At 45.0% G+C, this 55,483-nt stretch overlaps 2 gene segments (V, D, J or C); both read right to left on the bottom strand.

The window, feature by feature from the left end:
- Positions 1 to 7,184: 7,184 nt before the first annotated feature.
- Positions 7,185 to 26,560, bottom strand: LOC119960813. The segment is given in 5 exon segments: positions 7,185 to 7,632; positions 9,214 to 9,522; positions 10,376 to 10,684; positions 10,893 to 11,192; positions 26,444 to 26,560. Coding segments are annotated over 5 exon segments (1,329 nt in total).
- A 1,084-nt stretch (positions 26,561 to 27,644) lies between these two features.
- LOC119960811 lies at positions 27,645 to 28,350 on the bottom strand. The segment is given in 2 exon segments: positions 27,645 to 28,024; positions 28,153 to 28,350. Coding segments are annotated over 2 exon segments (438 nt in total).
- Positions 28,351 to 55,483: the final 27,133 nt, after the last annotated feature.

The following is a 55,483-nucleotide window of genomic DNA, read 5'->3' as shown; positions in this document are numbered from 1 at the left end:
GAACGTATTGCCCAGGTTCCTCTTCCTGTTTAGATCCATTCCGATCTACATCCCCAAGGCCTTCTTCATAGCGCTGGACAAACTTATCATGGCGTTCGTATGGGGGGGGGGGGGGGGGGGGGGGGGGGGGTAAAAATGCTAGGATCCCAAAGAAGGTCCTACAGAAAACAAAATCCAGGGGGGGGGGCTAGCCCTCCCGAATCTACAATTCTACCACTGGGCGGCAACAGCCGAGCGAGTAAGGGGATGGATCCAGGAGCCAGAAGCCGAGTGGGTGCGTGCGGAGGAGGCCTCCTGCATGGGGACCTCCCTCCGGGCCCTCGCCACGGCAGCACTCCCATCCCCACCCAAAAAACACTCCAGCAGCCCAGTGGTGACAGCCACCCTCCAATCCTGGAACCAACTGCGGCAGCAATTTGGCCTGAACAAAATGTCGGACAAGGCTCCCATCTGCAACAACCATAGGTTCAAACCAGCACTGACTGACGCCACCTTCAAAAGGTGGAGACAGGACGGGGGGACACTGACAGTCAGGGACCTATACACGGACGACAGGATCGCAACACTGGACGAACTGACAGAGAAATTTCAGCTAGCTGGGGGGAACGAGCTACGGTACCTGCAGCTCAAAAACTTCCTACGAAAGGAGACAAGGACGTACCCACAACCGCCACGACAGACACTACTGGAAGACCTACTGGACGCAAGTATCCTAGAGAAAGGGAACTGTAGTGACATGTATGGCCGACTGGTAGATAGGGACGACACCGTACTGGACGCAACAAGAAGGAAATGGGAGGACGACCTGGGGATGGAGATAGGGTGGGGACTCTGGAGCGAAGCACTGCATAGGGTCAACTCCACCTCCACGTGCGCAAGGCTCAGCCTGACGCAACTAAAAGTGGTACATAGAGCCCACTTAACGAGAAACCGTATGAGTAGGTTCTTCCCGGAGGTGGAGGACAGATGTGAGCGGTGCCAAAGAGGCCCGGCCAACCACGCCCACATGTTCTGGTCTTGCCCCAGACTTGTGGAATACTGGACAGCCTTCTTCGAGGCTATGTCCAAAGTGGTGGGGGTGAGGGTGGAGCCATGCCCGATAGTGGCGGTCTTCGGGGTTTCAGACCAGCCAGATCTATTCCTGGGGAGGAGGGCGGACGCCCTTGCCTTTGCCTCCCTGATACCCCACCGTAGAATCCTGTTTGACTGGCGGTCAACAGCACCGCCCAGAGCTGCAGACTGGCTGTCCGACCTCTCGGACTCTCTCCAAATGGAGAAAATCAAATTCGCCATCCGAGGGTCGGACGACGGCTTCCACAGAACGTGGGAGCCATTCATGCAATTGTTCTGGGACCTGTTTGTGGCCAACGTACAAGAGGAAGAATAGTCGGGGGAAGGCAGCCGGCGGGGAGGGGGGGGGGGGGGCTACGGGCTCATTACGGGGGTTTGATGGCTAGCTAAGGCCCAAAACCAAACTAAATAAATGCCAATAAACATGTTGGGGAATGTAAAATATGTATGCCGGCAAAGAGGGGGAGGTCACAGTTATTACTACGAAGATGCTCACCTGTAAATATATATGTTAATTTTTGCGTGTTTTTTTTTCTCTCTCTAACAATTTGTAATTTGTTCAATATAAAACATGAAAACTGAATAAAAAACATTTATTAAAAAAAACAGTGCATTGTAGCTGGGTGGGGTAGGATAGCACTGTTGCTTCACAGTTTCAGGGTCCCAGATTCGATGCCCAGCTTGGGTCACTGTCTGTGTGGAGTCTGCACGTTCTCCCCGTGGGTTTCCTCCGGGTGCTCCGGTTTGCTCCCACAAGTCCCGAAAGATGTGCTGTGAATTGAACATTCTGAATGCTCCCTCTGTGACCCAACCATGCGCCGGAGTGTGGTGACGAGGGGCTTTTCACAGTAACTTCATTGCAGTGTTAATGTAAGCCTCCTTGTGACAATAAAGATTATTATTATTATTATTATGGAGGGGGTGGGCGGTTACTCTGGCTGCCGACTTCTGTTCTGTGGTCTTGTCTATTCCCAGTGGTCTTGCAGAGGGAGCATGTGGTATCCACCGGAATGCGTGACACCTTCTACAACCAGTGGATTCCTCAGCGGACAGAGTGTTTCAGAGACACTGGGGACAATATTCTGGTTCAAAACTTCTTTTTCAGGCATTAGAACGGGAGGTTTGGCAGCTGGGCAACTCAAACCAAATATAACATCAAGATCTGACTCAATTCATTAGGACCTACATATCACAAACTGTCAATGTGTTTGTCTGTTCTGACTGTGGGAAGAGATTTCAAACATCAGTGTGACTGGAAAAGCCCCGAGACACACACACACCTGAGGGAGAGAGTTCCAGTGAACTGACTGTGGAAAGAGCTTTAACCAGTTACACAGCATGAAAAATCATCTTGTTTCCTCTTGTGGGACAGTCTGGGACCAGAGGGCATAACTTTGAGGAACGGGTCTCAAATTTATGACAGAGGTGAGGAGACATTTCTTCCATCAGAGGGGAGTGAATCTGTGGAATTCTTCAGCTGTGCGATCATTCGGTCTCTGGAGTTTACCATAAAAAGGCAAAGGTGAAGATGACTTAACCCGGATGGTGGCGCAGCGGCTCTTTAACTGAGGGGCCTTGAGTTCAGACACATCCCAGACAGGACTGGTGAGAAATATCTGTCTGGGAAAGGGGAGAAAACTGTATAATCGGGGAAAAGGATCAGTGCCGATGGACCTTAGAGAAAGGAGTTCAGATTAGACTTGTTTTCTTCTTTTTTCATTCAATATTTATTAAAATTTCAGAGAAAATATTACACAAAAGCTTATTTTGATGTTTACAAAAGGGAACATAGCGATTGAGGGTGACACTGATAACAGAACACATGCCCTCTGAGCTGCCAAATGTATGTACAACTGTAACAGACTCAAGAGAGAACAGGAGCTCAACATAAAGAGAAGGCAACTGTTGTAAATAAGGCACGAGATAAGTTACTTATTTCGACATGACATTGAGAGAAATTATTAACTACAATTACAATACAGCCAAAATTATCTCGTACATTTTAAACTGAAAAGCAGAAATACTGTCCATGATTGTCTCAGTTACAGATGCAGAATAATAAACTGAGATAATTTTACTGTGAGAGTCACCAAGAGGAGATATTGTATTTGTGTCACACATAGATCATAATAAACAGCTGAGGGAAACCTACAGCGTCCGAACGTCAACCGATCACTTGATCTGTAAAAGAGAGAGAAACTGATGAAGCAGATGTTTATGATCTGGGACATTGATGTTAGAGTTTTTAATCAATCAAACATTTAGAGATGTTTTAAACGGCTTCTGTCAGTTTGAAGTGTGAGTGGATTGAATCTTCTCACCTTCACCAGAGTGACTGCAGCGCTGTAGGAAATGCTCAGGAAGAACAGGGTGATGAATGTGGAAGCGGTTGTCCAGATGTTCCCGTTATCATCCTCATTTTCTTCAGTCCAGGTGTGGTCTGTGGTATCTACGAGGATCGAGCCAAATATAATTAGTTTGTTTATTAATCCAGGATATGTTTTTTAATATTCTCGTTTCATTTTCTCCCGCTGCTAATTTAACATATTTGTCATTGCATATCTACTGTTGAGTTCATGACACTCGGAAATCGATCGCTGTAACTTTTTTCTTCCAATTAAGGGGCAATTTAACACGGGCAATCCACCGACCCTGCACATCTTTGGGTTGTCGGCGTGAGACCCACGGGTCACTGGGAAAGTCCACTGGGACAGGGACCCAGGAGCGGGATCAACCCCAGGTCCATGGTGGCGTGAGGCAGCAGTGCTAACCACTATGCCACCGTGCTGCCCTTGCCTGACGTTTGTGTTTGTTCTTTAGCTTTTGTGTCTGTGTGGATGCGAAATTCGTATTTCTTTACTCTTCTTTTGTGTGTCCCGATGTCTTTATAAGTGTCATTGTGTGTGTTCATGTGTCAAGGAGTATTGATCTGTGTATCTGTGTGTCAGAGCCTGTGTGAACTTTGTTTATCTTCTGTTAATGTGTACATATGAGTGTTTTATTGTCTGTGTTTGTGTGTTGAAGTCTATGTTTATATATTAATGCCTATGTCAATATAAGTTTATACTTCCCTGTCCAGGAATGAAAGTGTTAATGTGTCTTTGTACGTTCAACATGCATGTCAGTGTCTTAATGTTTGTGTCTGTATAAGTGCGTTTGTGTGTGTGTGTGTTTGTTGATGCGTGTATTTCTTCATAGAATCATCATTAAATATAATCCCTACTGTGCCGAACGAGGCCATTCGGCCCATTGTGTCTGCACCGACCCTCCGAAAGAGCACCCTACCTGGACGCATGCCCCTGCCCTGTCCCCAGAACCTCGTAACCCCATCTAACGTTGTGGGCATTAAGCGGTAATATAGCCTGGCCAATCCACCGAACCTGCACATCTTTGGACTGTGGGAGGAAACTAGAGCACGCGGAGGAAACAGGAACAGACCCGGCAGAACGTGGGAACTCCACACAGACAATCACCCAAGGCTGGAATTGAACCCGGGATTATGGCGCTGTGAGGCAGAGGTGCTATTTATGCGTTGATGTTTGATTATAACTATCTATTGATGTGTATTGATGATTCTATGTGTATTCATATGTGTTCGTGTTAGCGTGTGCACGAGTCAGCTAATATGTATCTACGTGTGTCCGTTAGTGTGGATTATTGTCTCTGTTTGAATGGAAATATTTCTGTCATCGTGAAATTCTGCTAATTTACATGTTATTGGTTACATTTCTGTTTCATATTCTTCTGTCAGCCTGCTTGTCTGGTTGTATATGTCTGTGTATCTGTGTGGACATGTGGTTGTATATGTCTGTGTACATGCGTGTACCCACTTGTGTGTGTGGAATTGTGTTTGTATGTGTGGATGTGCACGTGAGTCTGTGTGTTTCTAAACATGTGCTTTTTGTGTTTATGTGCATGCTTGTGAATTTTTGTGCACATTTGCATGTGTTTTTGTGTCAAAATATGTGTGGTCCGTTGTGCCTGGGTGTATGTTTGTGCATGTGTTTCTATGTGTGTGTCCATGTGTGTGTTTGTGTCTACTTGTGAGCGTGTGTGTGTTTGTGGGTCTGTGTGCATGTGTGTGTAGTGTCTGTGTCTGTTTATCTGTCTGTGTATTTGTATCAGCTGCCTGTAGCTTTGCCAGTTGTGGGTATTATTGATACCGATGTAGAATATGTTGAACTTTCTGCTTATAAATGTGTTTTCCGTGAGTTGCAAGCTGACATCAGGTGACCTAATGCAAAAAAACAAGGAGGCTCCTCAGGAGAGAACAGTGAAAACCCAGAGAGAATTCAATCACCAGTCTGGATTTGGATTATGGGGAATCGGTCTTAGCATACGGATAAGAGGAACAAGGGTGCTAAAAAAATTATGTTGCATAAATAGATATTTTAAGAACATCTTTATAATGTTTCAGCCTGTAAACTACATGGCGTCTTGTAATGTCAGTAACTGAGTTCTTAGTCCAGACAACCGTTTACTTCCAAACTCCCTGCTTGGGGACTGGGAAGATATTGAGTTAATAATCTCCCTCTCTCTGGTCAGCTCAGCAAATTCCCTTTGGGTTCTCCCTGTTGGAGGTGGAGATACAGAGAGTTCACTCATCACCTTCCTCCTCTTTTGGTTGGGAAAGTGGAGGTAAAATGTGTTAGTATTGCCCCTTTGCTCTCTTTGTTGGGGAAGTGGGGAGGCAGTGGATTAAATAATGTCCTTCCACTCATTGTTGGAAGCGGGTGTCCAGTGGATTAACTAATGTACACCCCCCTCATTGTTGGAAGCGGATGTACAGTGGATTAACTAATGTACACCCCCCCCCCTCATTGTTGGAAGCGGATGTACAGTGGATTAACTAATGTACACCCCCCCCCCCCCCCCCCATTGTTGGAAGCGGATGTACAGTGGATTAACTCAGCCCACCACCGTCTCTTTGTTGGGGAAGTGGGGGCACAATGTGTTAACTAATGCTCCTCCCCTCGCTTTGCTGGGGAAGTGGGGGCACAGTGTGTTAACTAATGCTCCTCCCCTCGTTTTGCTGGGGAAGTGGGGGTACAGTGTGTTAAGTAATGCCCCAACCCCTCTCTTTGTTGGGGACGTGGGGAGACAATGGATTAACTAATGCCCCTCTCTTTGTTGGTGAAGTGGGGGTACAGTGTATTAACTAAAGCCCCTCCCACTCTCTCTGTTGGTGAGGTGGGGTACAGTGGATTAACTAATGCCCCCTCTCCTCTCTTTGTTGGCGAATTGGGGATACAGTGGATTAACTAAAGATCCTCCCACTCTCTATGTTGGGGAAGTGGGGGTACAGTGAATTAACTAAAGACCCTCTCTCTATTGGGGAAGTGGGGGTACAGTGGATTAACTAATACCCCTCCCCCTCCCTCTATTGGGGAAGTGGGGGTACAGTGGATTAACTAATGCCCTTCCCCCTCTCTCTGTGTGGGAGGTGGGTGGGTGGGTGGGGAGACAGTGGAATAACTAATACCCCTCCCGCTCTCTCTGTTGGGGAGGTGGGGGTACAGTGGATTAACAATTTCACTTTCCCCTCTCTTTGACTGGAGATTGTTGGTCCATGTTTCTGTGTGACCCTCAAATCAGTTCCCAGTGGGTCTCATGCAGCAACTTAAAGCTGACATTAATTTTAAAGGGATGGACAATGAGAGAAGCAGGGACACCGAGATCTAAATGTGATGGGTTTGTTTGTCTGAAATGGGAAATTGTCCGATTTCTCCTCATCTGGAGGAAAGTCAATGAAGATATTTTGCTGAATCCTGGAATGAATGAGTTTTACTCTGTCTCTAACCCAGGGTGTTTCTGAGCTGAGAGCTCTGGTTGTATCAGACTTGGGGCTGAGACCTGTAGAAATCCGGGTCTCATTGACCAGAGACTGGTTTAAAATCGCTGGATTTTAAAGCAGACCAAGACAGGCCAGCAGCACGGTTCAATTCCCGTACCAGCCTCCCCGAACAGGTGCCGGAATGTGGCGCTGAGGGGCTTTTCACAATAACTTGACTGAAGTCTACTTGTGACAATAAGTGATTTTCATTTCATTTTCAGATCTAACATCAGTAAAGTGGAAACACCATTAATCGAGTGGCTGTATGTTTAAATCACAATTAGAGGAAACGTTTTTATTATTTTTATTTTAGTTCGAAATATAACCAATCGATTCTCATTGACATGAATTAACGGTGTCCATCAGAGCGAGGGAAATGTTCACAAAACTGGGTTTACCGCTGGATTTATCAACCGTTCTGTTGATGATCTTCAAGGGGATGGCTTCATGTCCCACCACACAGGAGTAAGAAGCGCCGCTGGCCCACTCCTCCGCTGCAATGGATAACAGGCTGTACATGAAGAAGGAGCTATTGCCGTTCTCCGCCATCACCTCGGTGTTCTTGTAGTTCCCGGGATTCACCGGCTTGTCATTGACGGTCCACTTGACGAAGATCTCTCGGGGGGAGAAACCTCTCACTAAGCAGCTGAGGGAGACGAATCCCTGAGCGGAGACGTCTTCAGCCGAGGGCAGGAGGACAGAGACGGACGGTTCCCGCGGATTGGGATCTGCAGAAAATGTACAATAAATGTCAATAAAATGGGGAATTCTGGAGACAATGGAACCGCGGGGTAGATGTGGGAGAAATGTGTTTTGTGTTGGATTTTAAAGGTTTCCATTTTCCACTTTGGGATCTGTCCGGTTTCCCAGCTCGGAGCAGAGGTGGACACAATCCTTTTCCCTGAGAATTTACGGATATTGGATTCGAAAGTTTCAGAAAGTGTACAGCAGGGAAACAGGCCATTCGGCCCAACTATTCTGTGCTGGTGTATAAACTCCACACCAGGCTCCTCCCACCTTAGAACATAGAACAGTACAGCACAGAACAGGCCCTTCGGCCCTCGATGTTGTGCCGAGCCATGATCACCTGACTCAAACCCACGTCTCCACCCTATACCCTTCAAAAGGGGAGGGAGTCAAACACAGGTAACTATAGGCCAGGGACCTTAACATCTGTCAGTGGAAAACGGTTCGAGTCCATTATAACAGATCCAATAGCTGAGCATTTAGAAATACTCAATATAATCAAACAGAGTCAGCACGGCTTCGGGAAGGGTAAATCATGCCTGACAAATTTAGTGCCCTTATTTGAGGTGATGACGAGAAGGCGAGAGAGGGAGGGGGGAGGGGGTGGGGCAATAGATGTAATATACATGAATTTCAAAACGGTGATTGATAAATGAATGTACTATTCCCATGCAGATGACAAAAAATAGGTAAAAAGGCAAGTGGTGAGGATTACAGGAAATCCACAGAGGGACAGAGAATGTGAGGTTCGACACTTTGGTAGAAGGAAGAACATAAAGAATTATTATTTATATAGAGAAAGACTGAAGAAAGCTGAAGTAACGGGGGAATTGGGGGCCCTCGTGCAGAAACCACAAAAAGCAAGTTCTGTCGGTAATATGGAGGCAAATTGAATGCTGATCTTTATTTTAAAGGGAGTAGAATATAACAATGGGGAAGCCTAGCTAAAACTGGGGAATTAGTTAGACAACACCTGATATACTTTGAATAGTTTTGCTGCCCTTATCTAAGGAAGACAGATTGGTTTTGAAGGCAGTCCAGACAAGGATCACGAGATTGATCCCGAGTATGGAGGGATTTTCTTACGGGGAGAGGTTAAGTCGGCTGGGCTGTACTTATTGGAGTTTAGAAGAATGAAGGCGACCTCAGATTCTGGGTCGGTCAGTACGTTCAAGGTTGAGGGACACATATTTTAAATCAGTAAAACCGTCAAGAGATATGGGGATAAGGTGGGAAAGAGGAGTTGAAGGTTATCACATCAGATCAGGCTTGAACTCACTGAAGGCTGGACCGGTGTTGATGGGCCCAATGGGTTACATCTGCTCCTATGTCTTGTGGTCTATGGTCTCGCTTCATCTTAACCCAATATCACTGGGTTTAATTCATTGTTCATTCATCTACATATCAATTTCCCCCTGAAACTCTAAACGCCCAGAGTATTTAGTTAGTGGAATTACCAATCAGAATGGACCATAAATACACTGAATGCTAAATACTGACCACTGCTCTCAAACTAGAAATAGACACAATGGCTCACTTATTGCTTCAGTTTCACCGCTCACCTATTTTTTTGTGAATTGAAATTCTTAAAGGAGTTGGCAGGTCCTGATGGCTCGCCACACAGTCAAACACAGCCCCACTCAGCCAGGCTTGTGTCGAGATGTTTAATTTGCTGAGCACGCTCTCAGTATCTACCCCAGGCTCGTTGGCGATCTCTGATTTCAGCGGCTTCTTCGCTTCACTCCAGGACACGTTGACTCCATAAGGAGCATTCGAAATGACACAGGTTAAGGTTACAGTCGCCTCCAGTAAGACCTGTTCTATTGGTGGTGGCACTATTGTTACTGAGGCATCAGTGCAAATGGAAGGATCTGTGAATGAAAAAAGTGGAAATCAACCCAAGTTTGATCTTCAGAATCAGGTCAGTAGGATTCAACCTGAACTCTAAATGGGAATAAATCAACTTCGAAACATCAACCTCGAAATAATCAACTTCGAAGCATCAACCTTTAAAGATCTCCTTTAATCTTCGATACGCATTGGAAAACCAGTTTGGTTTCTGAAAACTATTCTCATTGTGAAATACAGTCAGCCCCGATGCCATTCTAACGAATCAGTATTGCAGCATTCCCAATACAAATATTCCAGTCCTGATCTCAGGGACGAAGTACTGGAGGCTGATCCATAAATAGGTTGGATGAACTTTCCAACACTTCCCCCGGAGCTGTTATCAGTTAAGGGTTCCACACACCCACTGACTCTCAAATATAATCAGCTGTCTGAGGATAAAGCTGATATCAAGTCCATCAGGGGCTGGTTTAGCACAGGGCTAAATAGCTGGCTTTTAAAGTAGACGAAGTAAGGCCAGCAACGCGGGTTCAATTCCCATACCAGCCTCCCCGAACAGGCGCCGGAACGTGGCGACGAGGGGCTTTTCACAGTAATTCATTTGAAGAATACTTGTGAGAATAAGGGATTTTCATTTCATTGATTCACCTCACTCACTAAATTACTTCAAATTAAAGGGATACATTTATTTCTATATTCATAAAATCGTGAATGGTCAGCAATCCTAATGCAGCTCTTACATCAGAATGAAACACAAACTACATGGCAGCAAACTAGAAGTTATTCTGTGCTTTGTACTAACTTCAGTAAATTCCTGATTTGGATTAACATCAGAGTGCAGGATGATTTATTGTTTCCTCTGTTTGTGTCTCTTACCAGACGCGGTGATGTTGTGAATTTGGGTGACCTCTTCATGAGTGACCTGGCAGGTATAGACCGCTTTGCTGAACCATTCCCCAGCGGAGACTGTCAGCCGACTGCTCGCTGAGAAGTTCCCGTTAACTTCACAGGCGGGAGAGGTGACAATTCCTGAACCCATAGCTTGTCCATTCTTCAGCCACTTCACCGTCATTGACTTTGGATGGAAATCGTTGATTGAACAGACGATGGTTGCAAATTTCTGTCTTGTGATTTCTTCACTGGAACTCACGGTGAGGAGAACATTTGGAGCATAAATTCTGGGACCTTCAAGAAACACAATGAGATATCTCTTGCAGTAGAAATTGATAAACAAAATGAGTTGATATACTTAAAAAATGTTTGTGGTCAATAGACACTAAGCTGGATTTTCCAGGGATCAGGAATATGCAGAGTATTACAAATGAGTTATATCCAAGACCCTATATAAGGTAATCATATGTTTTCTATTTCTCACAGGTTCCACAACACTTACATTCCATTCCAATGCTCTTGTCTGAGCCGCTGTGTCGAACCTCACAGCTGATGTTGCTGCATCCCCCCTCTGACTCGGTGATGGTTAACTGGCTGCTCAGGGTGTAGGTTCCCTTCTTGTTTTTTACTGATGGGTATTTCTTAACTCCAGTGGTGATCAGCTGCCCATCGTTCTTCCAGGTGAGGCTGGTGATTTCTGGGGAGTAGTCCATCGCCAAACAGCCGTAGGTCACGGAGCCGTCGGTGTTGTGTTGCTGACAGGAGGAGACCAGACTGTAGAGAGTGGGCGGAGTCGGTGTCACTGGGGGAGAATGGCCCATTCAACAAGTTAGACTCTGGTATTTGTGATTTATAAGTAACCAAGCATTTCATAATTTGACTAGAACTATGATTTTATCCTAACATTTCCGATTAAATCACACATCCACATTGAATCTTCTATCGGTTCTATCGTTCGGAATCACCTACTTTTTGTCCCTTGTTCAGAAACTCACCTCTTTCTCCGTCTCTATAAAAAAAAACATGTTTTGATGTAATCTGAATGGTGTATCTTTCATTGGATTGAAAGAGAAGAGCAGAGCGTTTCCCCCATTATTTCAGCCACCATGTAATATAAAATGCAAATGAGGCCATAGTTCCGGAGACTGTTCTTTCCCTTTGAGAGCTGACTGTGGCGATTTAACCTGAGGGTCACCACACATCAGGCCAGGAGCAAGGTTGAGAATGGAGATCTTTATGAATAACCTCAGCCGGTGCAGCGTTTGAACCCGCGCTGTTGGGATCGCTCTTCGTCACGAACCAGCCGTCCAGCTAACTGAGCTGTGTACGTCACAATCCAGCTAACTGAGCTGTGTACGTCACAATCCACCTAACTGAGCTGTGTACGTCACAATCCACCTAACTGAGCTGTGTACGTCACAATCCAGCTAATTGAGCTGTGTACGTCACAATCCAGCTAATTGAGGTGTGTACGTCACAATCCAGCTAATTGAGGTGTGTACGTCACAATCCAGCTAACTGAGTTGTGTACGTCACAATCCACCTCACCGAGCCATGTACGTCACAATCCAGCTAACTGAGCTGTCACGTCACAAACCAGCTGACTGAGCTGTGTACGTCACAATCTAGCTCACTGAGCTGGGTACGTCACAATCCAGCTAACTGAGCTGTGTATGTCACAATCCAACTAACTCAGCTATGTACGTCACAAACTAGCTGACTGAGCTGGGTACGTCACAATCCAGCTAACTGAGCTGTGTATGTCACAATCCAGCTAACTGAGCTGTGTACGTCACAACCCAGCTAACTGAGCTGTGTAGATCATAATCCAGCTAATTGAGCTGTGTACGTCACAATCCAGCTAACTGAGCTGTGTACGTCACAATCCAGCTAACTGAGCTGTGTAGGTAATAATCCAGCTAATTGAGCTGTGTACGTCACAATCCAGCTAATTGAGCTGTGTAGGTCATAATCCAGCTAACTGAGCTGTGTACGTCACAATCAACTGGTCTTACAAAAGTTGTCTCTTCATTTGTATCTTTGCAGTTTTGGGAAATTCCCTTTGTTCAAACTGACTGATGCCCCCTCCTCTCTCCAGCTCACTACCTCCACTCCCCAAACCAGAGAATAGTGGCTTTGCTTCAAAAACACCTTCTGAATGCACCTTTATATAATTACAATAAAATTCTACATTTGAGTAATTGCAACATTCACTAATTTTAGGACCATGCACATTGACAGCAGGAGGAGGCCATTCAATCCGTCGAGCCTCCTCCCCCATTCAATAAGATCCCGGCTGTGCTGATTGTGGTGTTAACCCCACATTCCGCCTGTCACTGAGACCGGGCTGTCTGCGATCCCCCCACTCCCCGCCCCGCGCTCTCTGAGCGTTCCCCCATCTCTCTGCGGTTCCCGCTGGATTGCTGCACCTTCCTCCTGGTCCCTTCACTATCGTTTAGCTCTCTGCTCTTTTCCACGGCTCTTTGCCCATGTGCGCTGCACTTTCCCTAGTTCTTTCGACTTTTCCCGGTTCCTGGCACTTTCCCCGGGCTTTTTGAACATTTCGCCACTGTGCGCTTTACCCCGATTCTTATGGCTTATCGCCCACTCTATGGACTTTCGTCCGGCTCTCTGCACTTGCGCCAGCTCTCTGCCCCTTCTCCCGGCTCTCTGCCCCTCCCCCCGGTTCTCTGCGCCTTCCCCAGGCTCTCTGCTCCTTCCCCCGGCTCTCTGCTCCTTCCCCCGCCTCTCTGCTCCTCCCCCGGCTCTCTGCTCCTTCCCCCGGCTCTCTGTCCCTTCCCCCGGCTCTCTGCTGCTTCCCCGGCTCTTGGCGCCTTCCCCCGGCTCCCTGCACTTCCCCCGGCTCCTGCACTCCCACTCCCCCCCACCCCCCACCCCGCTCTCTGCACCTTTCCCTTGCTCCCTCCACTTCCTTCCAGCTCTCTGTCCTTTTCTACAGCTCTCTGTGTGTTCCGCTGCATCTCTGCCCATTCCCCTGCATCTCTGCCCATTCCACTGCATCTCTGCCCATTCTCCTTCATCTCTGCCCATTCCCCTTCATATCTGCCCTTTCCCCTGCATCTCTGCCCTTTCCCCTGCATCTCTGCCCTTTCCACTGCATCTCTGGCCTTTCCCCTGCATCTCTGCCCATTCCCCTGCATCTCTGCCCATTCCCCTGCATCTCTGCCCTTTCCCCTGCATCTCTGTGCTTTCCTCCCAACTCTGCCTTTTCGCCGTCTCTCGGCTCCTTCCCCCGGCTCTCCGCACTTTCCCCCGGCTCTCGGCTCCTTCCCCCGGCTTTCTGCACCTTCCCCGGCTCTCTGCACCTTCCCCCGGCTCTCTGCTCCTCCCCCGGCTCTCTGCTCCTTCCCCCGGCTCTCGGCTCCTTCCCCCGGATTTCTGCACCTGCCCCCGGCTCTCTGCTCCTTCCCCCGGCTCTCTGCTCTTTCCCCCGGCTCTCTGCTCCTACCCCAGGCTCTCGGCACCTTCCCCCGGCTCTCTGCCCCTTCCCCTGCCTCTCTGCTCCTTCCCCCGGCTCTCTGCCCCTTCCCCTGGCTCTCTGCCCCTTCCCCCGGCTCTCTGCCCCTTCCCCCTGCTCTCTGCTCCTTCCCGCGGCTCTCTGCTCCTTCCCCCGGCTCTCCGCACTTTCCCCCGGCTCTCCGCACTTTCCCCCGGCTCTCTGTTCCTTCCTCCGGCTCTCGCCACTCCCGTGTCATGCAGCCACATTCGGGCGCCACTGGACATCAGTTTCGCTCCAGTTCTCTATTCCTCCCCCGTTGCAGTCGCTCCCTTGCCCATTTCCTGAGCATCAGAGAGAGAGGATGAGTGAGTAACTGAGTGAGGGTCGGAGAGTGAGTGTGTGTGAGTGAGTAACTGAGTGAGGGTAGGAGAGTGAGTGTGGGTGAGTGAGTAACTGAGTGAGGGTAGGAGAGTGTGTGCGGGTGAGTGACTAACTGAGTGAGGGTAGGAGAGTGAGTGTGGGTGAGTGAGTAACTGAGTGAGGGTAGAAGAGTGAGTGCGGGTGAGTGACTAACTGAGTGAGGGTAGGAGAGTGAGTGTGGGTGAGTGAGTAACTGAGTGAGTGTAGGAGGGTGAGTGGGGATGAGTGAGGAACTGAGTGAGGGTAGGAGAGTGAGTGTGTGTGAGTGAGTTGGCTGATTGAGGATGTATGAGTGTTGATGAGTGGCAGATCAGGGTGAATGACAGAGTGAGGGTTAATGGGTGAGGCTGTGTCTCCGAGCACGAATGAGCCAGGATGGGTGAGGGAGAGTGAGTGAGAGGCAGGAATGAGTGCCGCTGGATGAGTGAGGTTGTGTAGTTCGAGCCAATGAAGATGAGTGACCGAGGGTGGGTGAGTCAGGGGGTCGGTGAATGAGTGAGCTTGGGTGAGTCAGGGGGTCGATTGCTGGTGAGTGAATGTAGTGGGTGAATGAATGAGGGGGAGTCAGTGACCGTAGTCGAGTGAGGGTGAATGAGTGAGGATGATTGAAGGAGGATGTATGAGTGAGTGCGGGTCAGTGAGGATGTAACTGTGGCTCAGTGAGTGAGGTGCATCATTGAGAATTAGTGGGTGTGCGAGGATGAGTGAGGATGAGTGAGTGGCAGAGAATGAGTGTGGGTGGTGCGCGAGGGTGGGTGTGTGATGGTGGATGAGTGAGTCAGGGTGAGTGAGAGGATGGGTGTGGGTAAATGAGGGTGTGTGAGGATGGGTGGGTGAGTGAGGGTGAGGGATAGTGGGTGACAGAGGGTGGGTGCGTCTGGTGAGGGTGGCTCAATAAGGGTGTATGAGGGAATGTGAATGAGTGAGGGTGCGTGAGTGAGGAAGGGTAAAGATCTGTGAGTGAAGGTCTTAAAGAGGGTGGGTGCGAGTCTTTGTGAGGGTGAATGAGTGAGGCTGGATGAGTAAGTATGAATGAGTCATTGTGGGTGTGTGAGGGAGGATTCGAGAGCGATGGTGGGTTGGAGGGTGAGTGAGTGAGTGTGGGGGAGTTAGGGTGGGTGGTGGTATTTGAGTGGGGGGAGAGTGAATGTGTCAGTGAGGGTGGGTTAAAGATTGAGGGTGCGTGAGGGTGGGTGTGTGAGTGTGGGTGAGTGAATAAGCATGCATGAGGGTGGGTGGGTTAGGGTGTGTGAGGGTGGGTGAGTGAGGGTGTGTGAGGGTAGGGGAGTGAGGGTGAGTGAGGGTAGGGGAGTGAGGGTGTGTGAGGGTGGGTGAGTGAGGGTGGGTGAGTGAGGGTGTGTGAGGGTAGGGGAGTGAGGGTGTGTGAGGGTAGGGGAGTGAGGGTGTGTGAGGGTGGGTGAGTGAGGGTGTGTCAGGGAGGGTGGGTGAGTGAGGGTGTGTGAGGGTAGGGGAGTGAGGGTGTGTGAGGGTAGGGGAGTGAGGGTGTGTGAGGGTGGGTGAGTGAGGGTGTGTCAGGGAGGGTGGGTGAGTGAGGGTGAGTGAGTGACCGTGGGTGTGAGGGTGTGTGTGAGCGTCGTAAAGGAAAAGTTTGTCATTGAGGATGGGTGAGTGAGGGTGTGTGAGCGAGGGTGTGTGAGGGTGGCGGAGTGAGTGTGGGTGGGTGACTGAGTGAGGGTGAGAGCCTGAAGGAGAGTGGGTGAGGATGAGTCAGGATGGGCGTTGGTTTGAGGATGAGTGGGTGAGAGTGTGTGAGTGAGGGTGAACGAGTTAGGTTGGGCCTGAAAGGGTGAGTCAATCAGGGCGAGTGGTGGTGAATGAGGATGGGTGACTGTGTGTGTGAGGGTGAGGGAGTGAAAGTGTGTCAGAGTGGGTGGGTGAGTGACAGTGTGTCAGGGAGGGTGGGTGAGTGAGAGTGTGTCAGGGAGGGTGGGTGAGAGAGAGTGTGTCAGGGAGGGTTGGTGAGTGAGAGTGTGTCAGGGAGGGTGGGTGAGTGTGTATCAGGGAGGGAGGGTCAGTGAGTGTGTGTCAGGGAGGGTGGGTGAGTGAAAGTGTGTCAGGGAGGGTGGGTGAGTGAGACTGTGCCAGGGAGAGTGGGTGAGTGTGTGTGTCAGGGAGGATGGGTGAGTGAGACTGTGTCAGGGAGGGTGGGCGAGTGAGAGTGTGTCAGGGAGGGTGGATGAGTGTGTGTGTGTGTCAGGGAGGGTGGGTGAGTGAGAGTGAGTCAGGGAGGGTGGGTGAGTGAGAGAGTGTCAGTGAGTGTGAGTCAGGGAGGGTGGGTGAGTGAGAGTGCGTCAGGGAGGGTGGGAGAGTGAGACTGTGTCAGGGAGGGTGGGTGAGTGAGAGTGTGTCAGGGAGGGTGGGTGAGTGAGTGTGTCATGGAGGGTGGGTGAGTGAGAGTTTCAGGGAGGGTGGGTGATAGTGTGTGTCAGGGATGGGGTGGGTGTGTGAGAGTGTGTCAGGAGAGTGGGTGAGCGAAAGTGTGTCAGGGAGGGTATGTGAGTGAGTGTGTGACAGGGAGGGTGCGTGAATGAGAGTGTGTCAGGGAGGGTGGGTGATTGAGAGTGTGTCAGGCAGGGTGTGTGAGTTAGTGTCTGTCAGGGAGGATGGGGGGTGGTGAGTGGGTGTAAGGGAAGGTGGGTCAGTGAGTGTGTGTCAGGGAGGGTGGATGAGCGAGAGTGTGTCAGGGAGGGTGGGTGAGTGAGAGTGTTCCAGGTAGGGTGGGTGAGTGAGAGTGTGTTAGGGAGGGTGGGTGAGAGAGAGTGTGTCAGGGAGGGTGGATGAGTGGGAGTGTGTCGGGGAGGGTGGGTGAGAGAGTGTGTCAGGGAGGGAGGGTGAGTGAGTGTGTGTCAGGGCGGGTGGGTGAGTGAGAGTGTGTCAGGGAGGGTGAGTGAGTGAGAGTGTGTCAGGGAGGGTGGGTGAGTGAGAGTGTGTCAGGGAGGGTGGGTGAGTGAGTGTGTGTCAGGGCGGGTGGGTGAGTGAGAGTGTGTCAGGGAGGGTGGGTCAGTGAGGGTGGGTCAGTGAGAGTGTGTCAGGGAGGGTGGTGAGTGAGAGTGTGTCAGGGAGGGTGGGTGAGAGAGTGTGTGAGGGAGGGTGGGTGAGTCTGTGTGTGTCAGGGAGGGTGGGTGAGTGCGAGTGTGTCAGGAAGGGTGGTGAGTGAGAGTGTGTCAGGGAGGGTGGGTGAGAGAGAGTGTGTCAGGGAGGGAGTGTGTGTGTGTGCCAGGGAGGGTGGATGAGTGAGAGTGTGTCGGGGAGGGTGGATGAGAGAGTGTGTCAGGGCGGGTGGGTGAATGAGTGTGTGTCAGGGCGGGTGGGTGAATGAGTGTCTGTCAGGGAGGGTGGGTGAGTGAGAGTGTATCAGGGAGGGTGGGTGAGTGAGAGTGTGTCAGGGAGGATGGATGAGTGACAGTGTATCAGGGAGGGTGGGTGAGTGAGAGTGTGTCAGGTTTGGTGGGTGAGAGAGAGTGTGTCAGGGAGGGAGGGTGAGTGTGTGTGTGTCAGGGAGGGTGTGTGATTGAGGGTGGGTGAGTGAGAGTGGATCAGGGAGGTGTGTCAGGGAGGGTGGGTGAGTGAGTGTTTGTCAGGGAGGGTGGGTGAGTGACAGTGCGTCTGGGTGGGTGAGTGTGTGTGTCAGGGTGGGTGGGGGTGAGTGCGTGTCAGGGAGGGTGGATGAGTGGGAGTGTGTCGGGGAGGGTGGGTGAGAGAGTGTGTCAGGGAGGGAGGGTGAGTGAGTGTGTGTCAGGGCGGGTGGGTGAGTGAGAGTGTGTCAGGGAGGGTGGGTCAGTGAGGGTGGGTGAGTGAGAGTGTGTCAGGGAGGGTGGGTCAGTGAGGGTGGGTGAGTGAGAGTGTGTCAGCGAGTGTGGGTGAGTGAGTGTGTCAGGGAGGGTGGGTGAGTGAGAGTGTGTCAGGGAGGGTGGGTGAGTGAGGGTGTGTCGGGGAGGGTGGGTGAGTGAGAGTGTGTCAGGGAGGGTGGGTGAGTGTGTGTGTGTCAGGGAGGGTGGGTGAGTGTGAGTGTGTCAGGGAGGGTGGGTCAGTGAGTGTGTGTCACCGAGGGTGGGTGAGTGAGAGTGTGTCAGGGAGAGTGGGTGAGTGAGAGTGTGTCAGGGAGTGTGTGTGAGTGAGAGTGTGTCAGGGAGGGTGGGGGAGTGAGAGTGTGTCAGGGAGGGTGGGTGAGTCAGAGTGTGTCAGGGAGGGTGGGTGAGTCAGAGTGTGTCAGGGAGGGTGGGTGAGTGAGAGTGTGTCGGGGAGGGTGGGTGAGAGAGTGTGTCAGGGAGGGTGGGGTGAGTGTGTGTGTCAGGGAGGGTGGATGAGTGGGAGTGTGTCGGGGAGGGTGGGTGAGAGAGTGTGTCAGGGAGGGTGGGTGAGTGAGAGCGTGTCAGGGAGGGTGGGTGAGTGTGTGTGTGTCAGGGAGGGTGGGTGAGTGTGAGTGTGTCAGGGAGGGTGGGTCAGTGAGTGTGTGTCAGGGAGTGTGTGTGAGTGAGAGTGTGTCAGGGAGGGTGGGGGAGTGAGAGTGTGTCAGGGAGGGTGGGTGAGTCAGAGTGTGTCAGGGAGGGTGGGTGAGTGAGAGTGTGTCAGGGAGGGTGGGTGAGTGAGAGTCTGTCAGGGGGAGTGGGTGAGTCAGAATGTGTCAGGGAGGGTGGGTGAGTCAGAGTGTGTGAGGGAGGGTGGGTGAGTGAGAGTGTGTCAGGGATGGTGGGTGAGTGAGAGTCTTTCAGGGGGGGTGGGTGAGTTAGAATGTGTCAGGGAGGGTGGGTGAGTGAGACTGTGTCAGGGCGCGTGGTTGAGTGAGGGTAAGTGAGTGAGGGTGGGTGTGAGGGTGGGTGTGAGGGTTGTTAAGGAAAGATGTATCATTGAGGATAGGTGAGTGAGTGTGAATGAGTGATGGTGAGTGAGTGAGTGAAGACTGGTGAGTGAGGGCGAGTGAGCGTGGATGAGTGAGTGGCCGTGATGGTTCTTCCCAGGTGCTCCCAGCCCATTAGGACGATGTTTCTCTGGATGATTTTCCGCTCAGGCTCAGCTTTCTGTTGCCTGTTGTCCACAGCCGAGGGCTGAGGGCTCTTCCATTCGGCTCCACCACCCCCACCTCCTCCTCTTCCTCTCCATCTATCCTGTCCTGATTCTACACATTGATCAGCTTTCAGTAACACCGGCTGTGTACAGTCAGACAGCAGTGTAGCTCACTGGGCAGCTGGTTTAATACTGTCAGTAACACGGGCTGTGTACAGTCAGACAGCAGTGTAGATCACTGGGCAGCTGCTTTAATACTTTCAGTAACACCGGCTGTGTACAGACAGCAGTGTAGATCACTGGGCAGCTGCTTTAATGCCGATGTAATTTCATTTTGTACGAAACAATTCGGAACTTCAACAATGAACATTCCTGCAATTTAAGAGATTTTAATTTTACAACTGGCAATTTCAGGCCGTAAAATTGCTGTCATATTTTGTCAGAGTGTTTTCTTCATTTTTGTGCTGTAGGAGTCTCTGACTGGGCCAGCATTTATTTCCCATCCCTCAGTGTCCTTGAGAAGATGGTGGTGAGCTTCATTCTTCAACCACTGCAGTCCATGTGGTGTTTGGGAGGCAGCTCCAGAATTTTGAATCATGGACAGTGAAGGAACAATGTGATATTTTGAGGTCACGATGGTGAGAGGCTTGATGGAGAAATTCCAGTTGGTGATGTTCCCATGTGTCTGCTGTCCTTGTACAGATGGTGCTGTTGTGAGATTTGAAGGTGCTGTCGAAGGAGCCATGACGAGTTTCTGCAGAGCATGTTGTTGGTGTTACACACTGCTGCCAGTGTCCCTCAGTGGTGGAGGGAGGGAGTGGTTGTCGATGGTGTCCCAATCACGGGCTACTTTGTCCTGGATGATGTTCAGTTTTTGAGTGTCGTTGGAGCTGTATTCATTCAGACAACTGGGGAGCATTCCATCACACTCCTGAATCGTGCCTTGCGTGATATGGAGATGCCGGCGTTGGACTGGGGTGAGCACAGTAAGAAGTCTTACTCAGGTGACTCACCTGATGAAGGAGCTGCGCTCCGAAAGCTAGGGATTCCAAACAAACCTGTTGGACTTTAACCTGGTGTTGCAGATGGTGGATAGGCTTTGGGGCATCAGGAGGTGTTTTTGTTGCAGAATTCCGAGTCTCTGACCTCTTGTCGCAGCCACACAGTGTATATGGCGAGTCCAGTTCAGTTTCTGGTCAATGATCAGCAGGAGATTCAGCGATGGTAATTCCATTGAATGGCATAAGGTGATCGTTCGATCTTCGCTTGTTTGAGATGTCCATTACGTGCACTTGTCTGGTGCGAATGTTCCTTTCCCCTTGTCAGCCCAAGCCTGGATATAGTCCAGATCTTGCTGCATTTAGCAATGGACAGCTTCAGTAACTGCGGAGCCGTGAATGGTGCTGCACATCGTTCAATGATCAGCCAAAATCCCCACTTCTGACTTTTGGAAGGTCATTGCTGAAGCAGCTAAAGGTGGTGGGGCCGACACTGAGGAACCCCTGCAGTGATGTCCTGGAACTGAGATGATTGACCTGCAGAAACCAAAACCATCTTCCACTCGGTATGACTCAAACCAGCGGGGAATTTCCCCCCGATTCCCATTGACTCCAGTTTTGCTCGGGGTCCTTAATGCAACACTGGTTCAAATGTTGCCTTGATGTCACGAACAGCCACACTCAGCTGTCTGTGTGTTCTTGTGTGTGTGTATCCTTGTGTGCGTGTTCCCAGGTATTCGTGTGTGTGTGTGTGAGCGTGTGTCTGTTCCTGTGTATGTGTGTCCCTCTGTATCCCTGTGTACGTGTTCCTCGGTGTTCCTGTGTGTCTGTGAGCGTGTGTGTCTGTTCCTGTTTGTGTGTTGCTGTGTGTGTGATGAGTGTATGAGTGCTCTTGAGTGTGTGTGTGTGTTTCCTTGCGTGTGTGTGTTGCTGCGTTGCGCGTCTGAGTGTAAGCGTGTGTGAACATATGTGTGTGTTCCTGTGTGTCCCTATGTGGGCGTTCCTGTGTGTGCCCGAGAGAGATAGACAGAGTACGTGTCTGTACGTGAGATAGGTGTTAGAGGGAGAATACAATAATCTGCAAGGGAGAGTTTCTGTGTGAGTATGTGTGAGGGGATGTGTGTGTGAGATTTTGTGTGTGAGTGAGAGAGGCAATGTGTGTGAGAGTGTGTGTAAATGGCAGATTGTGTGCGTGAGTTCGAGATAGCGTGTGTATGATTGAGTGTGTGAGATTAGAGAGCATGTGAGTGTGTACCTAAAACAGTGAGAGAGACCACGTGTGCCAGAGAGAGACAGAATGTGGGGGCGCGTTTGTGTGTGATAGTGTGCCAAAGAACATGTGTGTGTTTGAGTGAGAGAATGTGTGTGCTTGCGAGATGCTGTTTGTGTGGGAGTGTTTGTGTATGTGTGAGGGAGAGACGGCGTGTCAGAGAAGGACAGATTGTGCGGACGAGTTTGTGTGTTTATGAGAGAACGTGTGACAGTGTGCCAAAGAACATGTCTGTGTTTGAGTGAAATAAAGTGTGTTTACGAGATATGTATGTACCAGTGTTTGTGTGTGAGAGATATGAGTGCTTGTGTGAGTATGCGTGTCTTTGTGTATGAGTGTGCATGTGCGAAAGAGAGATTGTTTGAGAGAGACACGTGACACTGCATGGGAGAGAGAGCAGGTGAGAGAATGTATGTGTGTGACAGGGTGCGTGTGTGTCTGTGGAAGTGTGTGTGAGAGAAAGGGAGAGAGATAGTATGTTTGAGATTGTGTGTGTGAAAGAAGGAATGATTCTATTTGAAGAGCGATTATGGATGTGAGACGATGTGCGGGAGAGATCTGTGTGTCTGAGATAGTGTGTCTGTGATAGAGAGGGAGTGTGTGAGAGAAAGAATGTGCGTCTGAGTGTGTGTGTGTCAGAGAGAGAGAATGTGTGAGATAGAGTGTGAGATACTGCATGCCTGAAAGGGAGAGATAGATTGTGTGTCAGAGAGGGAGAATGAGACAGTGTCCATGAGAGAGAGAGAGGGCATGTGCCAGGGTGCGCGTGTGAGGGTGCGCGAGGGCGAGAGTGAGAGAGTAATAATGTGTTGGCGAGTTTGTGTGCGTCTGAGATATTGTGTATGTGTATACCGGAGGGAATGTGTATGAGAGAGAACCTGAAAGAAAAAATGCTACGTTTTGAAGAGTGATTATGCATGTATGTGAGGGAGAGAGACGGTCTGTGCGTTTGAGAGTGGGTGTGAGAGTGAGGCAAGGTGTGTCAGAGATTTGGTGAAAGAGAGTGCGTGTGAGATAGAGCGTGTGTGAGTGAGAGCGCGTGAGTGAGAGATCATCACAGTGTGTCTGAGAGTGAGATTGTGAGTGTGTGATTGCGTGTGAGGCACAGTGTGTCTGTGTGAGGCTGTGAGAGAATGTGTGTGAGAGAGCGAGAGTATGTATGTGTTTGTGATGATGTATGGGTGCACCAACACCTGCAAGTTCCCTTCCAAGTCACTCACCATCCTGATTTGGAAATATACTGCCAATCCTTCACTGTCGCCGAGTCAAAATTCTGGACCTCCCTCCCTAGCAATATTGCAGATATACCTCCGCCACATGGACTGCAGCTATTCAAGGATGCTTCGCATCAAAACTTTCCCAAGAACCCTTAGGAATATATAATAAAATCTAGCCTTGCCAGCGCCTCCAGAATCCGAGGATAGGATTAAAAATAAAATGCAAAGGGATTTCTCCGCTGCACTGACCCATTAAACAGATCAAGGACGGCCACAGCACGGAATGTAACCCGTAATCGCTCTCTGCATTGCCGAATCGAAAATTCCCAAGACCAATATATCACTGCTTAAAAATCAACCAAATCTCCTTCTATAACCTATCTGGCGTTGCTGAATTATTTCTGACTGTCACAATCTGGGGTTGGATTCCCCTTCCTGAGTCGCCTAGTCAAACATCAAGTATAATTTCCACATTCCACACATATACAAGTTTTATTGAAGGACTTGATCAAATTGTACTCCCTGAAATACTGGAAAATGAAGTAGAAGATTTACAACCAGTCAGGAAGATTCCTGGTCCCAGCACAGTGACCGCACGCACAGACACTGAACAGACACAAATGACAACAATCGAGTTCCAGCAGGGAGATCTGTTCAATCTGTCAGTTTCATGAAACTGTTTGATTCTAATTGATCAATGGTCAACTTCCGACAACAATAATTTAGTGACTTATTTGAAATTAACCTGACATTAATTTCAAAACTGCATTCGGCTTTTAACTATTTCTCTCCGTCTGTCTCAAATCTCGATAATTGGGCAAAAAGTAGTTTTGCTGAAAATGAGCAGATTAAATATTACAGATTCAGGGCAGACTAATGACAGAACAGAGACTCAGTGACAGGGCAATAATTAAACAAACCAGGAAATATTCACATTACCCACTATGATCTAAAAACACAACTAAATATAATCAGCAAAAGAATCAGGGCAAAAGAATGTAATCAGCAAAAGGATTTAGCTGCACACAGCAGTATAATGAAATGTATTGTTTCCTAAATTAATTTCAGATATTATTAAAATTCTCTAAACCATTGAGATACTGCACGCCAGGATACAACTCAATTGTAGGAGATCATTTATGTTGAATTAATTCTCACTGATATTGTATTGTAAGTTATTGTTAATTGTCAGCTAATTCTTTAATCGATTATCTGTACTATAATAATACATATAATAAAAATAGCATTCAATAATCCCCAATTTGTTTTTACCCAGAGCTTTATGAAATAATTGGGGTTTAATTAAAACAACCTGGCAATCAAACAACGTTGAACAGCAAACTCCAAATTACTCGATGGAATCATCTTAACATTTAATTGACTATATTCACATTTTATTTTTTTTACTCCAATTGCTCTATTCGACCTACAAATGTGTAAAATATGCGCCTTTCTGAACGCATTGATAAATCATAAACTCCATCTATTCTCAGAAAGTAATGAATATAACGAGACCAGCTCAGTAATGTTTATTCAAATCATTTGTAAAACTGACCCATTATGAGCAAGTGGAGTGGAAAATTTGTTGTTGAATTTAGCATTTAATAAAATTTAAGCCGAAAGCTAAGATATAATAATTCTTTCTTTCCTATCATCTGTTCTTCCTATAATTCTATCGTGCAGAGCACAGCCGTGGGAGACAGGATGTCATTATAAAATGCAAAGGTACTGTTAACCTTTTGTAAATAAATAAATCGGTTTGACATTCAAGCTTTTACTTTTCAATCTCTTGCCATATGCAATCTGAACTTTCCTGTAATACAAATAAAATCATGGGAACAATTCATTGATTGGCAGCGACTTTCACATCTAAGAAAACTGTTTCAGGTTAGATTACTGATAATTCCCTCGCTATCCAACTACGCATTACAGTGAAGGTATACTATGGTTGCAGCGCCACAGAAATAATAGAATAACTGGAACTACAAAGTATTTCCAGCCTAGAAACCTGTCCGGCCATGTCAACCTCGTGCAGAACACAGCAGGATTGTGAATGGTGATTAATGATGAATTATATTAATCTAAAATAACCCTTGGTTAATATAGAGTTGTATCACCGCATTGCAATTGTTTGAATTATATAAATGTTACTATGTTTTGCATGGGCGTTTCAGTCACTATTTCGTTTAATCTGGAAGCATCAGTTAAAATTACAAAATGCATCAATGTATCTTTATTCGATTATTTTCTTAAGCCTGGCTGTTTTCTCCTGACAATCGCCCTTCAAGCATTTTCAAACACGGAGACTGTTTGCATTCAACCAGTAAACGTGTAACCGCTCAGTGTCACCGAGTTTAAACAATGCAGAAACAATGCAGAAACGCTGAACCGTTTGACAGATCTGAATCATTTAAAGTCATCCAGATACACCATCTCCTCAGCAGAACAAAACACTAAATCACATCAATGAAACCCGTTTATGGAGAAGCAACTCAACTCTACATCGAACAGGATCAAACTTAACATTGCAAGAAAATATCAATATCCAGCAAACCAGCTCATCGCCAAATGTATGAATTATTGAACTAAACAGAAATATGGAATAACAGCAATAGCATTGCGAGGAGCTGGAATATTAACAACAAATAAATATTGAAACTTTACCACATTTTTTCATATTGAGTCATTTTTCAAACATTTAAATGCTTTTAATGTTTGCAGTTGATGGTAAAAGCTGCAACCATCAGATGCCACCGAGATTAAACTTTGCACAAACGGCAAACTGATTGCAGCAACACTTGTGCTCGGAAAGGATTTGTGGTAAAACGTGGCTTAGTTTAATCTGCAATTTTCACTTTTTTCACGATGCACTAACAGCCTCCCTGTTCTCTGCCGACAATCCTGCGACAAGCAGTTTCAAACACGCAGACTCTTTGTATTCAATCACAAAACGTGTAACCGCTCAGTGTCACCGAGTTGAAACAATACAGACACGCCAAACCATTTCACAAACATTCCTACACAAAGTCACCCAAAAACATTCCTCAGCAGAAAAACACCAAATCACATCGCTGAAGGAATGAAACATCATGGAGAAGCAGCTCAATTCTACAAACCTTCCAAAAGAATCAAATGTAACATTGCAAGAACATCTCAATTTAGAATGCACCAAACCCTCATGTCATCAAATGAATGAACAGGTAAACTAAACAGAAAACTTGAATAATACCATCAGCACTTTCAGTAAGCAGAACATGTTCAATAAGATAACACAGAAACTTTAGCACATTTAGTCAATATTGGGATCGATCTCATACACTTGTGCGGAAGACGGTACAAGCTGCAGACATTAGATAGAACCGAGATTAAACATCGTAAAAACAGCCGTTTTGTATTTAAAGTAACCCAGCCACACAGTATCCTCAGCAAATAAACATTAGGTCACAGCAAACAGGGACTGAATCCCTCAGCAACATCTTTCTGTCAAGAAACCGCGGGATTCTATATCCCCCTTTCAGCAGAATCAAATGAAACATTGCAACAACATCTGAATACATGATCCACCAAAACACATTTCAGTGAACGAATGGATTTTGAAAATGCAGAAAAATATAAAACAAATACTCAAGTAAAACAGTTGGTAAATGACGGAATGGTTCTTACCTGCAGTCACCGTCACCATGGTGCCTTGTCCCCAGTAGTCGAAGTAGTCACAGTGTCACATTCCCTGGGCTGCTCCATACAATAACCGCACCTGCATAAAATAGACAGAAATCCACCATTATTTTAAACATTCACAAACCAACGGCAAAGAGAATTCACGATTAATTTTCAGGAAATTATATTAATATTTGTGGATACCGTTCTCTCTTCATAAATGACCGAATGTTTTACATTTCATAGACATGGAAATGTTATTGAAAACACCAACTGTGACTAAATAACGACAACCAATTTTCCACATTAATTCTGATTATTTTGTCAGTGCTGGAATCAAATAATGCTTCACTGTGAATAAAGTTGGATTATAAACGCGAGCACTGAGCCAGCTTCAGTTAATTAGTGCTGAGGGGCTTTATGTCTTGACAGTAACTGCTGTGCCCCAGTTATCACAGTGAGACACAGCGTGTCAAATACTGCGGCAGACTGTTAACTATAAAATACAGAGATTTAATTTCACTGCTCTCCCAAAAAACTAACTCTGTCTCTTCCAAGGGCGAATGGGTGAGTTATTTCAGCTTGTCCTGGTCATTACATTTATAAAGAAGATCGGAACACTTTTAAACCTCTGTGCACATTTCGCGAGTCGGTCAACAGTGATAAAGTGGAAGATTTTTATACCTTTTTGCAAACTAATATTACTTCCAAACGTTGTTTTATTTAAAACTCGTTTACTTTAACGTTCGTGCTGTGACACTGATCACCAATTTGAACAAACTCTTTCACTGAGGTTTTTGTATGAGGATGTCGCTGTGCACAGCACTGTGACCCACTGTAGTCACAGTGACAGATACCCGCACAAAAACTGCACTCACTCTCTGTTCAGTCCTGCCGCTCAATATTCACTTCAAATACACGTTTACTTCTGATCTAATTTACAAGTTATACAGCAGTTTATCAAATCCAATGTACATAGATTTTCCCAAGTATCAGAAATAATAAAACGATGATTATATACAAGTCTGTAATAGCTGAAACTGTTAACAATAAATATAAACTGACACAAGCTCATCCTATTATATCGATTGGTGTGTTCAGTTTTACTGTTTAATTTTCTCTGTGTTAGTTATGTAAGAAGCAGCTTGTGCAATGACTCTGATCACTGACATTAATATTACATTTGAATCAAGTGCTGACCTTCAGGTTAAGCTGCAAGTTGCTGAATTCCCTCTTGAGCTGTTCTTGTGCGGGTCCAGCCCTGGTTCCTCTCGCTGTGGTGTCTTGCACAGTAATAGATGGCGGTGTCTTCGGTCTTCAGGTTCGTCATGGCCAAAGAGAAGATGCTGTTTGAAGTGTCTTTGGACGGAGTAAATCGGCCCTGAATCCCTGGCGCGTAGTAGATGGTGTTGGATGAATCGTAGTACTGAACCAGCCACTCCAGCCCCTGCCCGGGTACCTGGCGGACCCAGTGCATCCAGTAGCTGCCGAGATTGAAGCCGCTGGTTTTACAGGTCAGTGTTAGGGAGCCTCCGGGACGCCCGGTTTCTGCCTCCGGCTGAGTCAGCACAACATCCGACTGGACACCTGTAAAAATATATCAAAAAGCCCGAGGATTAATGCTGGAGAAATGATTAGTGACTCTGGAACATTCTAGAGAGAGACAAACACTGAGACAGTAACAGTGAGAGACTTGGACAATAAAAACTACTCACGGGATAAGAAAGTCAGCAACAAACTGAGAGAAATGGCCCACCTCATCCTTCTGGTCATTTGGGGGAAATGGTTGTGTCAGGAACTCAGTGAACAAACCAGCTCCCGGACTGTTGGATTCGGGTCCCAGTGAGCGGCATTTAAATACCCGGCAGAAGGGGGCGGCTTTCCAGGCGCCGCCTGTTGATTCCCTGGTGGAGGCGGCGTCTGGATCCACGTCCCACCTTCCACACCCCCAATAGAATGGACCCAGAGATTACAATAGGTTATTATTAAAAAGTGACATTAGATCGGTATATTTGTTTGGCTGAATGGATTCATTGTAATGTATATCCTCACCCGAATGGAAAATTATATTTGAGCATCTCTGAGTAAAATCTAATTCCATTATACATTAAATCTCTATTTCTGCACTCCAATATAAAGGGATGAACATAAACAGAATAAATTACATTTTCAGGGTATAAATCGTCTGTCTATCCAATTACAACAGCAAAGTATAATTTATCAGACGAAATGTAACTAAATGAGGGAATGAATGACGTGATTACATTAGCAGTGCGGATGGCCATCACTGTACAATGTGGGTCTGGAGACAAGAAGAAACTCTCAAATTACACAATGTCTCTCTTTACATTTCTCGAATTGCCCCTGAGCCTCAGACAATCCTGTGAACATTAGCGGTAAAATAAGCCGCTTGCCTGACAATTCAGCAGTGAGTTGACAGAGAAACATAAAATGAACATCAGCTTTTGACAGAGAAGTTAATGAATCATAACTGACACGGCGATCAGCAAAGTTATCTTTCAGCATCCAAATCATTGCAGCTAATTTTATTGGCCACCGGCTGTCTAACATTCGCTGGTGTTGGGAACACAGGATATCAGGACTGTGCGGCATATTATACAATATCACAGGAATAAATGCTTTATCTTCCACTGAAGCAGGTCATGAACTGGTCATTTCTCCACTCATTGGCAGCAATGAGAGAGTTAAATAATGGGAGTTAAATAATGGAAATCAGCACAAATTAAACTGTACAGAACACAGTGTTAATCAGGTATAAGAGACGCCTCCGTTTAAATGAGGTCAACTACTCGGAGAATATTCCAGGAATTCCGGCGGGTTTTGAGCACTTTTATGATTTTCTTTTAATTCAACTTATATTTTTTGCAATTCCCCTCATCTTATTGGGCTTGTGGATTGGGTCCATCAACACCACTCACTCTCACTTCATTAGGTTCTTCACAAACGGACTTTCATAACTAGAGTGACCTTTACTCGGAACTTATATAAATTAAATAGCACGAGTCAATTTACTATTTTCCGATCATGTTTAATCTAAGAGTGAACAGAACATTCAGTGAATATATTTATTTAGATGGAACACCATTTAAAACGTTTACTTCATGTGAGACTGAAACATTTATTGTTTGAATGGATAAATCCCATTTTGTCCATTCATATTCAGGTTAATCTGCCCCACACAGTATTTGGCAGCAATCCAGCCGCCTGCAGTCAGGGAGGCTCGAATGTTCAATGTTGTTTACAGGAAGCATCTGGATTGTTTTTCAGAGATCTGTTGGCTCAGTACTGACCGCTTGGCTGCAAGCCAACTTCAAACTCTTAACATTGTCAATGAGAACTATTTATAAACAAATCTACCCAGCAACAGAACTGGAGATCATTTTATGTTTTAAATTCTGAACCTATTTGTACTGTTCCCATCTCCATGGAAAGGATTTGTAGCCCCTCTTAGCAGCAATATCCCGCTGGAGGATCTCTCCCACATCTCATAACATTGTGATGACGGATATAAATACAATCAGACTATCAGGCAGAGGGTCCATTTGTAACAGACCAACATTTATATTCATGTTTTCCCCCTATATACTTTCATGGATTGTGGGACTCAATGCAAGACCCTGCCCCTAATTAGCCTTGAACTGAGTGGTTTGCTTTGCCAGTTCAGAATGAACGGAAGAGTCAGACATGTTGCTGTCCGACTGGAGCCTGATGTAGGTGAAGCCAGGGAGGGATGACAGATTTCCTTCATTGGTGAAACAGAGCGGATTTCATGTAATATGTATTCCAGATTTATTAAGGGAATCAAATTCCCCTTTTGGATTGGATTGGATTGGATTTGTTTATTGTCACGTGTACCGAGGTACAGTGAAAAGTATTTTTCTGCAAGCAGCTCAACAGATCATTCAGTACATGGGAAGAAAAGGGAATTGAACAGAATTCAAGAAAATACATGAGAATACATAATAGGGCAACACAAGATATACAATGTAACTACATAAGCATTGGCATCGGATGAAGCAGACAGGGTGTAGTGTTAATGAGGACAGTCCATAAAAGGGTCATTTAGGAGTCTGGTGACAGTGGGGAAGAAGCTGTTTTTGAGTCTGTTCGTCCGTATTCTCAGACTATGTTGGGATTTGTACCTGAGCATTTGTACCCGGGCATTCTTATTACTGGCCCAATAACATTAATACTGCATCACCATCCACCCAAAATATAAAAGGATCACTGATTTGATGTAGAGATGAGTGTTAGTTGGATGCCTGAATATTGTGATTGAGGAATCAGTGAATGGGGTTGATGGATGGATGGATAGATGGCCCTGAAAGATGCTGCTCTACATTCTCAGTTTTACGCTTGATGATTTCACAAATTAAAGTTGGTCCTTTATCATTTGTATCGCCTGATACATTCGGTGGCTGAAGCCTTTCTGGGTGAATTCCCTCCCCAGACTATCGGGAAATAACGAGCTAGACGTCACTAAGAGGAAACTGGAGATATTCCTGCGGTGCTGGTGATTCTTCTCTGCTGATGGCGAACCGTCATTTCAAAGACAGAAAGCAGGAACGTGATTACATTGTGGAGGGACGGTTGCAATATTTGGAACATGTGGTCATTTCGTGTACAATAAGTCACAAGATGTCCTCACCCAAATTAATGAAGACACCAGACATATTAATGTGAAAACAGAAATACTGTGAAACTCAGTGGACAGCTGTAAATGTTGAATTGCTTTCCAAAACAGTGTAATAAAAAATTGGGAAGTAAAGATTCATTAACGTCACATTAGGTAAAGGCATTTTTATTTCTACCGGCACTTTAAATATCATCTCACCCTCCAGTCTGGAGATTCTGTGTGACGATGAGGTGATTACTGACCAATACAGCGCAGAGGCTGCTGGGTAGCTGCACATTATCCTCGGTCTGATTTAATTCCATTTCACTTTTAATTAGATGTTACTTGTTGGTGACAGAATGGTCAATGATATCTCAATTACGTTTAATCTCAATAAATTATCTTAAACATACAAAAATAGAATTAGGAGCAGAAATAGGCAATCAGCCCTTCGAGCCTGCTCCGCCATTCAATCATCAAGTCTGATCTCTTCCTGGTCTCAAATCCACCTCCCTTAAATGAATTGTATTTACATTTTGTAAAAGAAAGTGCGGATCATAATTGGTGAATGGAACTTTTTATGTTGTGTTGATGATAATTGAATAATATAATTATTTAACTTTGTGACTTGTGACAATTGGTGATATCCGCCACGGAATTGCTAAACAATGACCATTTCCAGCAAAATAGAATCTAACCATCGCTCCTTGACATTCACTGATATTGTCATCGCTCAATTCCCCACGTTCAATGCACTGGGGTTACCATTGACCAGAAATTGCACTGGACTGACCATATAAATGCTGAGACTACAAGATCCGATCAGCGTCCAGGAAACCTGCGGTGAGCAACTCACCTCGTGACTCCCAAAGCGTGTTCACCATCTACAAAGCATAAGCTAGGAGTGTAATTGAATACACTCCAGTTGCCTGGCTGGGTGCAGCTCCAACAAAATTCAAGAATCTCGACACCATCCAGGCCAAAGTAGCTTTATTGTCACCCCATGTGCAAACACTCATTCCATCTAGCTCCGGCGAATAATGGCAATAATGTACCATCCACAGGATGCACTGCAGGAACGCAGCAAATCTCCTTTCGAAACACCTTCGGAACCCAGGACCATATCCTTCTAGAAGGAAATGGCAGCTGATACATGGTAAGATGACCACATGGAAATTCCCCTCCAAATCATTCACTTTCCTAACTTGGAAATATATCACCGAATAATCGCTGTCGCTGGTTCAAAAGCCTAGAACTGCCTCCTTAACAGCATCGTCGGTGTACCTACACCAGAGTGACTGCAGAGGTTCAAACAAGCAGTTCACCGCCTCTTTGTGAAAGGCAATTAGCGATGGACAATAAATCATGGCCTAGCCATCGATGCCCATACCGTATAACTTCATTTAAAACAGGACTTTGTGGAACGATGGCAATTGGTGAATCTAATCGTTTATATTCATAAATTAATGAAAATTGGTGAATATAATTGCTATGTTTCTGAACATTTATGGCCTCTGCCTTCTCTGGTAGAAGGTATAAGCCACCGCACAGGAGATTCATGATGTAAAATCATAATCAAGATCGGAAAACAAAGTGGACAGAGGGAAGTGCAACAACTATTGACATATCTCACTCAGCATCACCGGGAAGGCCTTTGCTGGCTTTACAGTTTAAACACTTCATCTGCTTGCAGGCGAAATGTTGCTCGAAGTAAGGTGCTGTGTTTGTGTCGCAAGATTTACTCTCGACATGATCTGCTCTTTCTGCCACATGTCTACCTCTTCACCTTACTTTCATCAATCTCAATAAACATTCGACACTGTCGGTGGGCTGGTGTGAACCACCAGGACCAGTGGATTTAGCAGCTTTGAAATAGACACAAACCGAGAAAACGACAACCCAGAACGACAATTGGGTGCTTCGTGTGCAACATTTGTGGTAATATTTGCTGTGTCTCTATTGGAAATAGAAGGATGCCGTGGCCTTTATGAAATTTGTACGCAACATGTGTTTCACACAAACACAGCCACACACACACACAGTCAGTCTCCCACGCACGCATTCTCTCTGTTTTACACGCACACACACATTTCCCCTTTAAAATTAAAATCCCATGTGAACTCCCTGGGAAGCTTCGGACACAATGGCCCCAGCCACTTTGCAGGTGGTATAATGAATCAATAAACTCTCCCCAACACTATGGTTGTGAGATGAATGTTACATTTCCCATGGGCTCCATACAGCGCCCAGGTAAACATTCCTCTATTTAACAAAGATGAACAAAAACGCTTTACCAGGAATTGAGCCACTTTGCTCTGGTGCTGATCTCAATGTGGGAGAATCAGCCACCGGCACCTGCAATTAGTTACACCTTAAATTTTGGCACCTCCCGTAGAACGTTACGTGTGATATTACATTTGTGGAAATGGATAATGGATACATCAACATCATGGATTATACCTGACAGCAACATTTTCACAGCAACTGCAATTGCAAAGTTTGGCCAGCAGATGGAATTTAAATCGAGATGCCATGAAGCAGACATTAACTCAATAATTACTGCACTGATCCCTGTCTCTGTTAATTTTAAATTGGACTCCATCTGTATTTTTGTTAGAATAGACTCTCTCTTTGTTTATAATACAGGACACTCTGTTTAAATTAATACTGCACCAGTACTTGTCAATGTTTATATCACACAATCAATGCGATCCTATTTTCAATATACAGTTCAATCTGCAGTTTTGCCACATCCAGTCCTGAATAGTAATGAATAAATAAACAAAAAGCCGGAATAGGAGCCTCAATAAAAATCCCCTCTTCAATGATGCGGGAGCCCAGCACGTCAGTGCAAAAAACAAGACTGAACGTTTTTGCCAGAGGTGCCGAGAGGATGATCCATCTCGGCCTCCTCCGGTGGTCTGCATCATCATGGATGTCAGTCTTCAGCAAATTTGATTCACTCCACACGATATCAAGAAACGGCTGACGGCGCATTATGCCTGGCAACATTTACATAGAATTTACAGTGCAGAAGGAGGCCATTCGGCCCATCGAGTCTGCACCAGGTCTTGGAAAGAGCATCCTACCCAAGGTCAACACCTCAACCGTATCCCTATAACCCAGTAACCCCACCCAACACTAAGGGCAATTTTGGACACTAAAGGCAACTTAGCATGGCCAATCCACCTAACCCGCACATCTTTGGACTGTGGGAGGAAACCAGAGCACCCGGAGGGAACCCACGCACACACGGGGAGGACGTGCAGACTCCGCACAAACAGTGACCCAAGCCAGAATCGAACCTGGGACCCTGGAGCTGTGAAGCGATTGTGCTAGCCACAATGCTACCGTGCTGCCCTAGCAGCAATACTGAAGATGTGTGGCCTGGAACTGGCTGCGCCCCAGACAAATTGCTCCAGTGCAGCTACAGCACTGACACGTACCCAACAATGTGTAACATTGCCAAACATGACTCGTCCACATAAGGCAGGAAAAATCCAACCCGGCCAATTATTGGCCTATCAGTCCGCATTCGATCATCAGCAACTTCATGAAAAGTGTCAAGGAGCATCCTGTAACGTATAGTGTCCTAGCATAGTGCCCCCGGCCCAAGCTTCACCCTTCATCATAATGTCATAAGTGGGAATGTTCGTTGATGATTACCCAATGTTGTGCACCATATTCGATTCCTCAAATACTGAAGCAGTCTGGCTTCATATGCAGTAAGACTTGGACAACATTCAGGCTTGGGCTGACAAGTGTCAGGCAATGACCACCCCAAAAATAGAGATGCTAACCAACTCCCCTTGATTTTAAATGACACTACATTGATTAAATCCCCCACCATCATTAGCAGTGATGAAAAACTGAACTGGAAGAACCATTTAAATAATGTGGCTACAAGAGCAGGTCAGTGGCTGGAAATTTTACGGTGAGTTACTCACCTCTTGACTTCCCAACCCCTACTCATCATCTAGAAGGCAGAAGTCAGGAGTTTAACTGAATATTCTCCATTTGTCTGAAGTGCGCCCCTCAAGCAACACTCGAGAATCTCAACGCCATCCGGGACAAAGCGGCCGACTCGAGGAACACCCCATCCACCAGCTGAAACATTCACTCCCTGCATCACGTGTGTACAATTCTAGCAGCGTGAGCGATATACAAGGATGTACTGCAGCAAGTGCCTCCTTCTATACCACCTTCCAAACCCACGAACTCAGACATTTAAAAGTACCAGGCCCGACAGACGCATTATAACAGCAAGACCTGCAAGTTCCCCGACAAGCCTCACACCATCTTCATAGATTTCATAGAATTTACAGTGCAGAAGATGGGAACTATATCTCTGTTCCTTCACTGTCACTGGTCAAAATCCTGGAACTCCCTTCCTGTCACCTCTGTGGGTGGACTTACTCAGTATGGAATGCAATGGTTCAATAAGTGGGTTCAACACCACATTCCCAAGGGCAATTGGGAATTGGCATCAAATGCTGACGTTACTGGTGACACCAAGATGCCATTAAATCATTTTAAACATATCTCTCAGCTTACATTCACCTGACCCCCGCCTCTGTTTAAATGACACTCGCCGTGTCTCTATCACATTGCAGCAGGTCATGTCTCAGTTTTCCTGCACTCGGCTGAATATCAGTTGTTAATATACAGGCCCACACCCTGTTTCTATTACAAATCATTAATAATAACTGCACTGAATCATGTCTCAGTTAGTCTGGCACGAAACACGTCACAATGGTTACAGCATCAGAACGTTTATCTGTGCATCGTAACTGGAACAACATTCTGTTTGCATCACGTGGTTCGGTCTCCGCTATTACTCGACAAGATAGTTAGATTCTAATAAACTCAATGCTGCTTTGCTTAATTCTACACCTGTCCATGTCCCTGTTTATATAACACTAGCCCCTGCCCATGTTATTCTTGTGTTGTACGATATCCCTCTTATTGCTGCATTGATCATGTCTCAATGTGTATCAATCGGTACTCCGCTGGACCAGAACTCAGTTTATATTGCACTCGACCCAGTCTCTGATTATGTTATCGGCGGCATGATGGCACAGTGGTTAGCACTGCTGCCTCATAGCTCCAGGGTTCAATTCTTGACGATCGTTGTGGAGTTTGCACTTTCTCCCTGTGTCTGAGTGGCTTTCCTCCGGATGCTCCTGTTTCCTCCCATAATCCAAAAATATGTAGGTAGGTGTATTGGCCATTCTAAATTGCCCCTTAGTTTCCAGGGATGCGCAGGTCATGTTGCAAGGGCAGGGGATTGGGGAAGATGTTCTTTCAGAGGTCGGGGCAGATGCTATGGGCCGAGTGACGTTCTGCCCAGTAGGGATTCTATATTTGATCCTGAATCTGCCTATTTTTTCCGAGACCTGCTCACTTTTATTAATGCGCCAGATGATGCCTCTATTTTGAATTGTCGGCCCATTATTCCACATGTCTTTGAGATGGAAAGATAATATAATAAATAGATATTTTGGACAAGAAATCAGTATATGGCAACAGCCTGAAACGGGATGTATAGTGTCTACAGTGTGTGCTTTGCAACATTTGATATTCATTTTCAGTGCAGGCAACATAATTTGATTTCAGTTGGCATTACGTTGTTGCCGGTACCCAAGACCAATTCCTACCCCAGAGAGTCGGATGTGTAGGAGGATGCAGAGTATTGTGTTCCCATGTGATTGTTCCCCTTGTGATTCTCGGAGGTCTCGGGTATGGAAGGTGCTGTTGAAGAATTCTTGGCGAGTTGCTGCAGTGCATCCCGTCGATGTTACACAATGCAGCTACTGTGTCTCTGCTGTGAAGAGAATGAATGTTGCTGCAACATTAGGTTCTGTCTCAGTTATTTATCCTTTGTTTCTGTTACACAATTACAACTATTCCATTCCCTTAGTTTTTTTTATAAATTTAGATTACCCAATTATTTTTCCAATTAAGGGGAAATTTAGCGTGGCCAATCCACCTACTCTGCACATTTTTGGGTTGTGGCGTGAAACCCACGCAGACACGGGGAGAATGTGCAAACTCCACATGGACAGTGACCCAGAGCCGGGATCGAACCTGGGACCTCAGCGCCGTGAAGCAGCTGTGCTAACCACTAGGCCACCGTGCTGCCCCTCCATTCCCTTAGTTTATTGCACTAGGTACAAGCAATAGTTCAGTTGAACAATTTGAAGTGGCTGCAAGAAGATCAGGGAGGTCTGCGCTTGTATGTAGATGCATCTAGGGTGCTGACAAGACAGACTATGTCGTTTATCTGGACATAGATCAGCATTGCTTGCTGAAGAATTTTAGACTCTCACTTTTCCCTCAGTTTTTTTTTAATCTTCACAATTTCCACCTCAGCCACTTTCCATATTATTGTGCGTGGTCTACCGCAGCAATTACTGAGGCTGAGTCCAATGTAATATGAACAGAGATATGGCCCAGTGCAGAACTGAAGCTGTATCTAATGTAATACAGAGACAGGTTTAAATTAATAGAAACAGAGTCAGGTTCTAGGTTAATGTAAAGAGAGACAAACTGGGTCCATAACTCCATAAGATATAGGAGCAGAATTAGCCCATTCGACCCATCGTGACTGCTCCGTCATTAAACCATGGCCAATATGTTCCTAATCCCCATTCTCCTGCCTTCTCCCAATAACTCCTGAACGCCTTATTGATCAATACATGTCCTCTAATTGGTGGCCTAGTTTAATATGAACAAAGAGAAATAGGTCCTTATTTAATATCAACTGACACAGGTACAAGGTAGTATAATATAAACAGAGACGGGCTCACGGCCTGGTGCAATACAGAGCCAGCGACGACTGTCCCTTCAAACACCCGCAGGACAGGTGCATCACAGGTTGGTGACAAAGAGAAACTCCCTTACACTGTCCCCATCAAACATTCTCAGAGCAGCTGCAGATTGTTTAGATGTACAATTAAATTCCCTCTACATAACTCGCTCAAACACATTAACTGCCTGGAAACCAAGAGTTCGATACCACGCAAAACCTCTCTGCACTCTTCCTTCAGAGATCCTCAAGACAGGTTGACAGTGGGGTTAGTTACTGGGTAAAGAAATCACTGCATTTTCCCATCAAACTCACCCAGGTCAGGTGGAGCACAGTTCAGATACGGAGTAAATCTCTCTGTGCACAGTCATGTCCAACACTCACAGGGCAGGTTCAGTGCAGGTTACATGCAAGTAAAGCTTGCTCTACCCTGGGCAATCAAATGCTCCAATGTCCTGGCAGCTTGATTAAGTGCAAGGAAAGATTCTTCGGCCCTGCCACGTCAAATCCTCAACCACCATGTGAATCCCAAATCAGATATAGAGGAAAATTGTCTCTACAGTTCTCATTAAACACTCCAAGGTCATTGAATGCTCCAACCTCATTTTAGCTTCCAATGAGATTCCAATTCATCGGATTCGATTCTATCCATTTAGTTGGAAGCCAACGGGGTGAGAGTGCTGGTTTAGCTCAGTGGGCTAGACAGCTGGTTAGTGATGCAGAACAAGACCAGCAGCGCGGGTGCAATTCCCGTTCCAGCTTACCCAAACAGGCGCCGGAATGTGGCGACTCGGGGTTTTTCACAGTAAAATTGTTATTAGTGTTGGCCACATGTCGATTAAAGACAATGACCCTTCGTGGAGCGACATGAGATAGAACCAGTTATGAGAAAGGCACAGAGAGAGATAGGACACAGGAAAATTCTACTAACACACTTGGCATGTCCTTATATTTAGATATTAGAGGGAATATTTCCTAATTATGAACATGGATATCATAATGACATTTTTCTCATATAACCGATGAATAAAAAAATGTCGAAAAACAAACACTACTGGAATCCGTTGATCTATTTGCAATTTTGTCTCTATTTCTGTGCTGTGTTGGTGGGGAAACATTTGTTTTGCTTTTCTCAGTCCGCAATCTAATCTGGAACTTCTATTTCTGTGTTTATTTACATAAAACCCCCACTGGTCACAATGAAATGTTCATGTCAGCAAAACGAGATAAACACAGTCACTTATTGATTAGTTTCAACTGAAAATAGCGGTTTATTTTCAGAATATTGACAGTTGGTTCAAACGAATAGAAACTTCCATTAGAACAGATGTTACTTAATTCAAATAAAACATACTTTAAATAAAGTATTCATTCTGAAAGTTATGAAGCCTCAATTAATAAAGCATCTTTAACCAGCTACTTTTCCACTGAATGTTAAATTGATTGAAATATTAGCCGATTTAAAGTAAATAAATTGAAACATCAGGCAGAGGATTGATCTGTTGTCACATCAATCTCAGATCTTGCGACATATTACAACCTGCATTTAAAAATGTTAACATTTGGAAAGAGCTTGATTTTGTAAAACGCTTTACCCGACCTCAGGTCATCCCAACGCCCTTAGAACTCACTGAAATATTTTTACTGAATTTAGTCACTGCTCCAATGTTGGAAACAGAGCAGGGCATTTGTGCACAGCAAGCTCCCACAAATGGAGATGTGATAAGTGACCAGCTAATTTGTGATTTTAGGTGAAGAACGGACATTGGTCCAAGATACTGGGAAAAGCAGCTCTGCTCTTTAGAATTATATCAGTGAGGTAATCCACCCGAAATGTGACTCTGGTCCTCTCTCTGCTGATGCTCACTGACCTGCTGAGCAGCCTTTTTTGTTGATTTTGTTTTAGATTCCCAGAATCTGCAGCACTTTGCACAGTTTTGGATTCATTCTCGCTATATAGCCATCAGTGACACAGTCAGCATTAACTGTCCATCCTGAGAAGCCGGATGTGAACCACGTTTTTAATAAGGTGCACTTCGAGCGATTTTATTGACATTTGACTTTCTGTAGCATGTTCCGTTGAACTGACTTGCTTGCTCGGCAATATCAGAGATAGTTAACAGTCAACCACATCATTGCTGAACTAGAGTCACATATGGGCCAGAGTAAGGAAAGAAGCTTTCTTCTCCTGAAGGATGTTGCTGAACCTGCTGGGCGTTGCAAAAGTTCGATAGCTTCATAAGTATTATAAATGACACGTCGATTTTTTTCTGATTGATTAAGTCATTCAATTGAAAGTATCTAGAACTGCCATAAAACCATAAGATCTAGGAGCAGAAATTGGCCATTCGGCCCATGTAATATGATCTGCCATTCAATGAGTTCGTGGCAAATCTGCTAAAATCCTCAACTCCACATTTCCACGTCATCCCCATAACCCTTGATTCCCTTACTGATGAAGAATCTGTCTGTCTGAGCCTTGAACATATTTATTGACCAGGCCAACTCTCTATGGCAAAGAATTCTAGAGAATCACTACCCTCTGAGAGAAGAAATTCCTCCTCATCCTCGTCTGAAATGAGTGGCACCTTACACTTAGATTGTGCCCTATGGTCCTAGACCCTCCCACAAGCCGAAACAACCTTTAACATCTACACTGTCAAGTGCCCTGAGAAAACTATAAATATCAGTAACTTCGCCTTTCATTCTTCTAAACTCCTATGCGTGTAGTCCTAACCTACTTTAGCCCTCCTCATGTCAGTCTCTGTGGTGCAATTGGTCAGCGTGTTTGGCTGTTTACCGCAAGGTTTGTGATTCAAGGCCGGATTCTTCTTTATTTGCTGACAGACAGAGTACCGATGGGCCGAGGAGCCTCTTCCTGTGCTGTGAAATGCTACCTGCCTTTGAAAATCCCTCCATTCTCGGGAATAACCTAAAAAGCCTTCTCAGGACTGTCCCCAAATATCTATCCTTACATAAGGAGACCAAAATCGTTCACAGCATTACAATATGCCCTGGAGGAATTTGCACTCCTGTGTCTGGAGTATTAGTTCAGACCTCCAGGTAACCAGTTTTGTAATAATCTTGCGAAACTACCCCTAAGACTGAAATCATTACATCTAAAAGATGGAACAACTGAACATAATACACTCCTCCTGTATTGAATCACAGGTCTACATCATGGGCTCAGGTATCTGTTGTGGGAGGTGACATGGATTCCACTGAGACAAGACTGCTAACCTATTATGGTTTGTATTTTGACATTCTGACATTTTGCTCGGTGTATCTAAAGTTCAAACTCTGGGTCCAGTCTTACTTGGGTCAATTTGATTTTCAGAGGCTGGTCTTTTATTAGTCTTGGTCTTATTCGGACACAATGGTAATGGTGAATGGGAAGTCCATTGGCTCCATATAAAATATCAGTTATTCCAAAAATAGCATCTAAATGCAAGCAAGGCAGAAACATATGTACAACCTGATCTTCTCATAGCATCAGCTGCACGGTCAGAGCGTTTGGAAGCTGGGATTGTTTTCCTTATAACCCAGCAGGTTATGGGAAGGCCTGGTGAAAATGGTCAAAATCGGAATGGTTTTGTTTGATTAGTTAGGAAGAAACTTAATTCACTGGAAGAAGGGTCAGAAAACAGAAAACACTGATTAATGAGATATTAATTCATTTTCCGCTCTGATTATAAACCGATCAAATTGCAACAGGACTAGACCAGGGCGGATGCAGTAAGGATGGTCCCGATGGCCGGCAAAGCTAGAACGAGGTGTCACAGTCTAAGGATACGGGGTAAACCATTTAGGACTGAGATGAGGAGCAATGTCTTCACCCTGAGATTTGTGAATCTGTGAATTCTATACAACAGAATGAAGTTGAGTCCAAAGTATTCTATGTTTTCAAGAAGGCGTTAGATAAAGCTCTTGGGGATCAAAGCTATAAAGGGACCAAATGACAGGGGGGAAAGTGGAAACAGGTTACTGATGTGGATGACCAACCATGATCAGAATGATTAGCGGAGCAGGGACAGAATGGTTTGCTCCTGCTCTATTTTCTATGTCACTGTTTTACGTCAAATCTGTTTCTTCTCAAGTTGAATGAGACTCTGCCTTTATCTATATTAAAGTAAATCCTGCCCCTGTCTATACTACACTGTTCTGTTTGTGCCACACTCAATTAATATTACACTAAATCATGCATATTATTATATTACATTAAGTTCCGCCTCTTTTATATTCCACTGGAATGTGTCTCTTTACATCACACCAGGGCCTGTCTCTGTTAATATTACACTGGACCATGTTCCTGTTGTCTGTCTCGATATTATAAATTATTTGATATATTTGCTTGTTGTGACTCGTGGTGTTCCGCAGGGACCAGCGGTGGGACCTTTGATGTTGGTAGTATATATAAATTATTTTGAGGAAAATGTAACTGATCTGATTAGTACGTTTACGGACGACACAAAGGTTGGTTGGGCGAAAGAGAAAATGTTGGAAAATCTCAGCAGGTCTGGCAGCATCTGTAGGGAGAGAAAAGTGCTGACGTTTCGAGTCCAATGACTCTCTCTCACACAAAGTTTGGTGGAATTGCAGATAGCAATGAGGACTGTCAGAGGACATAGCAGGATTTAGATCGTTTGGAGACTTGGGTGGAGAGATGGCAGATGGAGTTTAATCCGGACAAATGTGAGGTCATGCATTATGAAAGGTCTAATACAGGTGGAAAATATACAGTGAATGATAGAATCCTCAAGAGTATTGACAGTCAGAGAGACCTAGGTGTACACGTCCACAGGTCACTGAAAGGGGCAATACAGGTGGAGAAGGTAGTCAAGAAGGCATAGCATACGGCATGCTTGCCTTCATTGGTCGGAGAATAGTGCATAAAAATTGGCAAGTCATGTTGCAGCTGTATAGAACCTTAGTTAGGCCACACTTGGGGTATAGTGTTCAATTCTGGTCGCCACACTACCAGAAGGATGTGGAGGCATTTGAGAGTGTGCAGAAGAGGTTTACCGGAATGTTGCCTGGTATGGAGGGCATTAGCTACGAGAAGAGGTTGAATAAACTTGGTTTGTTCTCACTGGAATGACGGAGGTTGAGCGGCGACCTGATAGAGGTCTACAAATGTATGAGGAGCATAGGCAGAGTGGATCATCAGAACCTGATGCACTGGCAGTGTTAGACAGAACCGTGTCTCACAGTACCGCCAGATTGGCACCCATAGGATAAATGTCTGGACAATCATAGAGCTCTCATCTGGTTAAGGAGAGCAATTGAAATCACTGCAAAAACGTATTGACCGTTCGTGCAGGTGTGGAAAAAACATTGTTCGAAATGTTTGCGACAGTAATCAATCAAGACGTAATGCTATCTTCAGAATTAATTGTTTCACTTTGCCATGTCTTCATGCGTCTCGGCCCTAAGCTCTGGTACGCATCCCACACTCCTCTTTACCTCAATTTCCTTAATAAAAATTATCCCATATAACTTGCCTCGTCGACCAAGCTTTCAATCATCTGACCTAATAATTCTTTAGACATATATTAATCTAGACCCTGCAGCAGGAATGACCGAAATAGACCCTACCTCAGTTTAGACTATTCCAAACTCTGAATCAATGATCACTGCTCGACGTCCTATATCATTTAAGGTGAATCAAACTTTGTATCAGTAATTTCTGCACTAGAACCTGTCTCGGTTTATGTTAGTGTGGACTCTGTATCAGTAATCATTGCACTAGATCCAATCTCAGTGGCACTGCTGCTTCACAGCGCCGTGGTCTCAGGTTCGATTCCTGACTTGGGTCACTGTGCGGAGTCTGCACATTCTCCCTGTGTTCTGTGTGGGTTTCCTCCTGGTTCTCCGGTTTCCTCCCACGTGCCCCGAATGACGTGCTGTTAGGTAACTTTGACTTTCTGAGTTCTCCCTCTGTGTACCCGAACAGGCGCCTAAATGCTGCGACTAGTAGCTTTTGACAGTAGCTTTATTGCAGTGTTAATGTAAGCCTACTTGTGGCAATAAAGGTTTTTGGATTAGTTTAGGTTAATCTCCACCCTGTATGAGTGATAATCGTTTTAGACCTTGTCATAGGGCCATGGAGTCTTAGAGGTTTACAATACAGAATGACGCCCTTCCATCCATCGTATCGGCGATGGCAATCAAGCACCTATCTATTCTAAGATCGTCCACAGATGGTCTTCGTACCATAAAACCATAAGACACATGAGCAGAACTAGACCATTAGGCCCATCGAGTGTGCTCCTCATTCAATCATTTTTAAAAATAAATTTAGAGTCAGCAATTCATTTTTTCCAATGAAGGGGCAACTTAGTGTGGCCAATCCACCGACCCTGCACATCTTTTGGGTTGTGGAGACGAAACCCATGCAAACACGGGGAGAATGTGCAAACTCCACACGGGCAGTGACCCAGGGACAGGATCGACCTCAGCACTGTGAGGCAGCTATGCTAACCACTGCGCCACTGCGCTGCCCCTCCTCATTCAATCATGACTGTTATTGAAATTGAAAAATTGAAAATCGCTTATTGTCACGAGTAGGATTCAATGAAGTTACTGTGAAAAGCCCCTAGTCGCCATATTCCGGCGCCTGTCCGGGGAGGCTGGTACGGGAATCGAACCGTGCTGCTGGCCTGCTTGGTCTGCTTTAAAAGCCAGCGATTTAGCCGAGTGAGCTAAACCAGCCCCTTATTTTTTTTCCAGTTATGTTTCTAATCGCCCATCTCCTGTTATCTCCCCATAACCCCTGATCCCCTTATTAATCAAGAAACTATCTATGTCTGTCAGACTGGTTAGATATAGGGAAAGATCCTTCGGCACTGCCACATCAAATCCTCACCACTCTGTGCAGCTCAGGTTAGATACAGAGTAAAATTTTCTCTACAGTTCTCATGAAACACTACAAGGTAATTGAATGCTCCAACCACATTTTAGAAGAAAACTCTCTCTATGTATTCCAATTCATTGGATTCGATCCATTTAGTTGGAAGCCAATGGGGTGTGATCGGGCTGAGAGAATATATTGGGCACATGTTGACTTCAATTTGTCGATTACAAACAATGACCCACCGTGGAGAGGCATGAGACAGAACCAATTGGGAGAAAGACACAGATATCAGATACATGAAAACTCTACGAACACATTTGGCATGTCATAATATTCGAGATTAAAGGGAAACTTTCCTCATTCTGAACATAGATATCATGATGACATTTTTCTCATATAACTGATGAAGAAATAAATGTCCAAAAACAATTACTACTTGAATCCGTTCATCTATTTACATCTTCATCTCTATTTCTGTGCTGTGTCGGCGGGGAAATAGTTGTTTTGTTTTTGTCAGTCTGCAGTCTAAACTGGGCCTTCTATTTCTGTGTTTATTTACATAAACATCTCACTGGCACAATGTCAGCAAAACGAGATAAACACAGCCACTTATTGATTAGTTTCAACTCAAAATAGCCGGTTATTTTAAGAATATTAACAGTCTATTAAAATGTATAGAACCCTCCATTAGAACAGATGTTACTTAATTGAATTAAAGAATACAGTTGAATTAAGTATTAATTCTGAAAGTTCTGATGTCTCAATTAATAAAGCATCTTTAACCAGGCTGTTATTCCACTGAATGCTAATTTGATTGAAATATTAACCGATTTAAAGTAGATAAATTAAAACATCAGGCAGAGGAGTGATCTATAGTCACATTAATCTCAGATCTTTCAAAATCTTACAACCTGCATTTTAAAATGTTAGCATTTGGAAAGAGCTTGCTTTTGTGAAACGCTTTACCCGACCTCAGGTCATCCCAACGCCCTGAAAACTCACTGATGTATTTTTGCTGAATTTAGTCACTGCTGTAATGTTGGAAACATAGCAGGAAATTTGTGCACAGCAAGATCCCACAGCCTGAAACGTGATCAGTGACCAACCAATCTGTGATTTATGTTCAAGAACGGACATTGGTCGAGGATACTGGGAAAATCAGGTCTGCTCTTTAAAATTCTGTAAATGAGGCAATCCACTAGAAATGTGAATCTGTTTCTCTCTCTGCTGATGCTCACTGACCTGCTGAGCTGCCTTTTTTATTTTGTTTTTGTTTTAGATTTCCGGATTCTGCAGCACTTTGCACTATTTTTAACATTCATTCCCGGCCTATGACCCTCACTGACAAAGTCAGCATTAACTGTCCATCCTGTGAAGCCGGATGAGAACCACCTTTTAGATAAGGTGCACTTTGCACAGTTGAATTCACATTTGACTTTATGTAGCAGATTCTCTTCGACTGACTGGCTTGCTCGGTAATATCAGAGGTAGTTAAGCGGCAACCACATCATTGCTGAACTAGTTACATATAGTCCAGACAGGGGAAGGCGGGAAGATTTATTTTCCTGAAGGACATTTTTGAACCTGCTGAGCTTTGGGAAATTTCAAGAGCTTCATGAGTATTATGAATGACACGACGATTTTTATTGCTGATTTATTAATTCATTCAATTATAAAACTATAAGATGTAGGAGCAGAAGTTGGCCATTCGACCCATGTACCTTCTCTGGACGGCCTCCAAAATATCTATCCTTAGGTAAGGAGACCAAAACTGCTCACATCATTGCAATATGCCCTGGTGGAATTTGTACTGCCTCTGGACTAATAGTTCAGGCCTCCAGATTACCAGTCCAGCAACAATATTGCGAAGCAGCCCTAAGGCTGTAATATAATCACATCTAAAAGATGGAACAACTGAAACATAAAATACTCCTGCATTGGATCACAGGCTGTCGTGAGAGGTGATATTGATTCTCATGAAACAAGACTATTGACCTATCATGCTTTGCATTTTGACATTACATTCTGAGATATTGTTCAGTGTATCTAAAGTTCTAATTCTGGGTGCAGCCTTACATGGGTCAATTTAATTTTCAGAGGCTAGTCTTTTCTTAGTCTTGTGACTTATTCTTTTATAAATTTAGAGTACCCAATTATTTTTTCCCAATTAAGGGGCAATTTAGCGTGGCCAATCCACCTACGCTGCACATCTTTGGGTTGTGGGGGCGAAACCCACGCAGACACGGGGAGAATGTGCAAACTCCACACGCCCAGGGACCCAAAGCCGGGATCGAACCTGGGACCTCGGCGCCGTGAGGCAGCAGTGCTAACAACTGCACCACCGTGCTGCCCCCGTCTTACATCTTATTCTAACACGATGGTATTGGTGAATGGGAATTCCACTGGCTCCATATAAAATGTCAGTAATTCCAAGAATAGCATCTGAATACAAGCAAGGCATAAAAATATATACAACTGGGTCTTTACACTGTATGAGCTGCACGGTCAGAGCGGTTGGAAGCTTGGATTCTTTTCCTTAGAATCGAGCAGGTTATGGGATGCGTGTAAAAATGGTCAAAATTATGAAGGGTTTTGTTTGATTAATTAGGAAGAAACTTGATTCACTGGCAGGAGGGTCAGAAAACAGAAGACACTAATTTATGAAATATTAAATCCACCCTCTGATTATAAACCGATCAAATTGTAACAGGACGAGACAGGGCGGATGCAGAAAGGATGTGTCCGATGGCGGGGAAGGTAGAACCAGGAGTCACAGTCTAAGGATACGGTTTAAACCATTTAAAACTGAGATAAGGAGTAATATCTTCACCCTGGGAGTTGTGAACCTGTGGAATTCTCTACCACAGAGCGAAGTTGACTCCAAAGTATTGTATGTTTTCAAGAAGGAGTTAGATAAAGCGCTTTGGGATCAAAACTCTGACGGAACCAAATGATATGGGGGATAATGGGAACAGGTTATTTAGGTGGATGATCAGCCATGATCAGAATGAATAGCGGTGCAGGCTCGAAGGGCAGAATGGTCCACTCCTGCTCTATTTTCTATGCATTGTATTACATCAAATCTGTTTATTCTGATGTTACATGAGACCCTGTCTTTATTTCTATTAAAGTAATCCCTGTCCCTGTCTATACTACACTGTACTGTGTGTGCTACACTCAGTTAATAATACGCTAGAATATGCATAGGATTATATTACATTAAATTCCGTCTCTATTATATTCCACAGGAATTTGTTTCTTTACATCACACCAGGGCCTGTCTCTGTTGATATTACACCGGACCATGTTCCTGTTGTCTCTCGATATTTTCAATGATTGTACATGTTTGCGTGTTTCTCCAAGTACAATCATCGTTGATTTTGAGATTATGTTAATTCCTGTTAATATCTATAAGTAGTTGTATTAAATGTGTATTTGCTCTGCTATCATGTGGGCAATATTGAGTTGAATATTTTACCAACATCCCAGGAATGAACTGGTCTTGGGAGACATGTCTACATGTGAACACCGGTGCACAGCAATTTCCAAAATTTAGAGGAAATCTCTGTTTTGTTCAAAATTATTAATTTACTCTTGCGTTATACTCTATCGATTGGAAAGTTTTTTTTCACGATGGTGATTATTTTCATGCCTCGATTTATATTAACCAATCACCTGTTCGAATCCCGGGCCTGGGACACTATCCATGTGGATTTTGCACATTCTCCCCGTGTCTGCGTGGGTTTCACCCCCACAACCCAAAGACATGCAGGGTAGGAGGATTGGCCACGCTAAATTGCTCCTTAACTGGAAAAAATAATTGGGTACTCTAAATTTATTTTTAAAATATATTAACCCATCACCTAATGCACTGGCAGAGTTAGACATAACCGTGTTGTCACAGTATCGCCACGATGGTAATGGTGGGCACTTATAGGAGAAATGCCCACCCAATCATACAACACTCATCTGGTTAAGAAGAACTACTAAAATCGCTGCAAACACGTATTGACCGTTCGTGTAGGTGTGCATATGAAACATTTTTCTTATTTTTTGCAACTCCAATCGATCAAGATGTAATGTTATCTTCTGAATTATTTGGTTCACTTTTCGATGTCTTAATATGTCTCTGTCCTAAGCTCTGGTATTCATTCCCTACTTGTTGAAGAAATTAATAGTCAGCACTTCGAGTTTTCGCCAAAGGTTCTTTATTTAACACGAAGTTCGTGGGGGGATTAGATAGACCACAGTCATTCCAAAAGTCCCCGCTTTACAGAGGTAAGGCAAGCAATTTATAAGTTACAGTAAGCAATATCTTGGACAAAATGCATTCTTTAGATTAGCAAAAAGGGAGAAAAGCGAGCAGGCCGGAGTTGAGTTTAAATACAGGCCTTGAGTTCCTCGCCTAAGAAAAATAATAATCGTCTGCTGTCAGCAAAACAGTGTGCAGCTGTATGCTTGTTTTCACTGTATGACCTTCTGACTGCTTCATACAGAACTTCTTGACTAAAAATAAGGCTAAATATCCATCATGCTTTGCCAAGTGCCTATTTACATGAGATATAGTCGAGCAGCAAGTTAAAATGAATACAGAGTATTCAGGCAACTAATCCGCCAACTAAAGTCCCTTCAACAGTACTCCTCTTTACCTCAATTCCCTTATTAAAATCATCCCATAACCAGCCTAGTCGACCACGTTTTTAATAGTATGGCCTATTAACTCTTTATACATATATTAATCCAGACCCTGACCAGGAATGACTGCAATAGACCCTGCCTCAGTTTATAATATTCTAGATACTGTATGAATAATCACTGCTTTAGGTCCTATCTCATTGAAGGTTAATCAAATTTTGTAGGAGTAATCGCTCCACTAGAACGTGTCTCTGTTTATGGTAATCGAGACCCTGGATCAGCAATCACTGCACGAGATGCAATCTGAATTTAAGTTAATCTACACCCTGCATTAGTGATCATTGCTTTAGAGTAGACCCTGTCATAGGGTCATGGAGTCTGAGTGTTTTACAGTATAAAAAGACGCCTTTCCACCCACCATATCTGCGACGGCAATTAAGCCGTCCATAGATGGTCTTCCTACCATAAAATCATAAGAGTTAGGAGCAGAACCCGGCCTTTCAGTCCATCGAGTGTGCTCCGCATTCAATCGTGACTGTTATGTTTCTAATCCCCATTTTCCTGCCTTCTCCCCACAATCCCTGATCCCCTTATTAATCAAGAACCTGTCTATCTCTATCTTAAAGACACTCAGTGATTTGGCCTCCACAGCCTTCTGCGGGAATGAGTTCCACAGATTCAAGACCCTCTGGCTGAATAAATTGCTCCTCTTCTCAGTTTTGAAGGATCGTCCCTTAAATCTGAGGCTGTGCCCTCGGGTTCTAGTTTCACCTACTGGGTCTCTCGCTTTTCTGTAAGTTTCAATGAGACCCCCCCCGCTCCCCCTCTCCGCCAACCCCACCACCCGCGCCCCCACCCCCCACAGCACCTCATCCTTCTAAACTCTATCCTGCACAGACCCAGAGTCCTCAACTGCTCTTTTTATGAAAAGTCCGTCATTCCGAGGATCAGACTTGTGAATCTTCTCTGGAGCTTCCCCAAGGCCAGCACATCCTTCCTTAGAAAAGGGGACCAAAACTGCTCACAATATTCCAGATGGGGTCTGACCGTATAGAGCCTCAACAGTTACATCCCTGTTCCTGTAATCTAGCCCTCGCAACATGAATGCTAAAATTGCATTTGCCTTCCTTGCTGCGAACTGATCCTTCAAGTTAACCTTATGAGAATCCTCAACTAGAATTCGGAAGTCCATTTGAGCTTCTGATTTCCTAAGCCCTACCCCAATTAGAAAATACTCTATGTTTCCTCCAAAGTGCGGAACATCAAACATTTCTACATTGTATTCTATTTGCTACTTCTTTGCCCACTTTCTTGGCCTGACCAGGTCTTTCTGCAGCCTCTCTGCTTCCTCAGCACAACTTATTCCTCTACGTATCTTTGCATCGTTTGAAAACGTAGCATCAGTGCCCCCAGTTCAAAAGTAATAATAAAAATCTTTATTAGCTTTTACATTACATCAGCTTTTAAAGGCTTTTGTATCCTCCGGCATCCCATTAATCTTCGCCACATTGTCTGTTTATTCCTTTGCTTTCATGCTGTCCTTGACTTCCCTTGTCAACCGTGGATCCTCTGTCCTCTGCTTCGCATGTTTCCTCCTCATTGGGATGAATTTGTGCAGTGCCTCGCGAATAGTCCCCAAAACGTCCTGCCACTGCTGTTCCACTGTCTTCCCTGCTCAGTTCCCTTTTAATCAACTCTGGCCAGCTCCTCCCTTTATCTTTGTAGTTAACTTTATTCAATTGTAATACTGTTACATTTGACTCCAGATTCGACCTCCAAACTGCAGGATGAATTCTATCATATTGTGGTCACTGCCCCGTGAGGGTTCCTTCACCTTCAGTTCCCTAGTCAAGTCGACCTCATTACACATCAGCAAATGTAGAATTGCCTGTTCTCGACTGACCTCTATCACAAGCTGCTCCAAAAAAACTTTTCATCGATATTCCACAAATTCCATTTCTTGCGATCTGCTACCAACCTGCCTTTCCCTATTCTCCTGCATATTGAAGTCCCCCATGATTATTGTAATATTGCCTCCCTTATATGCGTTTTTACATCTCCTGATTTATTTTGTGCCCCACATGCTGACTATGGCTAGGGGGCTGTACGTAACTCTCATCAGTGTATTTTTTCCTTTGCGATTCGTCAACTCTGCCCACAGAGATTCTACGCCTTCTTACCTTAAATTGCTTCTTGCTATTGAGTTAATTTCATTCCTTACTCACAATGCAACCCCGCCCCCTTTTCCCATCTGCCTGTCCTTTCGATAGGACAGATATCCTTGGATATTTAGATTCCAGCACTGATCCCCTCGCAGCCAAGTCTCTGTGGTGTCCACAACATCGTATCGGCCAATTACAATGTGCACAATGAGTTCATTTACCTTGTTCCGTATACTGCGCACATTCAGGTACAACACTCGCAGCTCTGCGTTGACCACCCCTTCTCATCGTTCTCCAGTTTTCTGCTGTGCCTGAAGTTGCATACCTGCCACTTTCCACACTCCCTACTCTAGTACGTGTTCTGGAAACTTTACTAACCTCCCTGAGCCCTCGGCCCCTTTTACTCGGTCAATATCCTGATAATTAACGTGCACTCTCGCCTTCTCTTTAACTTTGGTTTTCTAATTTTTCATACAAACGACCCCTCCCCCCCAAAAAAATTGTTTTAAAGCATCTCTTCTCAGCATTGAATTTTATCTGCCATCTATCTGCCTGTGTACATGAAGAAGTCAGCCACCTGTTGGAGCCAGGCTGGACACACCCTTGTTACAACACCAGAGGTGGCAGGACTGTCATACGAGGAGAGAATGAATACATAAGGATTGTTTTTGCTGGAGTTCAGAAGAATGAGTGGGGATCTCATAGAGACTTATAAAATTCTAACAGGATCGACAGTGTAGATGCAGGGAAGATGTTCCCAATGATGGGTGTGTCCAGAACGAGGGGCCATAGTCTGAGGATACAGGATTAATTTCGGACAGAAACAGAGATGAGGAGACATTTCTTCACCCAAAGAGTGGTGAGCCTGTGGAATTCATTACCACAGGAAATAGTTGATCCTAAAACATAGAATATGTTCTAGAGGCGACTCGATATAGCACTTGGGGAGAATGGGATCAAATACTGTGGGGAGAAAGCTGGATTAGGCTATTGAATTGGATGATCAGCCCTGATCGTGATAAATGACGGAGCAGGCTCGAAGGGCCAAAAGGCCTCCTCCTGCTCCTAACTTCTATGTGTCTATGTATGTAATCCTCTTCCCTGTTTATTACATTGTCAAGTTGGGAGACAACTGCAACTTTTCAATTCATATCCAGTGAACCCGAGTCCCGAATCCTGTGTATTAATATATAACATAAAAAGCAGTGCTGATAATATTACTCACTGGAGAATAACACTCTGTACCCCACCCAATGTGAAACAATTGTTACCAGCTACACTGTATTCTGTCCTTTAGTCACTGTTGTACACATTCTGCTCGTGCCCCTTTAATCACCTAAGCATCAATTTTCCCCACTTTTCAAATATGACACAGACATTAAGATAGTTGTCCCAGACCTTTCCATTCCTCGTGTCCCATCAGAATTCCAAGGACAGCTTTAGTAACGCTCTGCTTGTCTAAACTATTCCGTCAAATTCTCGCAGGTCAGGTACAGAACGGGGTTATATACAGAGCAAAGCTTCCTGCAAACTGATCCACCAAACACTCTCACGGCAAATGCATCACACGTTTCGATAAAGAATAAAATTTCCGAAAACCTGTCCCATTATATACTCCCAGGGCCCCAACAGTAAACATTTAGTTACTGAATAAACTTCGCTTTACAATCTCCCCTCAAATACTCGAAGGACAGGTACAGTACAGAGCAAAGCCGCCTCCACAACATCCGCCATCTAACATGTGAAGGACAGGTAAAGCGCATGTGAGGAACAGAGTAAAGCTTCCTTTTTGGCGGACCATCAGATACTTGCAGAGCAGGAAAAACGCAGGGTATGTGGAGAGTAAAGTTCGCCATACTCCGTCCCATTAATTGGTTTATAAAACAAAGGAATTATTTGTGCAGGAGTTTGGTGTGAAAATGTCCACACACACTAACACTCAGAAAAAAACGCACATATGTCTTAATGTATATAATCTCAAACGTGTAACGGCGAACATCACACTCGGCCCTACATTGATTAACATTAATCTTGGGCCGACCCTGCAATCGACCCTGTCTCGCTTTGTACGAATGTATACCCTCAGTCAGTAATCACTGCATTAGACCTTATCTCAGTTTTCGTTAATCTAGACCAGTGGTTCTCAACCGGGGTCCACATGGGGGTCCCTGGGGGTCCATGTAACATTACTGGGGGTCCACACAAAAAAAATACCGAATTGGGGGTCCACGGTGATATTTTAGTGGTCCATAGAGCAATTCTACTTCAGAACAATTGTTATTACTGAGAATTAAATTTTTACAGTAATCTACGCTATATTAAAATACTAAAAGTAGAAATATTCATGTAGCTATGAATTTTTTATGGCCATCAAGTAGAAGAAAAAAACTTTACATTTGACAGTGTCGTAAATTTAAAGTTACCTAGAACAAACGGAGGTGAAAATCACCCATCGTTTCTCCTTGACAAGTTTAATGAATGATTTATAACAGTAATCACTAGAAACTGTGTATATTTGATATGAATTGGTTATTTTTAGAGTAATTTAATTCAATTTAGTCAGTAAAAAGTTTTTTTCATTACTTTTCATATTAGAATAAGTTTGGCAACGTACGAAAATACCGCTAATCCGTTTCCAACCTTCACGGTAAGGTAGATGGACTTTAGTCATCGGACAAAATATAAGGATTAGGAATGGCTATGGGGGTCCACAAAAAAAAATTAAGAGGAAAAGGGGTCCATGGGTTAGAAAAGGTTGAGAACTCCTGATCTAGACCCTGCATCAATAATTACGGCCGTAGAATATGTCTTACTTTATATTAATCCCGACGCTCTATCAGAAATTAGTGCCCTAGAACCCTGTCTAAATTCACATTACTGAAGACCCCCCCCCCCCCATCAGAAATCACTGCACTCGACCTTGTCTCGGTTTATATGAATCTAGACCCTGTATCAGGAATTATTGTACTAGACCCTGTTTCAGATTATATTTAATTTAGGCTTTTTTGCATTACATAGAACAATAGAAGTATAGAAGCATAGACAATAGGTGAAGGAATAGGCCGTTCGGCCCCTTAAACTTGCTCTTCCATTCATTCTGATCGTTGCTGATCATCCAACTCAGTAAACTGTTCTCGCTTTCCCTCCATATTTTATGATCCCTCTTGCCACAATAACTATATATAATTCCTTCCTGTAAACATAGAATGTTTTGGCCCCGACTGCTTTGTTAGGTAGAGAATTCCACAGGCTCACCACTCTAGGTCAATAAATTTCTCCTCATCTATATCCTTAGACTGTGTCTCTGATTCTGGACTCCCCTCCATTAATCATTGCTGCATACACTGTCTCCGTTATTATGAATATTTAGCCTGTAACAGTAACCAATGCATTAGAACCCTGCCCAGCGATTGTGAATCCCGGTCTTTTCAAAGAATCATAGAATCCCGACAGTGCAGAAGGAAGCCAGTCGGCACATCGAGTCTGCACCCGCCCTCCAAAACGACAGTCCACTGAGGACCACTCCTCCACCCTTTCCCCATAACCCCACCTAACTTTTGCACACTCAGGGGAAATCTTTTAGAATGGCCAATCAACCTAACCTGCACTGCACTGTCTCCACTTGTATTAACCAAGGCTGTTTTAGTAATTCCGGTACACCGCCGGCACTGTTTATTTAATGCCAGCTTCTGTACCTGTACATGATGCGCTTCTCCCTGTTTTAGTTATTACTGTGCGAGACCATACCAATATTAATCGTGATGTGGAGATGCCGGCTTCGGACTGGGGTGAGCACAGTAATAAGTCTTACAACACCAGGGTAAAGTCCAACAGGTTTGCTTCAAACACTAGCTTTCGGAGCACTGCTCCTTCCTCAGGTGAATGAAGAGGTATGTTCCAGAAACATATATATTGATGAATTCAAAAGATGCCAGACAATGCTTAGAATGCG

Source organism: Scyliorhinus canicula, unplaced genomic scaffold (genome assembly GCF_902713615.1).
Source record: "Scyliorhinus canicula unplaced genomic scaffold, sScyCan1.1, whole genome shotgun sequence".
In the NCBI taxonomy this organism is placed as follows: Eukaryota; Metazoa; Chordata; class Chondrichthyes; order Carcharhiniformes; family Scyliorhinidae; genus Scyliorhinus; species Scyliorhinus canicula.
This window is presented reverse-complemented; position numbering and strand designations above follow the sequence as displayed.